The sequence below is a fragment of the Nycticebus coucang genome, chromosome 3, assembly GCF_027406575.1.
Source record: "Nycticebus coucang isolate mNycCou1 chromosome 3, mNycCou1.pri, whole genome shotgun sequence".
Lineage (NCBI taxonomy): Eukaryota > Metazoa > Chordata > Mammalia > Primates > Lorisidae > Nycticebus > Nycticebus coucang.
In genome coordinates this window covers 65,678,526-65,739,473 of record NC_069782.1, presented here as the reverse complement: position 1 = coordinate 65,739,473, position 60,948 = coordinate 65,678,526, and the positions used below count along the sequence as shown (strand labels likewise).

General features: G+C 42.1%; 1 protein-coding gene across 3 annotated transcripts; it reads right to left on the bottom strand.

Annotated features, from left to right (window-relative positions):
* Positions 1 to 4,657: 4,657 nt before the first annotated feature.
* On the bottom strand, positions 4,658 to 34,545 carry LOC128582128 (zinc finger protein 136). Of its 3 annotated transcripts, XM_053585715.1 has the most exons (5): positions 34,344 to 34,545; positions 24,720 to 24,803; positions 9,226 to 9,352; positions 8,958 to 9,018; positions 4,658 to 7,648 (listed from the first exon to the last, which is right to left on the bottom strand). In XM_053585715.1, exons 1-5 carry the CDS (start codon positions 34,344 to 34,346, stop codon positions 6,244 to 6,246), a joined length of 1,680 nt encoding a protein of 559 aa, XP_053441690.1. In that variant the 5' UTR covers positions 34,347 to 34,545; the 3' UTR covers positions 4,658 to 6,243. The 3 variants fall into 3 exon arrangements, with proteins under 3 accessions (XP_053441690.1, XP_053441691.1, XP_053441692.1); XM_053585716.1 differs by lacking the exon at positions 24,720 to 24,803 and having other exon boundaries at positions 34,344 to 34,544; XM_053585717.1 differs by lacking the exons at positions 9,226 to 9,352; positions 24,720 to 24,803 and having other exon boundaries at positions 34,344 to 34,543.
* Between the last annotated feature and the right edge of the window lie 26,403 nt (positions 34,546 to 60,948).

The window sequence follows — 60,948 nt, the reverse complement described above, 5'->3', positions numbered from 1 at the left end:
TTCTAAAAAGAAAAAGAAAAAAAAGAAATTACTACATACTACATTCTTTATAGTCCTGGTATTTCAATGAACTGGGTGTTAATATGGTGATGCAGGAGGGAATTACAAATTTTTCCTTAAAAAGAAATAATGGCTATGGCGTCAGCCATATACACCGAAGGTTGGGGGTTCGAACTTGGCCCAGGCCAGCTAAACAACTGCAACAAAAAAATAGCCAGGCATTGTGGCAGGCGCCTGTAGTCCCAGCTACCTGGGAGGCTGAGGCAAGAGAATCGCTTAAGCCCAAGCGTTTGAGGTTGCTGTGAGCTGTGACAACACAGCACTCTACTGAGGGCAACATAGTGAGAGTCTGTCTCAAAAAAAAAAAAGAGAGAGAGAGAGAAGAAAAATAGTAATTTCGGCTGGGCACATGGCTTGCACCCATAATCCTAGTACTTTGGGAAGTCGAAGTGGGAGGATCACGTGAGGTCAGGAGTTCAAGAGGAGCCTAAGCAAGAGTGGGACTTTGTCTCTACTAAGAATAGAAAAATTAGTTGGGTATAGTGGCAAGAGCATATAGTCTCAACTATGTGGGAAGCTGAGGCAGGAGGATTGCTTGAATCCAAGAGTTTGAAGTTGCAGTGAGCTAGGATCATGCCACTGCACGCTAGCCCAGACAACAAAGCAAGCACCTGGCTCCATAAATAAATAAATGAAAATCATAATTTCAACTTAAGTTCACTTCTCCTAAGTAGGATTTCTCCTTCCTTTTTTGACCCTGCTTTGTGAAAAACTGCAAATACAATGCATGCATATAAAAAATAAAGGCAGTTTTCATACCTCAAAAATAAATTTTTTTTGACAGAGTCTGATTCTGTTGCCCTGGTTAGAGAGCCATGGTGTCATCTCAGCTCACAGCAACCTCAAACTCCTGGGTTCAAGTAATCCTCCTGCCTCAGCCTCCTGGGAAACTGGGACTACAGGCACTCACCTCCCTGCCTGGCTAATTTTTTCTATTTTTAAGTAGAGGCAGGGACTCTTACTCGGGCTGGTCTTGAACTTCTGAGCTCTAAGTAATCTTCCTGCTTCAGCTTCCCAGAGTGTTAGGATTACAGATGTGAGCCACTGCGCCTTCATATATAACCAGAATGTCATATTCACACCTAATAATTCCCTAATATCACTTCATAGATTGGTGGCCTTAGGGGGAGTTCTTTGTGAAACATCAAGGAATCCCCATAGTCAAGAATGATAGCCAGGTTCTCGGCTGTGTCCTGTTCACCTGGCTTACTCTGTATTTTTCCCTTACCCTTTGCTGGCCAGCCCAACACAACACAGGCATCCTTTGGAAAATCACATATAGTGCCATGGTGATGGGGGTGTTTGTGCTCTTTGGGCAATACTATAACCATAGAATTGGCCTTTAAGGGAGGATGAGGGACTGGTTGTATCAGGAACATCTATCGCTGGCATCTCTTCCCTGACCCAATCTGACAGAAGTGACTCCACCCTTCACTCACGTGGATATGTAATCTCCATGAACAATCCTTCATCTATTGCTACTCTGCCCTGCCATACTCTGGGGAGTTTCAACAGGCCTTTCTGGCCAGGTGCTTACGTGACACCATCTATGAAGTAATTGGATTGTTCTGTGTCAGTGTACAGATATAAAAATAACTTCTGCACATGGCCTTTCTCTCCTCACTTTACTGAATTTGTTACTTGCTTCCCCAACATGTTCTAAAGTCTAAGCATTAAAAAAATGATGCCTGTGAATAGCAAGACAAACTCTGGGGCTTGATGGGTTGTTATTAATAAAACACAATGTTTCCAGCTACTCCTCTAGTAAGAAGACAATAAAAATGTCACACTTTGGGTGTATCAAATATGGAGGGTACCCAAAAAATGTATATACATTTTAAGAAAGGAAAAAACTGTATCAAAATTGTAATACTCAAGTTGCGTTTGACTTCCACAATTATAAGAGGTGTGCAAATGTGACTTGTATTCATCTTTTCTGTCAGTATATCTTGTGTATTACAATTTTAGTGCAATTTTTCCTTTCTTAAAATGTGTATAATTTTTGACACCCTCTGTCTGTACATTCCTATTTCCTCTAATAGTGAGGATATTCATAATGATAACCTTGGCAGCTCACCTCAGGTATTCTTCAGACAAGAAGACATAGATGATGCATATAATTTTGTTCTAAACATGTTGTTTCAAGCAGGAAATCACAGTGGACTTGCACAGACAGCACTCACGAAAACCCATGATGGTCTATGCTGTGGGGATAACTATATCCCCTTCCAGAAATGCCACAAGCAACAAAGGACTAAAGTAATGAGTAATGTCAAGTCCCAGAATCCCATGTCCAAACTCAGAATAACATCTTATGAACTGTAAGTATTAACCAGTGCATAGATAAAAATGACCCACTCCTCTGTCTTTATGAGGAATCAGAATGGACAACTGTCTATACTGTTCCCATTGTCCACATCCACACTTAAACAGTCCTGAGAGTGTCAAAGATGTGTTGGATGTGGAAACAGAAAAGATCACAATGCCATCCTCCCTCCCTGACCCCTACCCCTCGCCCCCCGAGAGCAGACAGACACACACACACCATCTCACGTCATTTACGCCGCTTCAAAGCCCTTACATCCATGTTATAGAACAAAGTTGTTCACAACCTCTCTTTTCTCAAAAATATAAACACTAGGATTATAACAATTTATTTCATGTCTATTTCTAGAGTCCTCCACGTGTGGGTTATTTGTGCTGAATTCTGTATGTTCAGAGTCTACAACTCTGGCATTTGAAGGATGTTGACATCCAAGTCAAAAAAAAAAAAAAAGGCTTAAGTGAAACAGTGATACTCTTTGTCCCTTCTTAAATTTGTCTAATGACAATTTATGTAAACGTATTTGCCTAATTTACATATTATATAGTAAAGGCAAAAACGGGTCCAGAAGCCTGGGAGCTGGCCTCCCATTCACGTCAAGGTCAAGTCTTATGCTGTTGAAGAGACATGTGACACTTGTCTCCAACATCAGTGACTCAGTAACCACGGTGGACGGAGACAAAAACAAGGGCATTCTGTAACCCTGTCTGTAAACACCATCAAAGATAAACACACTCTAAATCATAAATATGGCCCAAACCTTTCCTTTCTCCACAGATCCCTTCACTACATCCAATATAGTGAAACATCTTGCCTCCTTAAATAGAAATCAATTAGCCTAAAACAAGGACAAACTTTGTGAGAAATTCTTTTGAATATGGTCTTACTGATATATCTCACAGTAAATAATTTGTGGTTATATTTATTACTATAATTTATTACAATCTGTTTGAAAATAGGTATGTTCCTAGTGGTCTTTGTTAAGAAGTCACTCATGACAACATGATTTAATGATTGTATTATGAATAAATGAGAAATTATTTCCATAAAAATTCTACCAAAATAAGCATGAAAAGTAAAATTTATATGAGAAAAAAGGCCTGAAGTTGTATGAACATGGTAACTTTGACTCACAATATCAAACTAATAACTTAGCAAAATTATAAGTTTATCTTAATGATCTTGAGATATATATAAAAAATTACGTTTATCTGATACATGATTGCAAGGGGATATTTTAATACATTATCTCACTAAATAAAAAAACTCATTTGATAGTATGCAAGTTGTCTTAACACTGCTACTATTTCTTTCTTTTTTTTTTTTTTAGAGACAGAGTCTCACTTTGTTGCCCTGGGTAGAGCGCCACGGCATCACAGCTCACAGCAACCTCCAGCTCTTGGGCTTAGGTGATTCTCTTGCCTCAGCCTCCCAAGTAGCTGGGACTACAGGCGCCCACCACAACACCCAGCTAACACTATTACTGTTCCTAACATGTAGAGAACTTTTGCTTGAGGAAGATACCCATATTGTTATTAATCACATATAATCAAATATAATTCACAATAAACTAAGAGATTATATTAGCTTTGAGTAACAGGAAAACATCGCAATTTTCCTGAGATGAATAAGATGCTTGTTCTTACATGAAAGGACTGGATGAAACCAATCACTGCATAGTGCCTCAGAGGCACAAGCTCCACTTAGCTGTTTTTTTTTTTTTTTTTTTTTTATGGCACCATTATAGCTCTCATCCTGAATCATTATCAGTCATTATTCATATGAACAAATGTGTTTATATACAAACTGGACTTTGTAAGAATATAACTATGAGAAGAGCCATGTCAGATCATCAGAATATTACCAACCATAACAATGTGAATTGATTACTTGGACCCATTCTGGCTTTCAAAAAACTCCGGATTGCAGTTGGATCTTTCATATGGAGCTTGTAAAGACATCTATGGAAACCTATACCTCTTAGAACATGGAAGTGAAGTAGTTGACAGTGGTTTGCCTATTCTTGGGTGGCAGGACAAAGAAACAGGACAATGAGCTAAAAGAAGGCATCTGCACAGCCCATATGAATCTGTCTGCCCACATGATGCCTCCAAAATATGACTAATACTTTCCTCACTTCTGCCTTCCAATGTTCCTGGAGGGTAGGTTATTGATGCAGTTTAATATAGAACCATAAAAAAAAAAAATTCTGAAAAGTCCCGTTCCCAACATCACCCATCACCCATAACACAATCCATGAGTTGCCTCTCCCATTCTAGAATTTATTGTTCTATCACAATTCTCTCTTTATCCCCAACTTAATATTTAATACAAATAACAGCCAGAATAAAATACAAATAGTAAAAGGTAATAGATGAAAATAATTACTTTTCATGAGATATAGTCTATGATAAACGTTACATACTTACAAACAGAAACCAGCTCTTATATATAAGAAGGAAAATGGAATTAACTTCTTCATGCCAAAAAAAAAGTAGTTGTTCTCATAAAAATGATGGAATATATGTATATAATAGGAAAGAAAATCACAAACTTGGTAAAGGAGCCCAGTGGGTATATACAGACATTTATTAACAAAGACTTATTTTTCCATGGCCCTAAATCACAAAACAATTAAATATAGAAAAATTCAGCATACCTGGACATTTAAATTTATACATGATTAAACATACTTTAAAATGGAAAGACAAACATTGTATTAGCTGACTTAAAATAACACTTCCAATTAATTCATGCACAATGCTTTAAGATTACTTACAGAATTACATCAACTCAATAGTTCCTTGTGAGAGTAAGAAATACCTCCATAGTCCATAACTATTTTAAGTATGAGCCACTAATGAACACCATCTATTACTTCTACATTTCTTTGAGGCTGCATATTTTCTGGAGCACTATAAATGAATTGGTATGCACGAGCCTTTTCAAATTATTTATAAGATTTTGCGACCTTAGGCATTTTCAAATAACATTGCAAGTATTTGTTAAAATTGAAACCCTTCGTTTTTCACATTTACAGGATTCTGATCCAGTGTGCATTCTTAAATATTGTTGTAAGCATGTGGGCTCACTATAGACTTTGGGACATTGCTTATATTCAAGAGCTTATTCTCATCTGTGTGTTTTTTCATGGCTTCAAATTGAGCTAAAATGACTAAAGACTTTCCCACACTACATTTACTCTCTCCACTATGCAGTCTTACATGTGATAGAAAGACTGTGTGGTAATGAAATCTTTCCCACATTCTTTGCATAGGACTGTTCTCAAATAGGAGTTCCTTTCGAAAGTATTTGTTTTTTCTCCATATGAGTTCTTTCATGTACCTGAAAAAAACTAGAAGAACTGAAGGTTTTACCACGTTCCTTATATTTGTAGGGTTTCTCTCTAGTGTGAGTTCTTTCACATATTAGATAGTAAGTGAGGCTAGTGAAGACTTTACCTTATGTTTTACCCTCAGGGTTTCTTTCTCAGTGTGAGCTCTTTATGTCTTTGAAGAGACATTATTAATTATTATTAACTGCAATAATACTTTCCCATAGTCCTAATGTTCATAGGTTTTTTTTGTCCAGTTGATTTCTTTCTTGTATTTGAAAAGAAACAAGTAAAAAGATTTCCCACTTATCTCCAGTAAGTCCTCTCACGTAATCAAAAGGAATGATAACTGAAAGCTTTCCCACATTAATTACATTTAAATGGCTTCTTCTGTGTATTAAAAAGGCACTGACAGATTTAATGCTTTCCCACACTGCTTACATTCAAAAGGCTTCTCTTTAGTGTGAATAGTTTCACGTACAGTATTGCAATGAATTTGGAGCTTCACAGGCTTTCCCTCATACATTTATAAAGTCCACCTCCAGTGTGCTATCATGTGTCTTTGAAAGCTTGCATGGCAAAAGTAGCCTTTTCCACATTCCTTACACTCATAGGGTTTCTGTCTAGTGTGAGTCCTTTCATGCATTCGAAAGGAACTAGAAGATCTAAAGGCTTTACCACATTGTTTACATTCAAAGGGTTTCTCACCAGTGTGAATCATTTCATGTGTTCGAAAGGAGTTAAGATAACTGAAGGCTTTTCCACACTGCTTACATTGATAGGGTTTCTCTCCAGTGTGAATTCTTTCATGTATTCGAATAGAGGTGGATGAAACAAAAGCTTTACCACAATGTTTACATTCATAGGGTTTCTCTCCAGTGTGACTTCTTTCATGTATTCGGAATGGACTCAGAGAATGAAACGGTTTCCCACATACCTTACATTTATAAGGTCCATCTCCAGTGTGTTTTATCATGTGTCTTCGAAAACTTGGGATGCAACTGAAGGCTTCCCCACATTCCTTACATTCATAGGGTTTTTCTCCAGTGTGAGTCCTTTCATGGATTCGAAAGGTACTGATAGATCTAAAGGCTTTACCACATTGTTTGCATGCAAAGGGTTTCTCTCCAGTGTGAATCCTTTCATGTAATCGAAGGGAGGGGAGGTAACTGAAGGCTTTCCCACACTGCTTACATTCATAAGGTTTCTCTCCAGTGTGAGTTCTTTCATGTATGCGTAAAGATGGGGAAGAAACAAAAGCTTTACTACACTGCTTACATTTATAGGGTTTCTCTCCAGTGTGGGTTCTTTCATGTACTTGAAATGAACTCAAGGAATGAAAAGGTTTCCCACATACCTTACATTTATAAGGTCCATCTCCAGTGTGCTTTACCATGTGTCTTCGAACACTTGTGATACAAGTGAAGGCTTTCCCACACTCCTTACATTCGTAGGGCTTCTCTCCAGTATGACTTCTTTCATGTGTCCGAAATCTACTAGGATAATCAAAGGCTTTCCCACACACTTTACATTTATATGGTACATATCCACTATGTGTTATCATGTGTCTTCTAATTCTTTTGAGAGAAAAGAAGGTTTTTCCACATTCTTTACAATCATAGAGTTTCTCTCCAGTATGAACAATTTCATGTGTTCGAAAGGAGTGGTGAGGACTGAAGGTTTTCCAACACTGGTTATGTGTACGTGGCTTCTCTCCATATTCCTGATATTCGTTTGGTTCATGTTCATTGTTATCTCTGATGTGCCTATTTAGAGATGAAGGACCCATGCCGACTTCTCCACACATTTTGTTTTCACGTGGTTTTACTCCAGGAGTTTTCTTGCTCAGATTATGATTTGGAATCTGGCTAAAAATTCCTCTACACCGACTACTTTCTTTACTTTGACAGAGTCTCTCAACCATATGACTTCTGTAAAAAATGAGAAGCACATTACTAAAGATTTGTTTATTAATGGTTTTATATTAACAGCTTTGAGACCTATATTTTTAACACTATCATGGAAAGTATAGACTGGGGCTGGGCAAGGTGGCTCATGCCTATAATCCTAGCACTCTGGGAGGCTGAGGCAAGTGGATCACCTGAGCTCAGGAGTTCAAGACCAGCCTGAGCAAGAGGCAGAACCCATCTCTACTAAAAACAGAAAAACTAGCCAGGCATTGTGGCGGGCACCTGTAGTCCCAGCTACCAGGAAGGCTGAGACAAGGGGATCGCTTGAGCCAAAGAGTTTGAGGTTGCTGTGAGCTATGAACCCACGGCACTCAACCCAGGGCTCAGAGTGAGACTCTGTCTCCAAAAAAGAAAAAAAAGAAGAGTAGACTTGAAAGCATGTCTGACTTGTTTGAACATGAATGGATTCAGTGCTTTGTAAGAGGACTCCACAGCTGTTAGACAGTGTTCATATACAGAGTTACTTAGTTTTGTTTCCAAGTAAACGTTTTTTTACAAACACTGAACATCTATTTACATTTAAGCATGTTTGGGGAAAAAATTTTCCTAGCAAAAAAAAATTTGAAGCTACACTTACCTGTTTTGTTTGCCTATTATTAAAATTCATCACATGCTAATTTTATACTCTTAAGTGAATTTTCTAGAAGGGCTCAACCACAACTATTACATAAAGAGTGGTGTTTATATATAGTTTCTTAATTCTAAGTGAACTTTTTTTGCAAATGCTAAATATCTGTTTACATTTAAGCACAAGTTTCAGGTAGAATTCTCTCCCCAAACTCACAGCACCTAGTCTAATCATGAGAGAAATGTCAGACAGTGGCTGTAGGCAGTGGCTCAAACCTGTAATCCTAGCACTCTGGGAGGCTGACGTGGGTGGACTGCTTGAATCCAGGAGTTTGAGATCAGCCTAAACAAGACCCCATCTCTACTAAAAATACTAAACCTAGCCAGGTGTGTGGTGGGTGTCTGTAGTCTCAGCTACTCAAGAGGCCGAGGCAAGCGGATTGCTTAGGCCTAAGAGTTTGAGGTTGCTGTGAGTTATGATGCCATGGCACTCTACTCAGCACGACAGAGTTAGACTCTGTCTCAAAAAATAATAATAATTAATTAAAAAATAAGCATATGTTTTAGAGAAAATTTTCCTAGAAAAAGTATAGTTGAGGCTAGATTTATTTCTTTTGTTTATCTATTTTTAAACTTTCCCAACATGCTTACACCATGTGAATAACACCCAAGTGAATTTTCTTTCTGTGTGAGAGAAAATTACCTTAGATTTCTCCCTTGGTGTTTGTAGTGATCTTCAATATTCTGGTATTTCCGTTTCTTTCCTAAAAACACAGACCCACAAAAATCATTATGACTTAGTACAAAATTACAGAAAAAAACAGTAGATTCTAGGTTATGGCACACTGTGACTATGAATGGTTTATTTCCCAAAGTATTCTCTCACCATGTTTCCAATCATGGACCAGTGTCAATACACAAAAAACATTGGTTCCCTAATTCACTAAGTGAAGAAAGAATATAATCCTTACCTATAGAGGCCAGGTTCCTGATGGTTTCCCGCATGACATCTCTGTAGAGATTTTTCTGGGAAGGATCTAGCAAAGCCCACTCTTCCTGCGTGAAGCTCACAGCTACATCCTCAAAGGCCACTGAGTCCTGAAAATATCCCACATATGTGTCGAGAAGAATGGGTGAGAATGACAGCAATGTGGCTCTATACTCAACTCATAAAAAGTTCACATGATGCTGTGGTCTCCAACATTCCTTCCATGACTTGGTCATCAGAATCTTACTCTGTTCACATGCACCTCCTCCCACACATCAACTATGATACTAGAATTGAACTCTGGAGTGAAGCAATATCATCATCTAAACGTCCCTTTCATTGGTGGTTCCAGGGACTGATATGTGCTACCTGGATCACACCAAATGTCTGTTTGTATGGTGGACTTCTAGCAACTGTCACAACAAAGTTGTACCATTTAATGGGCAAAGGAGAGTTTACATGAGCAGTTCTAAGACTGTATTCTTAAAAAACTCTCCTGGCATTGTTCATCCATTGCCAGTGTCTAGGAATTGGGAAGGAACTCCACTGATCTATACGATAAGAGTGGTATGGTGATCCTAAACAGTTTATGAAAAAAATATAATTTCTGACCTCCTGTTTTCCTTCTCAGAGTTTGGGATTTTGTTACTTGCACAACACAGGATACCTATATGATGACCTCCCCCCAAAAAAGAAAAAGCACCTTAGGTACGGAATTGCTAATGAGCTTCTCTGGTAGAAGATATTTCATGTGTTGTCAGAACTAGTTACTTGAGAAATTAAGCCCATCTTTTGTGATCACACTAACAGAACATTTTCTTTTTTTTTTTTTTTGTAGAGACAGAGTCTCACTGTACTGCCCTCGGATAGAGTGCCGTGGCGTCACACGGCTCACAGCAACCTCCAACTCCTGGGCTTAAGCGATTCTCTTGCCTCAGCCTCCGGAGTAGCTGGGACTACAGGCGCCCGCCACAACGCCTGGCTATTTTTTTGTTGCAGTTTGGCCGGGGCTGAGGTTTGAACCCGCCACCCTCGGCATATGGGGCCCGTGCCCTACTCACTGAGCCACAGGCGCCGCCCTCTAACAGAACATTTTCAAGCTGCACTTTCTGTCTCCCTGAAAAGTGTCAAACTAAACTGTAATTTCACCACATGGGGACCCCTTACTCATGATTTCTTGGGTTTGTGGCTCGGCACCTGTGGCTCAAGCAGCTAAGGTGCCAACCACATACACCAGAGCTGGAAGGTTCAAATCCAGCCTGGGCCTGCCAAACAATGACAACTATAACCAAAAAATAGCCAGGCATTGTGGAGGTGCCTATAGTCCCAGGTACTTAGGAGGCTGAGGCAAGAGAATTGCTAAAGCCCAGGAGTTGGAGGTTGCTGTGAGCTTTGATGCCACGGCACTCTACCCAAGGGACAGCTTGAGGCTCTGTCTCAAAAAACAAAAAAAAAAGGGCGGCGCCTGTGGCTCAGTGGGTAGGGTACCAACCCCATATACCAAGGCTGGCGGGTTCAAACCCGGCCCCAGCCAAACTGCAACAAAAAATAGCCAGGCGTGTGGTGGGCGCCTATAGTACCAGCTACTCGTGAGGCTGAGGCAAGAGAATAGCCTAAGCCCAGGAGCTGGAGGTTGCTGTGAGCTGTGTGATGTCACGGCATTCTACTGAGGGTGATAAAGTAAGACTCCGTCTCTACAAAAAAAAAAAACTCTTGGGTTTCTATCACTCATATTCTGCTTAGAATTAGGTTATTTGCTCTAGACAGTTGTTTTTTTTTTTTTTTCCATTAACAAATCAGCCAGGAGCAGTGGCTCACACCTGTAATCCTAGCACTCTGGGAAGCCAAGAATAGCTAGCTTTAGGATAAAAGTTCCAGACTAGTCTGAGTAACAGCCAGACCCCATCTCTACTAAAAATAGAAAAACTTAGGCAAGTGTGGTAGCACATGTCTGTAATTCCAGCTGCTTGGGAGGCTGAGGCAGGAAGATTACTTGAACGCAGGACTTTGAGGCTGCAGTAAGCTCTAACTTTTAACAGACCTGGAGCCAAGCAGACTCACCCCTCTCCCATGCATGACCCATACACACTGATTGAGGACTCTGCCCCATGAGGTTGAGCATCACAGGACCTGGCCCCTAGGTGTGCCTGATTGCTTGACCTGCCCCAGCTCCCTGTTGAGATGCAGCTCCAGGCTCTGCCTACTGAGGTATGAAGAGAGTTAGGACATGTGGCTGGGGGAACAAGGCTCTTTCTAAAACACAGCACTAGGAAGGGGCAGGCCTTTTTCCACAATTCAATCCTTAAGGTCCCCTCCAAACATCTCCCCTAAGCTTTCCTTCTTCAAGCAAGGAAGGGACAGTGTGCAGGGGATCTGGACAACAGGAATCATCCTTGTTTTCCTTCCTCCTTTACTCCATCGTAAGTTCTGCAAGTGCTACTGCTTCTGGGTGTCAATTTTTGTCTTATTTCAGGATGCTACAACAAAAATATCATAAACTTGGTGGCTTAAACATTTCTTTCTCACAGGTCTAGATGCTAAGAAGTCTGCGATTGAAAGTCTGATGAGTGCCTGTTTCCTGGTTCACAGACATCTGTCTTGAAGTGTTCTCACAAGGCAGGTAGCAAAAGCAAGCCTGGTGACAACTGTAGGAAACCAATTCCATTATTGAGGCTCCATTCTCATAATCTAATCCTAATGAGGTTCCCAGGATGCTATTTCCGATTACATAAAACTGTCACATTAGTGAATTAGGTTAAAACAAATAAATTTGGGGCTGACATAAATATTCAGTGTCTAATGGGTGGTTTGTTTTTTCTTGAGTTTTAAAAATTCTCTAAATGTTGTGCATATTAATCTGTTATCAGATATATGATTTGGAGACAATTTCTCTTAATCTACGCATTGCCCTCTTACTCTGTTGATTCTTTGTTTTGATGTCAAAAGTTTTGAATTTCTCTGTAGTCCAATTTATTTATTTTTGAGAGAGAGTCTCACTTTGTCATCCTCAGTAGAGTTCTGTGATGTCACAGCTCACAGCAGCTCAAGGGATTCTCTTGCCTCAGCCTCCCAAGTAGCTGGGACTATAGGTACCCGTCATAACGCCCAACTATTTTTAAAGACTGGGTCTCCCTCTTGCTCAGGGTAGTCTTGAACCATGAGCTCAAGCAATCCACCTGCCTCGGCCTCCCTGAGCACTAGGATTACAGGGGTGGGCCACTGCGCCTGGCCTCACTTTATTTGTTTTTTATTGCTCATGCCTTTGGTGTAATATCTAGGAAATCGTTGCCAAATCTAGTATCATGAAGCTTTCCCCCTATGCTTTCACCTAAAAGTTTTGTAGATTTAGGACTTATACTTAAGTTTTTGATCCATTTTGAGTTAGTTTTTGCATATGGTGTCAGGTAAAGTACAACTTCATTCTGTTGCATGTGGATGTCTAGTCTTCCCAGCACTATTTTTTTAAAACACTGTCCTTCTTCTTATCCAGTGGTACTGGTACCTTAACAAAAATTATTTAACTCTTACCTTCAAAAGTATATTTCTGTGCCCACTGCCTTGTTCCATTTGTCTGTGTCTGTCTTTATGCCAGTACCAAACTTTATTACTATAGCTTTGCAGTAAGTTTTGAAATTAGGAAGTATGCGTCCACCAAATTTGTTCTTGTTTTTCAAGACTGTTTTGTCTATTCAGAGTCTCTATAGATGCCTTGTGAATTTTAAGATGGATATTTCTATTTTTATTTCTGTAAAAACATTATTGGGTTTTGATTAGCACTGCAGTGAATCTCTACATTCCTTTGGATATTATCTATAATTTAACTACACTAACTCTTCCATTCCAGATACATGGATGCCTTCTTAAATTATTTTTAGCAATATTGTGTAATTTTAAATGTATAAATCTTTCTCCTCCTTGATTAAATGAAATTCTGTTTTTTTGTTTTTTTTTTGAGACAGAGCCTCAAGCTGTCACCCTAGGTAGAGTGCTGTGAAATCACAGCTCACAGCAACCTCCAACTCCTGGGCTCAAGCGATTCTCCTGCTTCCACCTCCCAAGTAGCTGGGACTATAGGCACCTGCCACAATGCCCAGCTATTTTTTTGGTTGCAGCCATCATTGTTGTTTGGAGGGCCCAGGCTGGATTTGAACCCGCCAGCTCAGGTGTATGTGGCTGGCACCTTAGCCGCTTGAGCCACAGGTGTCGATTTGAACCTGCCACCCTCGGAATATGGGGCCAGTGTCCCACCCACTGAGCCATAGGTGCCGCCCTTCATGTTACTTTTGTATCCTGCTACTTTGCTGAAATCATTTATTGTTACTTCCATTTTTTTTTTTTTTTATTAAGAGACAGTGTCTCACTCTCACCCAGGCTGGAGTACAGTGGCATCATCATAGCTCACTGCAAGCTCTGTACTTTATGAGGTTTGTATTCTGAGTATTTTCCTAAAGGTATTCGCCTCACTTGACTCCTAAAGCATAAGATTAAAAAATTATCAAGAAGAAAGGAATTTACACACGTCAACTGAGATATTTATGGGCAACAGTGCCCAATACATCCTAGGAAATATTTCACTATGTAGATAATAAGAAAAGTAAAATCTGGTCTAGAGAACTAGAGCTGCCTTCATGCTTCCCTCAAGGCAGATCTTATGCTATTGAACAGAACTAGGTCATACACTTCCAACACCAGAGAATGTGCCTCAGTGACCATGAAAGATCAAAACAAGAACAAGGGCGTGTCTCTAAAATTAGTAAAATAATACATTCCAGAACGGCATGTTGAGGCAGAAGCAGGAGGATTGTTTTGGTGCCAAGAATTTAAGACCAGCCTGGGGAATAGTGAGACTCTATCTCTACAAGAAAAAGAAAATTAGCTGGGCATAGCAGCCCACACCTGTAGTCCCAGTTAATTGGGAGGCTGAAGCAGGAGGACCACTTGAGCCCAGGAGTTTGAGGCTATAGTGAGCTATAAAATTTTTTCACTTCTCTAGACCAGTAGCTGGGACTACAGGCTCCCGCCGCCCGCCACAATGCCTGGCTATTTTTTGGTTGCCGCCGTCATTGTTGTTTGGTGGGCCTGGGCTGGATTCGAACCCGCCAGCTCAGGTGTATGTGGCTGGTGCCTTAGCTGCTTGAGCCACAAGCGCCAAGCCCATTTTATTTATGTTATTAGTTATTTTTGAGACAGAGTCTCACTCTCACTCTCACTCTGTTGCCCTGGGTAGAGTGCCTTGGCATCAGAGCTCACAGCAACCTCAAACTCTTGGGCTCAAGTGATACTCTTGCCTCAGCCTCCTGAGTAGCTAGGACTACAGGCCTGTGTCACTATGCTCAGCTAGTTATTCTATTTTTAGTACATATGGGGTCTCACTCTTGCTCAGGCTGAACTTGAACTCCTGAGTTCAGGCAATCCACCTGTGACAGCCTCCCAGAGTGCTAGGATTACAGGTGTGAGCCACCTCGCCCAGCCAAGACCCAGTCGCTTAAAAAAAAAAAAAAAATTCCAAATCGTAAAAATGACCAAAATTCTCCTCTTTTCACTAATGTGACTGGTGTGTCTTATGAATTAGGTTTAACACCATTCATTCCATTCTTTTTACCTCCTAGGAAAGAAGTTACAATTACCAAGGATGGAAATAATTTCACCTCCTTGTGGTATCCAACACAGAGAAGCATCTCACTTCCTCAAACAGCAATCAATACACCTAGAACAAGCACAACTCCTACAGGAAACTCTTTTGAGCACCCTCTTACTGATACATCACACAGTCACTTATGTGGTTTGATGTCATATTTATCACTATAATTTTTTTTTTTGAGGCAGAATCTCACTCTGTTGCCGAGCCTAAAGTGCTGTGGTGCCAGTTTAGCTCAGAACAACCTCAAATTCCTGGGTTTACAGGATCCTCCTGTCTAAGTAGCCTGGACTACAGGTGCATGCTACAATGCTCACCTAAGTTTTCTATTTTCAGTAGAGATGGGGTCTTGTTCTCACTCAGGCTGGTCTCAAACTCCTGAGCTGAAGGGATCTTCCTGTCTCGGCTTCCCAGAGTGCTAGGATTGAGACAGAGCCTCAAGCCACTGTGCCTAGCCTATTAATATAATATTTTAAACCCTGCAACAACAGATGTAATCCTGGTGGTCTTTGGCAAAAGGGCCAAAAGCATGACTTAACATCTGATATTATAAGTGAATGAGAAATTATTGTTGTAATAAAAATTCTGACTTCTTGAACATGAAAACTGAAATTTTTAAAATTATTTATATAGTGATTTATTTGAAAAACAATAAACACATCACATCTTCGCATAAAATCTTCCTATAAAAACATTTTCAAAATTAGAAAATAATGAAAAAAGTGGCCTTTGTTTCACATTTTTGCCAATCTCGGATAGACACCTGGATTTTCCCAGCTTCTTGTTTTGCTATCACAAACATGTAGCTTCTGGAAAACTCCACCAATCTCTGTCTGGTAAGAGAATGACAGCAAAAAGGCAAACACGTTCTTAGTATTATCATGAACATGGTTTTGACCTTGTGGACCATGCACTAGGGTTATGAGAGCCCCCCGGAGTTCCCCCAGACCACTACATGAGAACCCTTGGTGCAGCAGTTGAAGCCAAACTGTTGGGAACTCTGGGCACGTCATGAAGCCTCTCTGCACCTCTTGCTTGTCTATACAATGTGGATAGTAAGAATTGTTAAACTGAAATTTTTATGAGGGAAAAAAACACCTGAAGTTGTATGCACATACTAATACCGAGTAAGCAACTCAGCAAAATGCAATTTTGGTTATAAAGTTTACCTGCTCCGTGATTGCACTGGAATATTTTAAGTATATCTTCTCAGTAAATGAAAAGGACATTAAAATATACTAATACACATGTTGTTTAAAATCAATTAGTAAACTATTTCTAAGAAATGTGTCCAGAAATTTTGCCTGAAGAAATAATACATACTATTTTCTTTTTTGTGGTTTTTGGCAGGGGCTAGGTTTGAACCCGTCACCTCGGGCATATGGGACCGGCGCCCTACTCCTTGAGCCACAGGCACTGCCCAATACATACTATTTTCAAACCCATACAATCAAATATAACAAGATAAACTGAGGGATTACATTTAGTTGCGAATAAGAAACACCCACAATCTTTCTGATATGATGTAGGTGCTTATTCTCACACAAAAATACTGGGTGAGACCAGACACTAGAGAAAACAGTTGACAAATGGACTCCTACATAGTTGTTTCTGAGAGCATCATTGTAACTGTCAAGCTAAATAGCTGCATTATCAAAGGAAACAATTAACAGAGTGAAGAGAAAAAAGAGAGTGGGAGAAAACATTTGCAAACCCTATACCTAATAAGGAACCAAACAACTCAACAGCAAGAAAGCAAATAACCCAATTTTAAAAAATAGGCAGGGACCTAAACAAACATTTCTGAAAGAACACATACAAATAGTCAAGAGGTTCGTGAAAAATGTTTATATCACTAATCATTAGAAAAAATGCAAACTAGAATCATAAAGAGCTATCACTTCACACCTGTTACAATAGCTATTATCAAAAAGATGAAAGATGATAAAAGTGTTGGCCAGGATGTGGAGAGGCGGGAATGCTGTACACTATTGGTGAGAATATAAATTAGCCATTAAGAAAAATGGTATGAAAGTTCCTCAAAAAACTAAAAGCAGAACTACAATATGATCTAGGAATCCAATTTCTGGGTATATATCTGAAGGAATAAAATCAGTATGTCAAAGAGGTATCTGCACTCCTATGTTCACTGCAGCATTATTCGTAATAGCCAAAACATGCCATCAACCTAAGGGTACCTTCAGAGATAAATGGATAACAAAAATATGGTATATATACACAATGGATTATTATTTGGCTTTAAAAAAGAAGAAAATTCTATCATTTGTGACAACATGGATGAACCTTGAGGACATTGTTAAGTGTCAGACCCAGAAAGACAAATACTGCATGATCTTAACTTGCATGTTGAGCCTAAAGCATTTAAATTCATAGCAGTAGAGAGAATAGTAATTACCAGAGGTGGCAGGGGTTGGGGGAGGAGCAGGTAAAGGGAAGATGTTCTGTTCCTTATTGTAAGTAATTTAGAGATTATATAAATTATAAAAGAGGTTGTGTACAGGTTACGTACAAACATTATGTCATTTTACATAAGGGACTTGAGCATTCAGATTTCGGTATCCACACCACATTCTGAAACCAATCTCCCATGGGTGCTAAGGGATGACTGTGTAGTGTAGTAACATTTATATATGCTAATTATAGAATATATAGCTTATATATAATGTATACTATTTTACTATTTATACATAAGAATTACACCATGTAATACATACTATATATTAGTACATGCTTATACATATATACAAACACAATGTATGTGGGTCACTAGGAAAGTTTTGAGACAGACTGTATTATGGTCTATTATTTTGCTTCCAAGAAACATAGTCAACAGCATCCTTTATGATTCACCTGTGCAAGTTTCAACTTCTTGGCTTATTGGTATTGTTGGGAGGACTTTGTTCATTTCCATCTGGGCTGATTTTGTTTCTTGATTTTTTGTACATCTCTAAACTTTCGTAATTACCCATGTACTATAAAAGATAATGCTAGACTATACTATAATACACTACATGAATACCAATGCAAAGAGATTCAGCAACATACTAGCAAACTGAATCCAGAGGCATGTAAAAATACCTATACCCCATGATTAAGAGTGATTGCATACAGGAAGCAACACTGTTTCGCACATGAAAATCAAAGTAATATACCACATTAATAGAATTAATGTTCAAAACCACAGTATCATCCCAGGAAATGCAGAAAAAGCATTAGACAAAGTTCATATCCTTTCAATACCCTTTTCACCAGGAAAACACTCAACAAGCTAGGAATGGAAGAGAATTTCCTTAACCTGATGTAAGGCATCTGTGAAAAACCAGTATAACTTCATACTTGATGTTGAGACTGAATCCCCTAAGATTAGCCTCCAAGATAAGAATATCTGGTCAACATGCTAATGGATGTACTATCCCAGCAATCAGGCAAAAAATAATATAGAAACATTCCAGATTTTTAATACCTACTAAAAGGCCTATTGCACATAAGGCGATTAATACTTATTAAATCATAGGATCACACACACGGGTTTTACACAAACTTCATTTGAGGCTAACATCCACTTGATTTTCAGAGTGAATTCTTCTCAACCCATCCCATGTGGCAGAGGGGCGTCTCCTGGCCCCCAAACCAAAGTGGGTTTATCCAAATGAGTAAGTCCAAGCAAAAAACACTTATGTTTAGAGCAGTATTATTCATACTTTTCAAAACATGGAAGCAACTAAGATGCTCTACATTAAATAAGTGGATAAATAAATGGCTATCTCCAGACAAAAGAATATTAATGCGGCACTAATAAGAAATGGGTTATAGGCGGTGCCTGTGGCTCAAGGAGTAGGGCACCGGTCCCATATGCCGGAGGTGGCGGGTTCAAACCTAGCCCCGGCCAAAATAAAAAAAAAAAAAAAAGAAATGGGTTATAAAGACAGTGACAAACCTTAAATGTGTGTTACTGAATAAAAGAAGAGAATGAAAACTCTAATACTGTATGATTCCAACTATATGACACTTTTCTCATGGAAAAGACAAAACCATGAGACAGGAGAAAGATCAGTGATTGTCGGGGTGGGAAGAGTGAGGATGAAGAGGCAAAGGACAGAGGATTTACAGGGCAGTCAAACTAACCTGTATGACATCATGCTAGTGGAAAACTTATACATTTGTCAAGGCCAACAGAATGTACACCTGCAAGAACAAATTCTATGTAAGCTACACTTTTGAAGATAAACTGCTGTCTCAAAGTAGATGCATTGATTGTAACAACTGTACAACTTCAGTGCAAAATGACAGCTGGGAAGGTTATGCATGTGGGGGAACAGGAGGTATATGGGAACTCTGTACTCTGTGTTCCATTTTGTTGTGAACCTAAAACTACTCTAAAATATAAAGTCTAATAAAAACAAAAGCAGAGGGCAGACAGCTTCACTACAGAATTCCATTAAACATTAACGAATTAATACAAATTCTTTCACAAACGTCCAAAAGACAGAGAGGAATCAGTACTTCCCAGCTCATTCTACAAGGCCAGTACTACACTGACTATCAAACAAAAACCACACAAAAACAAAACAAAAACCCACAAATATATTGTAAATAGGGACTGAAAAATCCTCTATGAAGTGCTATAAAATGAAAATCAGAGACATATGAAAGAATTATACATCATGATCACGTAGATTTTATTCCAGGGTTGTAATCACCACATCAATAGAGTAAAAACAAAAATCAGAGGATTGTCTCCATAGACACAGAAAAGGCACATGATTTGATCCAACACTATTTCCTGATGAAAACGTGCAACTAGGCTCGGCACCTGTAGCTCAGCGGCTAAGGCGCTGGCCACATACACTGGGGCTGGCCAGTTCGAGCCCGGGTCTGCCAAACAACAATGACAACTACCACCAAAAAATAGTTGGGTATTGTGGCCAGCACCTGTAGTCCCAGCTACTTAGGAGGCTAAGGCAAGAGAATCGCTTAAGCCCAAGAGTTGGAGGTTACTATGAGCTGTGACGCACTCTCCTGAAGGTGACATAATGAAACTCTGTCTCAAAAAAAAAAAGAAAGAAAGAAAAGAAAACATGCAACTAACTACTAAAAGAAGGGACCTTTCTCAGGCTGACAAAGGTTATCTATGAAAAACTCACAGCTAGGGTGGCCCTGTGGCTCAAAGGAGTAGGGCGCCAGCCCCATATACTGGAAGGGGCTTTAAACTCAGCCCCGGCCAAAAACTGCAAAAAAAAAAAAGAAAAAGAAAAATTCACAGCTAATGTTATACTTAAGGGTGATAGGATGCTTTCCCCATAAGATTAGAACCAAGACAAGGATGTCCACTCCTGCTACTGTTATTCAACATGGTACTGAATGTTCCAGAAAGGTCAATTGGGCTGGGGAAAAAGGCATTCAGATTGTATAGGAAGAAGGAAAATTTTCTCTAGTTACAAATCGTATGACACTGTATGGAGAAAATTCATCAAGATTGGAGGCACAAAGCTAGGCGAGATCCCTCACACCTATAATCCTCGCGTGCTGGGAGGCAGAGGTGGGTGGATTGACTGAGCTCAGGAGTTCCACACCAGCTGAGCAAGAGAAAGACCCCATCTCTACTAAAATAGAAAAAATTAGCTGGGCATTGTGGCAGGTGCCTGTAGTTCCAGCTACTTCTTAGCTCTCAGGAGGCTAAAACAAGAGGATTGCTTGAGCCCAAGAGTTTGAGGTTGCTGTGAGCTATGATGACACCATGGCACTCTACCCCAGGTGACAGAGTGAGACTGTCTCAAAAAAAAAAAGACTGCAGACACAAAATTAAATGATATGAATTAATTGTATATATATATATATATACACTTAAAATATTTCAAAATATAATTAAGAAAACAAAGAGATTTATAATAGCACCCAAAAGAATAAAATACATAGGAACACATTTTTAAAAGGGAGTTCAAAATTTATACTCTTAAATATAAACCTTACTGAGGAGCTGAAAGCTGAAAATCTAAATAGATGGAAAATCAACTCATCTTCATGGATCATAGGCTTAATAAAGATGGCAACACTTCCCCAAATAATCTGCATATTCAATGCAATCCTTACCAGAATTCCAGGTGACCAAATTGTTAAAATTGAAATGTTGATTCTAAAATTCATTTTGGCTGTGGTGGGTGCACCAGTGGCTCACATCTATAATCCCAACACTTTAGGAGGCCAAGATGGGAGGATTGCCTGAGGCCAGGAGTTCATGATTATAATGGACAACACAGTAAGACCTCATTTCTATTAAAAAAAAAAAAAAAAAGAAGATAGGCAGGGAAGGAGGGACAGAAAAAGGGACGAAGAGGAAGGATGGAGGGAGGGAGGGAGGGAGAAATAGATCAGTCAGGCATTGGTAGCATGTGCCTGTATCCTAGCTTACTCAGGAGGTTGAGGTGAAAGGATCACTTGAGGCTCGGTGTCCAAAGCACAGTGGTTACGGCGCCAGCCACATAAATTGAGGCTGGTAAATGACTACTGCAACAAAAAATAGCCAGGCGTTGTGGTGGGCGCCTGTAGTCCCAGCTACTTGGGAGGCTGAGGCAAGAGAATTGCTTAAGCCCAGGAGTTTGAGTTTGCTGTGAGCTGTGATACCATAGCACTCTACGGAGGGTGACATAGTGAGACTCTGTCTCAAAAAAAAAAAAAAAAAGAAAGAAAGAAAAGAAAGGATCACTTGAGCCCAATAGTTCAAGGCTAGCTATCATGATGCCACTGCCTTCCAGCTTGAGCAACAGAGAGAGACCCTGTCTCAAAAGAAACAAAAAATAAAAAAAATAAAATTAATATAGAATTGCAATGGACTCAGAATATCATAGGCACTCAAAATATGAGAGCAATCTTAAAAAGAGCAAAGTAGCAGAACTCAGGCATGACAATTTCAAAACTCGCTACAAAACAATAATAATCAAGACAGTCCAATAGTAGTGGCACAAGTATTTAGATCAATAAAATACAACTGCCTTGGCGCCTGTGGCAGCTCGGCGCCTATGGCTAAAGCAGCTAAGGCACCAGCCACATACACCTGAGCTGGCGGGTTCAAATCCAGCCCGGGCCCACCAAACAACAATGACGGCTGCGCCTGGGCATTGTGGCAGGCGCCTGTAGTCCCAGCTACTTGGAAGATGGAGGCAGGAGAATTGCTTGAGTCCAGGAGTTGGAGGTTGCTGTGAGCTGTGATGCCCCGGTACTCTAACCAAGGTGACAGCTTGAGGCTGTCTCAAATAAAATAAAATACAACTAACAGTCCAGGGGAGTGATCTCAGCAAATGGCACAGCAGGCTATTCCAAGAACCTATCTCTCCACAGAAACATAGTTAAACAATGGTTAGAAATAACTGTCAAACTTTCAACAACCTCTGAGAGGCTGAAGTGGGGAGGATCCCATGAGCTCTGGAGTTCAAGACCAGCCTGAGCAAAAGTGAAACCCCCATCTAAATAGGAAAATTAGCCATGTGTTGTGGAGGGTTCCTATAGTCCCAACTATTTGGGAGGCTGAGGCAGAAGGACTGGCTGAGCCCAGGTGTTTGAGGTTGCTGTGAACTATGATGCCACAGCTCTCTAGCCTAGGCAACCAAGAGAAACATTTTTTCTCTTTATAAAGAAAAAAAAAAAACCCTCAACAACCATCAAATGTGTACAACAACCATGGGAGCACAGGGTCAAGTAAAAACTCATGGGAAAGCCTTATAGACATTTTACCTGTCCTAGCCTGTCACCTCCCCACTTCAGTGCCAGTCTTGAGGACAGCAGCCCAGGTTCTCAGTGTGACTCTGGTCACAGGTTCCAGGGAAAGTAGGGCAGATCTTATTTGCAAAGTATTCCCATTGTATGTCCCAATCTATTTAGGACCTATTTTAAAGCCTGAAAAAATGGTTTGTGAAGAGAAAGGAAGAAAGAATGGGGGAACGAGGAGCTTTGATCCCTGGATGCCTGCCTCATTTCTCATGGTATCAAACTTTAGCTATGCTGCACTTAGTTACTAAAGGAAAAATTTACAAATGAAATTTAGAGATGGTTGTAGACCTAGCTCCCAAGGAGTTGGCTCACTGGATATACAAGGAAATACAAGATAATAAGAAGCATGCTAAGCATATGATCCTTTGGTATTACCACCTGTCATAGCTAAAATGAAAGCAAGGAGAGTACTGGCTCAGGGCTCATGGCTGGAGCACACTCAGATGCTGAGGTGTCTGAACTCAGGACACTGGCCTCAAAGCCATCTATAAGGCGAAAATTGTGTCAGGGCAACAAAAAGTGAACCTCTAAGACCTCTGACACCCAGAAAGGCAGTCAATGTAGGGGAAGGGCAAACCAGAAGCTATTGAAACTAGAGGATACATACAGTCTGAAAAAGGGCAAAACCAAAAAACTATTGAAACTAGAGGATATGTATAATCTCAAAAATTGCCCCGTTTTGTGGGTTTGTATCATCAGCTCCCTGAAGAATTTTTACCAAAATAGATTACAAAGGTAACTAATTTTGGAGTAGGATCTTTGGTTTTAAGAGTGAAAAAAAAAAATGTTTTGGCTGATATAGGATCCATGGCTCCCTACTAAATAATCACAAATGGGCCAGACACAATGGCTCACACCTGTAATCCCAGCACTTTGGGAGGCAGAGGCTGGAGAACTGCTGGAGGATTGTGTGAGGCCAGGAGTGAGAGACCAGCCTGGACAACACAGCAAGACCTATCTCTATGAAAAAATAAAAAATTAGCCTAGTGTCATGATGGCATGAACCTGAGTCCCTGCTACTCAAGAGGCTAAGGCAGGGGCCCTGAAGTTCAAGGTTACAGTGAGCTATGACTGGACTCCAGCCTGGGCAACACAGTAAAACCCAATCTCTTATACAAACAAACAAATACGTAAATAAATAAAATGGGATAAATACAGCAGTTATTGAAAGTGCTGAAACAGGGCGGCGCCTGTGGCTCAATGAGTAGAGCGCCAGCCCCATATGCGGAGGGTGGCGGGTTCAAACCCAGCCCTGGCCAAACTGCAAACAAAAAAAAAATAGCCGGGCGTTGTGGCGCGCGCTTGTGGTCCCAGCTGCTTGGGAGGCTGAGGCAGGAGAATCGCATGAGCCCAAGAGTTAGAGGTTGCTGTGAGCCATGTGACGCCACGGCACTCTACGCGAGGGTGGTACAGTGAGACTCTGTCTCTACAAAAAAAAAAAAAAAAAAGAAAGTGCTGAAACAAACAATGCAACACTACTGAAGGTTGGGTGGGCCAATAGGACCCCCTACTAGCCTCCCAAACTAAAAAGGTCCCAAATAAATCTGTTTCATTTATCCAACTTTGCAAGAATTTGAAAAGCCAAAAGGTAAAGATTACAATTAAAATTCCCACCTTTAATGCATGGGAGAATGGTTAGACTGGTTAATCAATTTAACAGTAGACAGGCAGGCCATGTCCAGGTGGAAGAAACATAACCAGGAGTTTAAGAACAACCTGAGCAAGACAGAGACCCCAATTGCCCTAGAAAAACTGAAAAATTTGCTGTGCTGGTGGCAAGTGCCTGGTGGACCCAGCTACTCACAAGGCTGAGGCAGGAGGATCACTGGAGCCCCGGAGTTTGAGGTTGCAGTGAGCTATGACAACACCACTGCGCTCTAGCATGGATGACAGACTGAGACTCTGTCTCAAAAATAATAATAATAATAATAAAAATTTTATACCAAACATGTTAATTATCATTCTTTAGTAAAAGAATTAAAATGAGTAATTAAAATACCTGTATTTATAATGCAAAATTGGGGGAAACAGATATAAGGGACTGACTCACATACCTTTCTGAGTGTGTGCTCACACTTAACATGAGGTAGTCCAAGAGAGGTCCCCACTGCATAAACTCCTCTGCTTTTCTGGGGGACCTAGTAAAGAGAGGTGGGGGAGAAAATGCTGGTACAGCTATGTAATTCTTCCCTGTATCACCTCTACTTTTTTTCTGCTTGATGCAATAGGACCAGGACCAGGAATACATTTGTGGGTGCTGAAAGCAGGGATGATTCCTAAGCAAGAAACTCTAACTATACCTTTAAACCTCTATGTCAAAATTTGTAAAGGTCTGATAGGGTAGATTATGCCTTCACCTCATCTGACAAAGTCAGAGCTAACAATAAATGTCACTATATGGCAATGGTTCTCAACCTTCCTAATGCCGCAACCCTTTAATACAGTTCCCACGACCCATAGGTTGAGAACCGCCTCTTTAAGGTCTAATGGTCAGGACAGCCCACTGGTTCTTTGTCACTGCCTGCAAGGTGGACCAAAAAAGTAGCTGAACATTATACCAAAGGCAGAAAGGTCTGAGTAAAAACAAATGACAAATGGAGACAAGGAGAAAAAGTGAATAAGCAGGTTATGCAACAAGGAAAATCCAGTATTGTATTAATAGGTGGAGAGAGGCTCAGAGCAAAAGAATACTATTATCACTTTGGCACAATTATGCCAGTTGCCTGAAGAGTGAAGCTATATGCTTGCCAAAACTGCCCTTGTTCTTGTAACCTCCTGACAAGGCTGAATGGCAGCCTGCTAAATTGAGTGACATCTCTCTGGAAGACATTCTGGTCATATATGTTGATAAACTGGACATGTGACTAAATGGAACACCAGTATTGTACCAATTATCTTCTGATTATTAATCTTCAGAATACATATAACTATAAAGGATATTATTCGGGGAAAAAATAACTGAGAACTACAAACCATGTGATGTACAACTCCCAACAGACTGATCATTGTGTAGCTATAAAACCTAATGACCAGGGCTGTGGACTGTAGCTCACGCCTCCCAGCACTTGGGAGGCCAAGATGGGTGAAATGCCTGAGCTCTCAGGTTCAAGATCAGCCTGAGCCAAAGTGAGACCCTGTCTCTAAAAATAGCTGGACGTTGTGGCAGGCACCTGTAGCCCAGCTACTTGGGAGGCTAAAGCAAGAGAATCGCTTAAGCCCAAGAGTTTGAGGTTGCTGTGAGCTAAGACACCAAGGCAATCCCTACCAAGAGTGACAAAGTGAGACTCTGTCTCAAAAAAAAAAAAAAAAAAAAAAAAAAAACCTAATGACCAGTAAGGTCCCTGGTTATAAAGGACAAAATACAGGGTATCCCAAAAGTTGTCCCACACAGGGCAAGTAGGTGGTCAACATGTAGAGAATATTTTGTAAATATTTCCTAAAATTTTATAATGAACATTTTGTAAGTAAAGGTACATTCATCTGTGAATGATACATTATATTCTGTGATAAATACACAGAATATAATGAATTTTTCCCCCTCCATTGTTCTTGGGTCGCAACGCTTGCAAGCCCTTGTTATTTCCTAAGTTACTAAAACAACAAGCCTATCTTATAAAAAGCATGTGGGGGCAGCATCTGTGGCTCGAAGGAGTAGGGTGCCAGCGCCATGTACATATACCAGAGGTGGCGGGTTCAACCCAGCTGGCCAAAAACTGCAAAAAAAAAAAAAAAAAAGCATTTGGTCTTTCATCCTTGGTTCCTGAAGCAGACAGCCTGAGAGAAATAAAAGCAAAAGACAGCCTTTTGTTATAACAGTGGAGTGCCTTAGGCCTTAGAAAACAGTGTCTTCTTTCTCTGACCTTCTTCCCCAGCTCCTTTTTCTCCCCAGGGCAGTGTCTTACAGAAACAGAAAATATACTCTTCTCTTCCCTTGCCTTTCTCTTTGGAACTGGCCATAAGAAATTCTCTAAACCTTTGAGAAATGAATGCTTGTTGTTTCAGGCATCCAGTCTGTGCTTATTTGTTATAGAAAACAAAAATGACTAAGACAGGGAGGCTCTTTCTCTCACACACATCAAGGGTTTGAAATCTATAGTCATCAGGGCAATATAATATTAGCAAAGAGATGCATAAACAGACTAAAACAGCAAAATCTGAAACAAGGACATATATTTAAGGCACAAAACCTATGACAGAGCAGGTATTACCAGGCAGTGATAGAAATGATAGACACTTGAACCCAAGGGGTAAGGACAAATGGTTATCTATAGGAGAATAATCAATATCATGCCCATCATCTAAATGAAAAAAACCACGAACTATTTTTCCCCTGCTCCCACACAATAAGAATTAACACAAAACGCTTCTGTGACCTAATGAGTGGGGGTTTCTTCCCAACAACAAGCAAGTGATCAATTCTGCAGTGACAGCAGCTGGGTGTGCATCAATCAATTCTCTTCTAAAGCTATCAACCTGGAAATAGTGGCAGATCCTATAGGCAGAGGGCTTGGTCCCTTAAGACTGCCTCCCATGTGGGACAACTGGGCAAGTCTGAGCCTTCAGAACTTTGGACCAATCAGCTTCAACAAGTTGAGGTTCCTACAACCCTCCCCCCACCTCTTTAGGCTCTATTAATTGGCTAAAGGGGCTCACAAAAGTCAGGGATACACTTACACTTACTAGTTTATTATAAAGAATATTTTAAAGGATACAAATAAATAGCCAGACAAAGAGCTAACATAGAGCAAAGTCTAGAGGGGTTACAAGTGTAGCAGCTTCCCTTCAGGGGTAGCTGGGGTACACCATTCTCCTGGAACCTGGCTGGATTCTTGATCTCCTTCTAGCAAGCCTCCACAAATCAACATTCCAGAAGCTCTCTGTACTTCATTTTTTTGAGCCTTTTATGGAGTTATCATTGGACAGGCATGATTAAAGCATAGAAAACCATGTGTAAATACGATCGGACAAAAGGGTATATTAATAGACTGAGTGGGAAAACCCTACAAGGCTTATTTGTTCAGGTTATACCTGGCATCCGTGTACAACATTCTTTCCCCCCTGGTATGGGCCAGGACCCCTTCTGAAACAGGGGTTTTGTGACCTGTAATCAGATAAAATACATCATAATTTCTTTTCCTTTTTTTTTTTTTTTTCCTGAGACAGAGTCTCAACTTAGTTGCCCAGGCTAGAGGACAGTGGCATCATCATAGCTCGTTGCAACCTCAAATTCCTAGGCTCAAATGATCCCCCTGCTTCAGCCTCCCCAATAGCTGGGACTACAGGCCTGCGCCACCACACAGGCTAATCTTTCCATTTTTAGTAGAGATGGAGTCTTGCTCGTGCTCAGGCTGGTCTTGTACTCCTGATCTCAAGCAACCTTCCCCACTTAGACCCCAGAGTGCTAGGATTATGTATAGGAATGAGCCACCACACCCAGAGAATTTCTTTGTAGCCAACTCCAAGACAAAAAGGTGGAGGAATTTTTTTTGTTTGTTTGTTTGTTTTCTGAGACAGAATCTCACTCTGACATCCAGGCTAGAGTGGCACCAGCCCAGCTCACAGAAATCTCAAACTTCTGGATTCAAGCAATCCTCTTGCCTCAGCTTCCCAAGTAGCTGGGACTACAGGCACCCGTCACAATGCTCAGCTAATTTTTCTATTTTTAGTAGAGATAGGGTCTCACTCTTGCACAGCTGATCTTGAACTCCTGAGCTCAAGCAGTCCACCGGCCTGGGCCTCCCAGAGTGCTGAGACTATAGGCATGAGCCATCACACCTGACACCTGCCCTAGGGTATATTTTCTATATGCATTATATAATTACCAACTAATTGTAGACTTCCCTACTATCCTGAATTGTTATAATTTTATGTTACTTGAGCACCCATTTTGAATATAGGTTTAACTTTCTCATACTAGAAGCAGGGCTCAGTCGCCCTTGACACAGTTTCCAGGTTCTCTACCTCCTCCCAATTCTTCAGTGTGGTCAAACCAGACACCTCTGTAACATAACAATCTCATCAGCACCTCCCTATGGGACAGCTAAATACAACTTACTTGACTTGTCACACTGACTCCCACAACCCACATGCACTGCACAGATATGTGGTAGTGACTACATCTCAGTCTCCAAGTGACAAACAGACCTCCTGCCTGCTTGCTTTGAACATACCAATTGTAACTGCCTAAGGAAAACCAGCTTAGGTAATGCTCTGGACCTCAAGAAACACTTTGGCCCACAGGTCAATTCACCCTCTCTCCCTCACTCTCCAGACAGTGGTTGAATATGGTTCCCCTTCCTGTTGGTCTACAAGGCATTCTGCTCTTTTCTCTCTGGGATCTCTTACTCAGTTTCTGTAATTCCACATGTTTTGTTGAGTTACGTCCTGTTGAGTGTCACCTGACAGATATAACCAAACTTCTATTGTGGGCAGAACTCTCTTATTTGGAATACTGTGATAATGGCTGTCTCAGCAGGAATAAACTGGACAATAGTCACATAAGAGCCACAGGGCTCCTGCTAGTATAGACAACTGTCCTGTGAGAGTGACACCTAGCCATGGGTCTGACACTAGCTTTAAGTCCTGTGTAAGGATTAAGAAGTATCCCTTAAAAGAAACATTGTAAACATACACAACCAAACCCCTAGAGGCCCACCAGGGCAGCGGCAGAGTTCATAGCCAGTCTCCAGAGAGAAATCTCAGGACCAAATTAGAAAAACAGGGCAGGCGCAGTGGCCCACACCTATAATCCCAGCACTCTGGGAGACTGTGTTGGGAGAATCACTTAAGGTCAGGAGTTTAAGACCAGCCTGAGGAAAAGAGAGACGCCGTATCTACTAAAAACAGAAAAATAAGCAGGGTATGGTGAGCATGCCAGTACTCCCAGCTATTTGGGAGGCTGAGGCTACTGCTTGAGCCCAGCAGTTTGAGATTGCAGTGAGCTACTGTACTGTAGTCTGGGCAACAGAGTGTGACACTATCTTAAAAAAAAAGAAAAGAATAGAAAGGAGAAGTGGAGCAGTGCCTGTGGCTCAAGGAGTACGGCGCTGGCCTCATATACCAGGGGTGGCAGATTTGAGTCCGGCCCTGGCCAAAACTGCAAAAAAAAGAAAAAAAAAAGAAAGAAAGGAGAAACGTCCAACACAGATAAAAACGAGCCCAGTGTGATTACCTGTGCCCAGCTATTTGGGAGGCTAAAGCAGAATAAGCATATAATCCAGGAGTTCAAGGCTGCAATGAGTTATGATGGGACCACTGCACTCCAGCCTATATAACAGACTGAGACTGTTTCTATTAAAAAAGCAAAAATAGGGCGGTGCCTGTGGCTCAGTAGGTAGGGTGCTGGCCCCATATACCGAGGGTGATGGGTTCGAACCCGCGCTGGCCAGCTAAAACAGCAGTGGCAACTGCAACAAAAATAGCCGGGCATTGTGGCGGGTACCTGTAGTCCCAGGTACTCAGGGACCGAGGCAAGAGAATCGCCCTAGTCCAAGAGCTGGAGGTTGCTGTGAGCTATAAAGCCACAGCACTCTACTGAGGGCGACAAAGTGAGACTCTGTCTCAAAAAACAAAAAAAAAAAAAGCAAAAATATTTTGGAAGTTACAGGCAAATGTATTTTTCTGACTTCATAGGAAGGAAGAGTTTTCTTATATATAAGAAAATAAAGGGGGGCGGCGCCTGTGGCTCAGTGAGTAGGGCGCCGGCCCCATATGCCGATGGTGGCGGGTTCAAACCCAGCCCCCGCCAAACTGCAACAAAAAAATAGCCGGGCATTGTGGTGGGCGCCAGTAGTCCCAGCTGCTCAGGAGGCTGAGGCAAGAGAATCGCGTAAGCCCAGGAGTTAGAGGTTGCTGTGAGCCGTGTGACGCCCTGGCACTCTACCAAGGGCAGTACAGTGAGACTCTGTCTCTACAAAAAAAAAAAAAAAGAAAGAAAGAAAATAAAGGGCAGCACCCGTAGTCCAGTGGGTAGGGTGCCGGCCATATTTATCTAGGCTGGCAGGTTTGAACCCAGCCTGGGCCAGCTAAACAACGACAACTGCAATAAAAAAAAACAGCCAGGTGTTGTGGCAAACGCCTATAGTCCCAGCTACTTGGGAGGCTGAGGCAAGAGAATCATTTAAGCCTAAGAGTTTGAGATTGCTGTGAGCTGTGACACCACTGCACTCTACAGAGGGCAACATAATGAGACTCTGTCTCAAAAATATATAAGATGAAAGACCACTATAGGAAAAATAACACCAATGTAAAAAATAATATATGTTTATAAATTAGAGATAAATAAGGATAAATATTTATTTTATTTATTTTTTTTTTTTTTGAGACACAGCCTTAAGCTGTCACAAATGCCTGGCTATTTTTTGGTTGCTGCTGTCATTATTGTTTGGCGGGCCAGGGCTGGATTCAAACCCTCCAGCTCCAGTGTATGTGGCTTGCACCTTAGCCACCCACTGAGCTACAGGTGCTGAGCCAGGGTCCTGTCTTTGTTTCAGGAGAGTAGAAGGAGAAGGAGGAGGGAAAGGGTTAAGTGTGGCTGAGTTAAAGTTCATATGCTACTGAACTTTAGCCCAGGCAACAGAGGGAGACAGACACACACACAGAATTGATATTGTCAGCAAATTAAAAAAAATGAACTTGAAACATCTCAAGTCAAGCAATGGAACGAATGACTACACTAGAAGAGCCATAGTCTTAGCAGCAGGTGTGCGACAGGCAAAGAATCCCCCACCCCCAACCACTTCCATGTAATAATGATAGTATAGCAATGGTAATATTAACTTACTGAAAATTCAAAAGAGGCAAAACTATCTTTTTGGTTGAATACTTTAAGTTTCTCTCCTTCCTCCAGGTTCCTGAACTCTGACCCACCCTCAGCCTGAGCCACCAGGTAACCCCCCTTGATGATCCCTTCAAAGAACAGGCTGGCCTCATGGTAAAACAGTCTTTGATCTAGGGTCTGATTTGGAACTCTCCATCCTGTCCTCTGCTTCCTACCTTCTTTCTAAACTTATTCTTCCCTTTAAAAGAAAAGCACTTTTCTTCCTAAACTTTGAAATGTTTGTAGATCTTATTATAGTTAATGTTTTCCCCCCTTTTGCAGTACTCCTTTAGAATAATCACTTCTTCCAGTCGCTGACCTCAGGCCCCTATTCCCAGTAAAGGGGACTCACTTCCCCATATATACCTTTCATAGGAAAATGCCCCATCTTTGATGAATACAATAAATCACTCAAATTCAGTGTAAGAGGGAGGAAAACTGTAAGGCACTTATATTTTATAGCTCAACAGGAAAAGTACAAGTATCCATCCCTTTCGGATGACAAAGATGTCATTTAATTACTACTTTTACTTTTCCATGATAATAAATCATTTAGTAAACAAATATTCATAGTAGAGTACTTCCAGGTTTTGCCAAGTCCTGACTCATAAAATTTAGTATTAATCTACCAAGTTCCGATAACAGGAAACAGAACTGTTATCAAATTCTCCACCATGCAAGAAAATAGAAATTGATGTTTTGGCAAATCTTTATAATTTACCTCTTATTTACCACAGTTTCTTGTCTAAAATGTATTCTGTTTTCTGTAACCAAAATGGAAAAGCTGTGGGACTTCTTTTTTTTTTTTTTCTTCCTATTTATTTTCCCTGATAATATTCTCAAGACAAAGCCCTGGAGTTCCATGTCAAGTTAACCTAACAGAAAATAGATCTAGCAAACATAGTACACATGTTCTGGGGAAGAAGAAAAGAAGAGGGTATTTTTTTGTTTGATTGTTTTAAAAGAAGAGTTTTTGAAACATGGAATATAAAAGTAGATATTAATTCCCCCCCCAAAGTCCTCTTTGAAAATTCTTTACCAAAAAAAAAAAAGAAAGCAAATTCTTTATCTTCTCTATGAAAGTTCTATTAATAAAATGCATTTGCCAGTAAATGAAAAACTGAAGGCGAAAAAAATTGAACAATTTGAAGGTGACAAACTCAGAGGAGCAGTGCTGACAAGTCTGACTTAAGTGTCAGATGAGTCATCCTATCCCCTGAGACACTGCCCCATGCTATGCTGCTCTCCTAAGACACAGTGTGTTGTGCACCCTAAGTGCATTTTGTTCCACCTCCCTGGGGTCGGTTTTCCTTGTCCTGTGGAATAGTTCTTTTCCCTTCATGAGGATGAGAGAACCAAAGGACAGGAATCATTTGTGTTTTTTTCTCCAGGTGACTTAAAAGACAGAAGCTGAGGCACAAAATATGACCCAACATGCCCTCCAAAGGGGGCACAGGGAGTGGTTAGTCAGGAATTGTCATTAGTTTACAAAAATAATATTGCACTATTAAGCCATAGGGTGTGAATTGTGACAATAGCAAGCAGTTTGAAGAGAGGAATACATAACTCAAGGGGTGTGAGGAAGTAGAACATGACTGCTGTTTCATTATAATGTCTCTCTGGGCCAGAGCATTTAATAGGACTTGCATTTCTCTGATAAAAATTATTTTCTTTTCTCATCCTTCAGTAATGGCAATACAACTGGTCACCAAAGTGTCTCCAAATAATGGAAACTATTTGGAGAGGGGGAGGGAAAGCTATTGGAGTGGGGGAGGAAAAGCTGAGTGCCCCCAGGAATTGGCTTTTTAGAATAAGGGTAAACTAGGAGATTTCCCCAAGCCCCAGCATACCCAGCTGCAAACCCTGGAAGGCTCCTCCGCACCACTTCAGGCTGTTCTCTGGGAGGCGCGACCAAGGTACTGATACTCTCTAGACCTGCCAGGAGACCTGGAAAGCTACCTGCACCCTGGGTAAGCTGCAGGCAGTTCTGAAACCCAGGAAGGAGAAAAAGACAGGAGAGGTCACTGAAGACACACCACCCTGTGAAGTTTCTAAAGGGGAACCTCTCAACTCAAAGGCATTCTGATAAAGTATCTGTGCTTAGGAAGATAAAAGGAGGTGAAAGACACAGGTATTTTTTACAACTGAATGTCTGGCAGCTATTCTCTGCTTTCCTCTCAAGTGAAAAGGCCACAAAGAGAAAACACATCTTTATAAAAGACGTTGCTTTGAGGAAAAATGATAAACAATTAAAATACATGTCTGTTTGGAATGTAGAACGAAGGAGAAATAACCTGATGATGTGAATTGGAGGGGAAAGAATGACGTTTGGAAATGACAGGAGGGAATCAGAAATTTTGGATTTACTGGCAGCCCTAGAGAGAGCCAGGATGGGGGACAGGGTCGTGAATTTCAGATCCTGTTTCCCGTACATCTGGAAAACTCAGGGGGAAATGGGGATCCTCTGGACAAAAAGGAGCAACTAGAGAACCCTACTGACCACGTCATCCACCACAAAGGAATCCCAGAGAGACCCAGTCGGGACTCTCCCCTGATGACCCTCCCGCCGTGACCGCACAATTTGGAAAGCCGCGGGGCTGAAGGCGCGGAGCTGCACTGAGAGGACATTGGAGCCAGGACCGAAAGTCGCCGTGCGTGGGGACGGGAGGACACCCGGGGGCCCGCCTGCCGGCCCAGCCCCACCTTGTAGGCCAGAGGAACCGAGGGCCAAGCCGCGCCGGCGGCGGCCTCAGGTCATAGACTCCGCAGCTGACCCCCGGGAGGCCCGCGTCCCGCGGTTCCGGGCGTTTACAACCAGCCCCTCCTCCCCGTATCGGGACTCCCGGCCCCGCATACTCACCATTTCCCAGCTCCCGGGTGTCTCAGCGTCCCTCCTAACGGATCCCGCGGCCAGTGTAGAGAACAGCGCCACACAGGTAGCAACAGAGACGCTTCAGGCCTCCGCTGGCAGCAAAGCTGAAAGGAGCTCGGCGTACGCGAGAAATTAAAATCCCGCGAGAAGATTGAAAGTCTGCAGCCAAGGGCCGGGTTTCGCGACTGATTGGACCTGAGCAGGGTCCCGCCCCAGCGGCCTGATTAGATACCACTTCAGGTTCCGCCCCCTGCATCCTAGATGACAGCAGACGTGATGACTCTTTGCTCAGTGGAGTAGGAATGAGAGATTCTTGGCCACAGTTCTGGCCCCCAAAGCTTCTGCCCCACCAGCGGATTTGGCCGGCCGGTGGGAGTGAGAGGACGCGGGGATAGAGCTGCATTTCAGCAGAACTTCCTCGTACATTGCCAAAGCCGATACTTCCTATGCTCGGTTGTTCCTTCCTCACTAGTGTGCGCAAGGAATTCCAGGCTCAGGATCCAAAAGCGCGACCTCCCTTCCTTAGAGCAGAAGAGCAGCCCAAGCAAGGCCAGACAAGACTGAAACAGAAGGAAGGGTACGATGTTCTCGGGGATCAGGAATTTGGGACAAAGCGATGGAAGGCATAACCCAGGCTTTCTCCTACCACAGTCTCTCAACCTATTCATTTTCAGTCAGGAAAATTAAAAATCGCCAACACGAAAATAAAAACATAAATGCATGGAAAAACTGGAGCTATGTGCAGCAGTATTCTGTAAAGAAATTGAAAGGGGCCGGGCGCGATGGCTCACGCCTGTAATCCTAGCACTCGGGGAGGCCAAGGCGGGTGGATCGCCTGAGCTCAGAATTTCGAAACCAGCCTGAGCCAGAGTGAGACCCTGTTTGTACTGAAACAATAGAAAAACTAGCTGGGTATTGTAGCGGGCGCCGGTAGGGACTCAGTTACTACAACTGAGACAAGAGGTTTACTTGAGCCAGGAGTTTGAGGTTGCTGTGAACTATGACACTATGGCACTCAACCCCAGGGAGACAAAGTGAAACTCCATCTCAATATAATAATTATTTTTTCTATCATTTCACTATAAAGACTGACCATCCTTAATAATTTTCAACAAGAAACTCTTCCCCTGAAGAGAATTTAAAATTCTGACCTACCTAAATAAGCTCTTAAATTCATAAACACTTTCTCCAGAATGCTACCTAAATGAGTCTCTCTACATCACATATTTTGTTCATATATAGAAATTACAGGCTGATTTCAGCAACTCTGTACATACAAAATCAAAACACTGCCCAGCAAATGGTCCCAGACAAGAAGAGATACAACCATGGAAAGCACAGAAGCACTCTCCCCTACTCCAATGAATTTGCACACAAGTCTCCTGTTTTCCTGTGCTTTGTGTTCTTCTCAGAATCCACATCCCTTCTGTGGCTGTTCTGAGCACCTGGAAGTCACCTGCAGGGGAGAGCAAGCTTCTGGGAAACCCACAGGGGAGCCCCATGTCCCTCCCTTTGCAGCCTCCACACAGGCCTCAAATTTCAGTCAGTACCCTCTGGCTCTGCTGCCCACTGCAGAGCATCTGTGTTCATCTGCTTCTCACCAACATTGATCAGTTAATGAGAGAGAGAGAGACCCTCAATCCCAGTGTTTCAGTAATAAATGAACAGAGCTGGGAATGTGACATGCACCTATAGTACCAGTAGCTTGGAAGACTGAGGTGGGAAGATTGCGCGAACCCAGAAAGGAGTTCCAGACTAGCCTGGGCAACATAGTGAGACTCCATCTCTTAGAAACATGGAGTTTCTGCTTTCCTCCTGTGTTTACCTTAAAGTAGAGGAAGAAAATTGCAAGATTGTCTACATGGATTTAAAAATTAGCAAACAATTCATTTGAGAAAACAAAGCAGCAAGCAAACTATGGTTTTTACATTAACAAATTGTTAATAAAACAAATTCTCCCCCTGTTCTCTTTCAGCAACTCTGTGATCTTCACAATTCATGGTTGTCCCCAGGTGCTCTGTGCCTGGGGGTTTACATGTCCAATTTACTCATTAAAAGCTCTATCAGGGGCTCGGCACCAGTGGCTCAAGCCAACCACATACACCTGAGCTGGCAGGTTCTAATCCAGTCCAGGCCTGCCAAACAACAAGGACAACTACAACCAAACAATAGCCGGGCGTTATGGTGGGCACCTGTAGTCCCAGCTACTTGGGAGGCAGAGGCAGGAGAATCACTTGAGCCCAGGACTTGGAGGTTGTTGTGAGCTGTGATGCGACAGTACTCTACAGGGCAACAGCTTGAGGCTCTGTCTCAAAAAAAAAAACTCTCTCTGGCTTGGCACCTGTAGCTCAGTAGCTAGGGCACCAGCTACATATGCTGGAACTGGCGCATTTGAATCCAGCCTGGACCTGCCAAACAACAGTGACAACTACAATCAAGAAAATAGCCGGGAGTTGTGACAGGCACCTGTAGTCCCAGCTACTTGGGAGGCTGAGGCAAGAGAATCGCTTAAGCCCAAAAAAAAAAGAAAGAAAGAAAAGCTCTCTCCAACTCATTACCACCATCATCGAGTCATCCAAACATTTCTGTAGGTAGGTCCTATGTTTTGGTAACCTTTCCCTTTCAAGTAACCTACCTGGTCCCAGGTTAAATGCACCTACGGCTTTCTCCCCTGCCCCATCCTTTTTTAAGACAGTGTCTTACTTTGTTGCCTGGGCTAAAGTGCAGTGGCATCATCATAGTTCACTGCTACCTCAAACTCCTGGGCTCAAGTCATCCTCCTGCCTCAGCCTCCCAAGTAACTAACTATAGGTGCACATCACCATACTGGCTAATTTTGCATTTTTGGTAGAGACAGGGTCTTGCTCTTGCTCAAGCTGATCTCCAACTCCTGATCTCAGGCGATCCTTCTCCCTCAGCCTCCTACAGTGCTAGAATTACAGGTGTGAGCCACTGCACCTGGCCTCTCACATCCCTTGATTTAAATTATTCACTTGAAACTGCTTTCCAGGATAGACTGTGAAATCTTGCATAGACACCAGGTTCGTGTTATTTCCTTCTTTTCTCCCTGACACTTGTCACTATCTGCTAATTGAGGGCAGACACAGAATATTCTAAACTGACCATCACCTGCTGTAAATACTAGAGGTCTCCGCACGACCTTGAGAAATCCACTCCCTGAGGCCAGGCGCAGTGGCTCACGCCTGTAATCCCAGCACTCTGGGAGGCCAAGGTGAGTGATCACTTGAGCTCACGAGTTTGAGACCAACCTGAGCAAGAGTGAGAACCTCTCTGTAAAAAAATAGCCAGGCGTTGTGGCGGGTACCTGTTGTCCCAGCTACTCGGGAGGCGGAGACAAGAGAATCACTTGAACCCACGAGTTTGAGGTTCTTGTGAGCTATGATACCACGGCACTCTACCGAGGGTGACAAAATGAGACTGTCTCAAAAAAAAAAAAAAGAAAGAAATAAAGAAAGAAAAATCCACTCCTGGGTGACGTATTTGTTAATGCTGCCCTCACCCAAGAGGGAGATTCTCCCATTCTGGAAAATGGCTCAAAGGTTTTCAGGTGGACTTTTTTTTTTTAAGACAGAGCCTCACACTGTTGCCCTGGGTAAAGTGCGTGGCATCACAGCTCACAGCAACCTCCAAGTCCTGGGCTTAAGCGATTCTCTTGCCTCAGCCTCCCAAGTAGCTGGGACTACAGGCGCCCACAACAACGCCCGGCTATTGTTTGGTTGTAATTGTCATTGTTTGGCAGGCCCAGGCTGGAATCGAACCCGCCAGGTCTGGTGTATGTGGCTGGCACCTTAGCCGCTTGAGCTTCAGGCGCAGAGCCAGGTGGATTTTTTTATATATGGGATAACAGTTGGTGGAAGTAAAGGTAGCACTGTTCCATTGGGCTTCATTTATGCGAGTTAACTTTTCATAGTTTGATAAGCAAGCAATAAACCCTGCATACTGTGATTGATTTCCCAGATTCTGATAAATACAGTGAAACCTCAAACTCGTGGGTTCAAGCAATCCTCTTGCCTCAGCCTCCCAAGTAGTTAGGACTGCTAGCTACTCACACAGAGGCAGGAGGATCACTTGAACTGATGAGTTTGAGATTGCTGTGAGCTAGGCTGAAACCACAGCATTCAGCCTGAGCAGCAGAGTCTGAAAAATATATATATAGAGAGAGAAATGGCCAGTAAGCACACAAAACAATGCTGATCTTCACTAGTTATTAGGGAAATGTAAATTAAAACCATAATGAAATATTGAAAACTACAAGTAACCAGTGTTGGTGAGAATGTGAGACATTGTAAGAAATCCTCGAGCATTACTGGTGAGAAACCAAACACTGAGTACTCTGTGTTCCTTGATGGCTATGAATGGAACCAGGGCGATTAAAGGATTTCTCACACTCTTTACAATTATAGTTCTCTTCAGTGTACATTCCCATGTGTGCTAGACAGGCTGTGTGATAACCAGAAAGTTTTTCCACAGGGAAAACTTTTTTAACACACAGGGTCTTGCTCTGTCACCCAGACTAGAGGCTAGAATGCAGTGGCATCATCATAGCTCACTGTAGGTAACCTCAAACTCTTGGGCTCAAGTGGTTCTCTTGCTTCAGCCTTGCAAGCTCCAGCTGGGACTATATACATGCACCACCATGCCTGGGTAATTTTTCTATTTTTTGTAGAAATGGGTGTTTCACTCTTGCTCAGGCTACTTTTGAACATCTTAACTCAAGCAATCCTCCCACTTTGGCTTCCCAGAGTGCTAGAAGTGAGCCACTGTGTATGGTCCCTTCCACATCCCATGTTTGTTTGTTTTTTTTTCTTGAGACAGAGTTTCACTTTGTCACCCTGGGTAGAGCCTCAAGCTGTCACCCTGCATAGAGTGCTGTGGTGTCATAGCTCACAGAAACCTCAAACTTCTTGGCTTAAGTGATTTTCTTGTCTCAGCCTCCCAAGAAGCTGGGACTGACTACAGGCGCCTACCACAATGCCAGGCTTTTGAGAGATGAGGTCTCACTCTGGCTCAGGCTAGTCTCAAACCTGTGAGCTCAGGCAATCCACCTACCTTGGCCTCCCAAGTACTAGAATTACAGGTGTAAGCCACCATACCCATCTTTTGTTGGTTTTATTGACAAAGGGTCTTGTTCTGTCACCCAGGTTAGAGTGCAAGCAGGGTAATCATAGCTCACTGCAACCTCAAATTCCTGGGCTCAAGTGATCCTCCTGCCTTAACTTTCTGAATAGCTGAGAGTATAGGCCCATGCCACCATGCTTGTCTAATTTGTGGTTTTTGTAGAGATGGTTCTTGCTACATTGCTCAGACTGGTCTTGAATTCCTGGCCTGAAGTAATCCTGCCACCTGGGCCTACCAAATTTGTAGGATTATAGGTGTAAGCCACTATGCCTGGATGAGTTTAGAATTTTGTTCCATGCTTAGCAGACCACATACTTGATCAGCCCCCCAAAACCATACTGAGCACCAAGTATCTAATGAGCTTCCCTTGTGTATTACATAGTATTTCACAAGTTTTGTGACAATTTTTTTCTTGGGGAAGTCAGCTCATTCTGTGTGATTAGATTAAGAGAGCATATGGAGGATGGAAGCTGGTTTCCTACAGACCAAGTTTAATTAAATATGACATAAGGCTAATGAAAAATATCTCAACACTTAATGTAAAAATGTTAACTTTTTATTGGGTTGTGTCAAAGCAAAAGGAAATAGGGAGAAAGATGACACATGTTATTATAAGGAACTCTGTGTCACCAAGATGACACCTCTCATAAATATTTATAAAGTTCCTCAAATCCCTCAAACAGACCTTTAACCAGTCAACAAAAACTAATTCACCAAAAATAATAGAAGTATGAAGTGTCTGACAATGGTAAAAATATTCTGAACAAGGAAGTAACAATTTGCATAATATGGATAAAAGACTTTGAAACTATAATATTCAGAACACTATACTAATGGCAGCCACTGTTGTCCTAAATAACTATTACACATGGGGCACTGCTAAAAAGGATCAGATGAGCCATGCACCACCAACTAGAGTTGTTTTTTCATGTACAAGGCCTCTGTCATAAAGTTAAGAGATCGGATGTTCCAAAGACCATGGTGCCAGGGCAGCCTCTTAGGAGGATAGGGGGATGGGAGGCTAGGAAGCTGGGAATAGGGCCTTACAGCAGCAAGTCACAAGCCTCCTGTTTTCTGGGAGTAACACAGTATGCTAAGAGTTAGGTCAGCTGCAGGATGCCCAGCCTATGTGGCCCCTGTGGAGTAATAATACACTCTGCTTCCCTAATAGCTCCAACACTGGTATCTGCAGCCCCTTTTTCCCCCACCCCAACTACAGAACAGGAGTACTAGCTAAAAATTTAGTCTGGAGTAAGAAAGCTGGCTTGGCGCCTGTGGCTTAAGTGGCTAAGGAGCCAGCCACATACACCTGAGCTGGCAGGTTTCAATCCAGCCCCGGCCCACCAAACAACAACAGCTGCAACCAAAAAATAGCCAGGCATTGTGGTGGGTGCCTGTAGTCCCACCTACTTGGGAGGTGGAAGCAGAAGAATCACTTGAGCCCAGGAGTTAGAGGTTGCTGTGAGCTGTGATGCCACAGCACTCTACCCAGGGCGACAGCTTGAAGCTGTCTCAAAAAAAAAAAAAAAATAGAGTAAGAAAGCTTTGATGATATAACCACTTTAAGAGAGGAGGATATTGTGTAACCTATGATGAGGAATCTATTTAATGTATACCATGATCATTAATAACATTGCTGATGTTTGCTTTTACTGTGAAAGTATAAAAATTAACAAAGGGAAATAGGAGAGCAAAAGAGTTCTTTGAGAAGATATCCTTGCTATTCTCCAGAATTATTGGCTTTTCTGTAAATAAAAGTGGAATTGTTGGCTTGGCGCCCATAGCTCAGTGAGTAGGGTTCCTGCCACATACACTGAGACTGGCGGGTTCGAGCCCGGCCCAGGTCTGCTAAACAACAATGACTACTGCAACCAAAAAAAAAGCTGGGCATTGTGGTGGGTGCCTGTAGTCCCAGCTACTTGGGAGGTGGAGGCAGGAGAGTCACTTAAGCCCAAGAGTTTGAGGTTGCTGTGAGCTGTGATGCCACGACACTTTCCCGAGAGTGAAACTCCACCTAAAAAAAAAAGTGGAATTGTTGATCTCTCATCAGCTTCCCGGATGATTGGCTTGGATGACAGGCAGATGGACTCACTGGTCTGGTAACAGTACTATTAACAGACAGATAAACAAATAGACCAACGTAAAGAAAGAGTCTCCAGTAAGCCATGATATGTATGAAAAATTGTTGAAAGCTCAATGTTTGTGGAATACTGGCAGAATTCATAAGCACTTAATACATGAGGCAAGTCCCTTGATTGCATTAATGTACACAGCTATGATTTAACAATAAAAAAAATACATGAGGTAGGAACAAACTGATCTCTAACTGGATGAGTGTGTTGTATTCCCCTCTATTCCATGGACAATAATGAATTTATTGTGTAGGGAAATGTGAGTTAAAAACAATTGACCTCGGGCGGCGCCTGTGGCTCAGTGAGTAGGGCGCCAGCCCCATATGCCAAGGGTGGCGGGTTCAAGCCCAGCCCCGGCCAAACTGCAACCAAAAAATAGCCGGGCGTTGTGACGGGCGCCTGTAGTCCCAGCTGCTCGGGAGGCTGAGGCAAGAGTCGCGTAAGCCCAGGAGTTAAGAGGTTGCTGTGAGCCGTGTGACGCCACGGCACTCTACCCGAGGGTGGTACAGTGAGACTCTGTCTCTACAAAAAAAAAAAAAAAAACAATTGACCTCACAAAGACAGAGAGTAGAATGACAGTTACCAGAGGCTGGGAAGGGTGGGGGGATAAAGTGGGAGTAGTTAATGGGTACACCAAAATATAGTTAGCTAGAATGAGCAATATTTAAAGTTTACCCTAACTTATTGTTGCTTATAGTCACTTTGCGTTAGGTCAAATGTATGCGCCCAAGAGTTCCACAAAGACCACACTGCCAAACACGCCAAATTTACAGCAGAGTTCTTTTATTGAAGAGCTGGCTGATGACTGCCTCAGTGCCCCAACATGAGTTTTCTAAGAGCAGCCCCAAGTGCGTAAGGGGTTAGGTTTTTAAGGCTTGGTCTGCATCCTGGTTGGCACGCAGGTGGTCCAGGTGCATTCAGGTGGGATAGCAAGCTAGCATCGTACAGAAGCAGAATTTTGCGGTTAGTTAGCTATACGTCATACATTTTTGTTTTAATATTTTCCCATACATCTTAGTTCCAGTACTTTTCCTCCATACATCTTTGTCTCAGTATTCTCTCCACTTGGTATTGTTTAAAGGTCAGCGTGGGGATAGTCAGTTCGATTCCCAGGCCCAAGAGTTAGTCAAGCAAGAAGTTAGTGAGTACTTTTCCATCTATCTTGGGAGTGAATTATTCCATTTTGTTGAGGGCTTGCAGCCCAGGAATTTGCAAGGAGTTAACTGGTATTTTTCTAGACCTAACACAAAGTGACTATAAGCAACAATAAGTTAGGGTAAACTTTAAAATAACTAAAAGAGTGGAATTGGAATATTCATAACATAAAATTATAGATGCCCAAGGTGCATACTCTACTTACCCTGCTTTAATTAATTCACAACATATACCTGTATAAAATATTACATGTACCCTATTAAGGTATATAGGCAATCGCTGGGTTATGAATGAAATAGGTTCTATAGATTTGTTCTTAAGTTGAATTTGTATGTAAGTTGAAACACATACATTTACATATTACCTGTAATAGTCTCCATTTGTAAATGCAAATTATGTAAATCAGATGTTTGTACCTCTGTTTATTGTACATCAGTTGAATGTTTGTAACTCAGGGACTTATTGTAATAGCCTCCAGGCCAGGCTTGGTGGCTCACACCTGTAATTCTAGCACTCTGGGAGGCCAAGGTGGGTGGATTACTTGAGTTCAGGCACCAGGCAGGGGTCCTCAAACTTTTTAAACAGGGGGCCAGCAGTTCACTGTCCCTCAGAACGTTGGAGGGCCGGACTATGGTTTTAAAAAAAAACTATGAACAAATTCCTATGCACACTGCACATATCTTATTTTGAAGTAAAAAAACAAAACAGGAACAAATACAATCACACCGCCTCATGTGGCCTGCAGGCTGCAGTTTGAGGACCCCTATAACCATCCTGAGCAAAAGTGAGACTCCATCTCTAAAACTAGCCAGGTGTGGTGGTGAGGGTAGTCCCTCTCAACTTGGGAGGCTGAGGCGAGAGAATCACTTCAGCACAAGAGTTTGAGGTTGCTGTGAGATATGACACCATGGTACTCTACCAAGGGTGACAAAGTGAGACTCTGTCTCAAAAAAAAAAAAAATCCCAGGGTTTAAAATGATACCAGTTGGGCCCCTACTTTCCCCCTATGGTTTATGTATAATGTGGAGAAGGACAAGTCTAAGATACTTTACATGAACTTAAAAACTAGCAAATAATCATTTCTTTCAGAAAACAAAGATGGCAGGAAAATTTAATTTTTCATTTTAATAAATAGTTATGTAAAACAACAAATCAATGGGCGGCACCTGTGGCTCAGTCGGTAGGGCGCCGGCCCCATATACCGAGGGTGGCGGGTTCAAGCCCGGCCCCGGCTGAACTGCAACCAGAAAATGGCTGGGCGTTGTGGCGGGCACCTGTAGTCCCAGCTACTCGGGAGGCTGAGGCAAGAGAATCCCTTGAGCCCAGGAGTTGGAGGTTGCTGTGAGCTGTGTGATGCCACGGCACTCTACCGAGGGCCATAAAGTGAGATCTGTCTCTACAAAAAAAAAAAAAAAAAAGGGAAGGGAAAAAAAACAACAAATCAAATGCGAAGCTTCCCCTTTTTCCTCTGCTTCAGCAGCTTCCAGATTTTCAGCAGGGCATGGTTATTACTAAGTGCTCGGTGCCTGGGATGTCCATGTTCAATTTACCCATTTGAAACATTCTCTCAATCTACCCCTAACCAATCACTGCTGTAGATAAATCCTAAGCATTATATATATAGCATTTCCTGTCAGGGAGTCTAACTGGCCACAGATTGAATTCACCTATGGTTCTTTCCTGCCCCTTAAATTATTCATTTCATTTGAAACTGTCTTCCAGGGTAGACTGTAATACCTGGGTAAGTACCTTGTCCATTTTATTTACCCCTATCACGTACCTGCTCATTGAGAAAAAACACAGAATATTCTAAATTGACCATCATCTGCTGTAAACAATGAAGGTGTCAACATAACCCTGAGAAATCCATACCCCAGACAGGGTTTGTGTATGTTAATGCTGCCCTCCGACATAGGGAAGCTTCACAGAATCTCTTTCTGGAAAATGGCTCAAAGCGGTTTCTTGGGAGACTTTTTTTTTAGAGACAGAGTCTCACTTTGTCGCCCTCACTAGAGTACGGTGGCATCATAGCTCACAGCAACCTCCAACTCTTGGGCTTAGGCGATTCTCTTGCCTCAGCCTCCTGAGTAGCTGGGACCACAGGCACCCACCATAATACCCTTTTTTTTTTGCAGTTTGGCCGGAGCCGGGTTTGAACCCACCACCCAGGGTATAAGGGGCTGGCATCCTACTCGCTGAACCACAGGCACCGCCCTCTTTGGAGACTTTTATATACAAACATCCAGTTGATAGAAGTAAAGTAACACTGTACAATCCAGTTTCGTATATATGATTTAACTTTTCATAGGATGTTAAGAAAGTGATAAATTCAGCTCAGCGCCTATAGCTCAGTGGCTAGGCATAGGCCACATACACCGGGGCTGGCTAGTTCAAACCCAGCCTGGGCATGCCAAATAATGACAACTGCAACAACAAAAAATAGCTGGGCATTGTGGTGGGCGCCTATAGTCCCAGCTACTTGGGAGGCTGAGGCAAGAGAATCACTTAAACCCAGGGGTTTGAGGTTGCTGTGAGCTGTGATGCCATAGTGAGCCTCTGTCTCAAAAAAGAAAAGTGATAAATTCTGTGAAACTTGATTGCATTTCCCTATTTCTGAAAAGTGTGGTAAAAAAGTCTACACATAGGGGATGGGCCCAGTGGCTCATGCCTATCATCCTAGCACTCTGGGAGGTCGAGGTGGGTGGATGACTTGAGCTCATGAGTTCAAGATCAGCCTGAGCAAGAGACTCTGTCTCAACTAAAAATGAAAAACTGAGGCAAGAGGATCACTTGATCCCAAGAGTTTGAGGTTGCTGTGAGCTATGACGTCACAGCATTCTACCAATTGTGACAAAGTGAGACTGTCTCGGAATAAAAAAAAACACATGGAAAGAAGTAGGAATAACAGAGGCGGGAGGAAGACTTGCTTTTGAGGTGACATTTGGGATGAGACCTGAAATATTATTTTTTAGACAGGCTATCTCACTCAGTTGCCCAGGCAAGAGTACAATGGGCTCATCATAACTCACTGCAACCTCAAACTCCTAATCATCCTGCCTCAGCTTCCTAAGTAGTTGGGACTACAGGTGCACACAACCATGCCCTGTGATTTTTTTTTTTGGAGACAGAGCCTCAAGCTATCGCCCTCAGTAGAGTGTCGTGGCATCACAGCTCACAGCAACCTCCAATCGCTTAAGTGATTCTCCTGCATCAGCCTCCCAAGTAGCTGGGACTACAGGCAACTGTCACAATGCCCAGCTATTTTTGTTGTTGTTGTTGTTGTTGTCATTGTTTGACAGGCCCGGGCCAGATTTGAACCCATCAGCTCTGGTGTATGTGGCTGGCACCTTAGCCACTTGAGCTACATGCGCCACGATGCCCTGCTATTTTTTTAATTTTTTGTAGAGATGGGGGTCTCACTATGTTGCTCAGGCTGGTCTTGAACTCCTAGTCTCAAGTGATCCTTCTACCTCAGCCTCCCAAAGTGGTGTAAACCACTGTGCCTGGCTGAATATATCAGTATAAAAATTTAGAGCAGAGGTAGTTGGGATGGTGGCAGAATAAGAAGCATGAGGAATCTGATGTCTGATGTAGCTATTTTGGAAGTCTGGACTCTATTGAAGGTATGCAACGTTCTATGTACTCTGTGAATTATGGTTAATTTCTGTCAATTTTAGCTCTTAGCACAATAGCAGCTACCCATCCCTACCTCCATCTGTAAGGCATGCAGTTGTATGAGTGCTACCATATATATAATTTTAGATTCTTTACCACACTGCAAACGTCAAAAAGTACTTTGAAATATATTACTAGGCTATAGTGAATAAAACAGTATGGTGTTGGGATTAGAATAGAAATACAGGCTTTTCCACCTGCTATCCCCTCTCCAACCCCCACTCCTGCTCCACGGCGCTCACTCAGAGCTCCTGCAAAGCTAGTACTGCCACCAACTCCCTTCAGCCACCATTATGATTATCTACCAGGACCTCATCAGCCAATGAGATGTTCTCTGACATTTACAAGATCTGAGAGATCGCAGATGGCCTATGCCTGGAGGGGGAGGGGAAGATGGTCAGTAGGACAGAGGGTAACATTGATGACTCACTCAATGGTGGAAATGCTTCTGCTGAAGGACCTGAGTGCAAAGGTACTGAAAGCACAGTTACCACTGGTGTTGATATTGTCATGAATCATCACTTGCAGGAAACCAGCTTCACAAAAGAAGCCTAGAAGCAGTAGATCAAAGATTACATGAAGTCAATCAAAGGCAAACTTGAAGAACAGAGACCAGAAAAAGTAAAACCTTTTGTGACAGGGGCTGTAGAACAAATCAAGCACATCCTGGCTAATTTCAAAAACACCAGTTCTTTCTTGGTGAAAACATGAATCCAGATGGCATGGTTGCTCTCCTGGACTGCCATGAGGATGGTGTGACCCCATATATGATTTTCTTTAAGGATGGTTTAGAAATGGAAAAATGTTAACAAATTTGGTGATTACTTTGGATCTATCACCTGTCACCATAACTGGCTGCTGCTTGTCACCCACACAACACCAGGACTTAAGACAAACAGGACTGATGTCATCTTGAGCTCTTCATTTATTTTGACCATGATTTATTTGGAGTGGAGGCATTGTTTTTAAGGAAAAACATGTCATGTAGGTTGTTTTAAAATAAAATGCATTTAAACTCATTGGAGAACATGCCTTTTTATTTAATACACATTTAAACTAAATCCATCCTGTATTGTTGGTGAAGCTAGAGCCTGGTTGTAGGCCACTACTAGAAAGCATAAGACTGTCATCAGACAAATTCTACAGTGGAAACCACTCCTGAGACTGGAATACAAAGGAATCAAAAGTTTTAATTCTGAATTACAGTAAAGGAAGAGACCATGCTCATAGCAGTGCCAACACTTGAAGTGGAGTCTTAACACATTTCATCACCTACAACGGAAGTAGTAACTGTGGCAGAAATTACCAAGAGAATACAAGAGACTAATTCAGTTGGAAGCCAGAAAAAAAGAAAGAAGGAAGGAAATATAGAACAGTGATACAGAATGAAGAACGCAGAAATAAAATCACATATTTACAGCCAATCAATCTTCAATAAAAGTGACAAGAATTTGCAATGGGGAAAGGATACCCTCTTCAATGAATGGTACTGAAAAAATTGGATAGCCACATGCAGAAGAAGGACGCTGAACCTGTCTCTCAACATACATAAAAATCAACTCAACATCTATTAAAGATTTAAGCATAAGAACTAGAACTATAAAAATGTCAGAAGAAAATCTACAGAAAATTCTTCTGGACATTGGCAAACAATTTGTGACTAAGACCAGAGGCAACAGAAATAAAAACCAAAAATAAACAAGTGGGATTTAATCAAATTAAAAAGCTTCTGCACAATAAAAGAATCAACAAAGAGACAATCTGTGGAATGGGATAAAACATTTGCAAATTATTCATCTGACAGGGGGCCAATATCCAGAATCTATAAGGAACTCAAATAATTCAACAGAGAAACACAAATAAGACATTGAAAAGTGGGCAAAGGACATGAATAGATATTTCTCAAAAGAAGACACACCAATGGGCCAAGTAAACAAAAAATGCTCAACATCACTAATAATCAGAAAAATACAAATCAAAACTACAATGAGGTATTTTACCCCAGTCAAAATGGGTATTATTGAAAAGACAAAAAAGTAAGAGCAGTTGGCAAGGAGAAGGAAAATGAACTTTTATTTATTTATTTTTTGAGACGGGGTCTCACTCTCGTGCTTGAGAGTGCAGCAGTGTCATCACAGCTTTAACTCCTGGGCTCAAATGATCTTCCTTTGAGCCTCAGCCTTTAAGGTAGCTGGGACTACTGGCGAATGTCATGGATGCCTGGCTAATTTTTTTCCATTTTTTTGTAGAGACTGAGTCTTACAGTTGCTCAGGATGGTCTAGAACTCCTGAGCTCAAGGGAGCCTCCCATCTCAGCTTGCAGGAGTGTTAGGACTACAGCAGCGTGCCTGGCCAATTGTTTTGATACCACAAAGGTGGTAGGAGGAAGGAGATGACACATGTAATAAGTAATGCCACACTTCTCCAGATATGGTACTTAGGCTCAGTCTTTAAGAAAAACTACAAACTAGCCCAGTGCTAAAGGCATCTATTTGCCAAATAGACACATCCTTGTTCCCCACCCTGCTTCATGCTCAGGATCTGACCTGTAAGTACCACAGCAGTCAGGTTTCCATAACCTCTGGCTTCTGGTCAGTTCAGTTCATGGAAATTCCACCAGCAAAGTAGCAAAAAAGGAGAGAGAAGTCAGGGTCTTCATTCCTCTGGCTGCCACCACACTAAACTCTGGGGAAGGCCCACACAGCTCCTGCTGGGATGCCCTGTGCTAAAGCTCAGGGCTTCATTGGGGTCTTGAAACTGTTTCTACCTATTTGTCTTTTTTTTTTTTTTTTTTCAGTTTTTGGCCGGGGCTGGGTTTGAACCCACCACCTCCAGCATATGGGGCCGGCGCCCTACTCCTTTGAGCCACAGGCGCCACCCTGCTTATTGGTCTTTCATTTTCCACATGCCACGTTCTATTACTATTGGTACTTCTGTAAATACCTGCATCAATGTCACCATAGTTTTGAGCCTGTTACTGGTTTTCTGCCTGGACAGTCAGAAGTCTCCTTTTTTTTTTTTTCTTGGAGACAGAGTCTGATTCTGTTGTCCCTAGTGGAGTGCAGTGGCATCATCATAATTTACTGTAAATTTGAACTCCCCTGTTCAAACCATCCTCCTGCCTCAGCCTCCCAAGTAGCTGGGGACTACAAGAGTGCACCACTAGGGCTAGCTAATTTTTCTATTTTGATAGAGATGCTTACTCAGGCTGGTCTCAAACTCCTGAACTGTCTCCCAGAGCGTAGAATTACATGCGTGAACTACCATGCCAAGCCATAAGTCTTTTTTTTTTTTTTTTTGTAGAGACAGAGTTTCACTTTATTGCCCTCGGTAGAGTGCCGTGGCATCACACAGCTCACAGCAACCTCCAACTCCTGGGCTTAGGCGATTCTCCTGCCTCAGCCTCCCGAGTAGCTGGGACTACAGGCGCCCGCCACAACGCCCGGCTATTTTTTTTTTTTTTTTATTGCAGTTCGGCCGGGGCTGGGTTTGAACCCGCCACCCTCGGTATATGGGGCCGGCGCCCTGCTCACTGAGCCACAGGCGCCGCCCATAATAGTCTTTTAAATAAAATTTCATGATATTGAAAATGAACTGGCTCAGTACCTGTGGCTCAAGTGACTAAGACGCCAGTCACATATACCTGAGCTGGCGAGTTTGAATCCAGCCCTGGCCCGCCAAACAACAGCTGCAACCAAAAAACAGCCAGGCATTGTGGCAGGCGCCTGTAGTCCCAGCTACTCGGGAGGTGGAGGTAGGAGAATTGCTTGAGCCCAGGAGTCGGAGGTTGCTGTGAGCTGCGATGCCATAGCACTCTACCCAGGGCGACAGCTTAAGGCTCTGTCACAAAAAAGAAAAGAAAAAAGAAAAAGAAAATGAACTTGTGTGATAATTTATTAGCTCAGAAATAAATTACAAATTTTTACTGAAAAAAAATTTTCAACCTAAGTTCTTTTATCCTAAAAAAGATCTTTCATTTCTTCCTTAGCTTTGATTCATAAGAAACTGAAAATACAAAACACAAATATCTCAACAATCAAGGTATTTGCTATGTATATCTAGAATATCATATTCTCACCTAATAATTCCCTAATATCAAGATATTAAAATGTCGGGCTAATAGCCGGGCGTTGTGGCGGGCGCCTGTAGTCCCAGCTACTCGGGAGGCTGAGGCAAGAAAATCGCTTAAGCCCAGGAGTTGGAGGTTGCTGTGAGCTGTGTGAGGTCACGGCACTCTACCGAGGGCCATAAAGTGAGACTCTGTCTCTACAAAAAAAAAAAAATGTCGGGCGGCCCCATATATGGAGGGTGGCGGGTTCAAACCCAGTCCCGGCTGAACTGCAACTAAAAAAATATATAGCTGAGCGTAGTGGCGGGCGCCTGTAGTCCCAGCTACTCAGGAGGCTGAGGCAAGAGAATCACTTAAGCTCAGGAGTTGGAGGTTGCTGTGAGCTGTGTGATGCCATGGCACTCTACCAAGGGCTATAAAGTGAGACTCTGTCTCTACAAAAAAAAAAAAAAGATATTAAAATGTCATTAATTATAAAAAACTAGGCATAACAGGTGAGAGACTCCTTTCCAATATGCCAGGTAGAAATACATTTTTTTTTTTTGTTCAATAAATGTAGAAGTGACAGTGTAACCTTGAAAATATTCACGATATACCCTATTTGTAGTTTCATGCCTGAAGGCAGTTCCAGAATGAACATTGAGTCCTACATTGCCAAAATAATGTTTAGTTAGAAATTTCAGAAAATCAGAAATTGGATCGTTCCTTTCAAAATCAGATGTAGAATTGGGGGAGGAGATTGGTGTGCTCCCACCTAATGAGCACAATGTAAGAGCACAGGGTGCATTTCCTGAGTGTGGGACACAACTACAACAGGGGCTTCATACAACAAACACAAACATTGTAACCTGATCATTTGTACCCTCATATTAATCTGAAATAAAATAATAAATATATAAATAAGATTCAGAAAAGCACATGACTTAGTAAAAGCATCAGGACTAAAATATAAAGCCTCATCACTGCCTTCCAAAAGTGGTGGCCTTCCTGGCTTATAAACACCCTGTGGGGCTGGACCACTGTATTTTCTGTGGTAGTCCTTAAGCTCTTTGTGAAGCATCAAAAAAACACTCATGGTCAAGGTCAATACTCATAGTCAGGTCATGGTCAAGGTCAATACTCATAGTCAGGTTCTCAGGTAGGTCTCTTTCATCTCCCTCACCATGTACTTCCACTGTCCCTTACCTTCACTAGGCAACACAACGGTTAGGAAGTCACATTTAGAGTCATGGCAATGGTGGTGTTTCTACTCTCTGGCTAAAACTATCGCTTTGCACTTGGCCTTCAAGGGAGGATGAAGTAGTGGCTAGATTAGTGAGCACCTAACTGTCATCGCCATCCCTTCCTTGAACTGCATGACTCTCTGTACAATCTGACAGGCATTGATTGCACACATCACTCATGGGGATACATCATCTGATGCTGGATATGCCATCTTCATATACAGTGAGAGTTTGGTGACCGATTGCTGCTCTGTCCTGTATGTGGTACCCATGTTTTTGACTCTAGGGAGTTTCAACTAGGCTTTTCTGAACATGAGTGTGGCTGGAACCTTCAGGGAAGTGATTGGCTTACTATATGCCACTGCATGATATATATGTATTTTTTCATTTCTTTTTTTAGCAGAGCTGCTTAGATCTGACACTGCATGATATATAAAACTTTTCCACATTGCCTTTTAAGCTACAATGCTGGCATATGAGGGCTATTGATACATTAACATCAAGAGCATATTATCTGAGCAAGAAAGCCTTTGGTTGGAACAGTGATCTATTTTGTTCCTTCCTAAGGTTCTACTCGGACAATTTACATAAACACATTGGCTTTAATTTGACACAATAAGGAAAACTGTAAAAAAAAAAAATTATATAGCTTCCTAAGGACTAAGAGAATTAACCTATGTTAACTGAGGTCCCATATGGAAAACTGTGCCCAATACAGGGTAGGAAGTATTTTAAGGTTTAGAGAATAAGTAAGGCAAAAACAGGTCCAGAAGTCTGGGAACTGGGGCTTCTTTCAGACCAAGTCTTATGCTCTTGAAGAAAAACAAGTCATATACTTCCAACACGTGATGATGATCCTCAGTGATAAGGGAATGAGGTTGACCTCCATACTATTTTTTTGGCTTCCGGGTAAGCACTATTAGTGATTAGCAAGGGGAGAATTAGGTTCACATCCTGACAACATTCAATATACAGAAATGGGGCTGGGTGCCGTGGCTCATGCCTGTAATCCTAGCACTCTGGGAAACCAAGGCGGGTGGATTGCTTCAGCTCAGGAGTTTGAGACCAGCCTGAGCAAGAGTGAAACTGTTTCTAACTAAAAATAGAAAAAACGAGCCAAGCATGTTGCCAGGCGCCTGTAGTCCCAGCTACTCAGGAGGTTGAGGCAAGAGGATAGCTTGAGCCCAAGAGTTTGAGGTTGCTGTGAGTTATGACACCATCAGACTCTACACAGGGTAATAGAGTGAGACTGTCTCAAAAAAATATATACATATGGGGCAGTACCTGTGGCTCAACGGAGTAGGGCACCGGCCCCACATGCCAGAGGTGGCGGGTTCAAACCCAGCCCCGGCCAAAAAACTGCAAAAAAAAAATATATATATATATATATACACACACACACACAAAACATATAGAGAAATGACTCATATCATTTGAATAGCAAGCAATGGAACACAAACACAAATTCTATTATGGGAGTCAATCAGCAATATTCCCATCCATGACATTCTGAATATTAGCCTGATAAACACATTATAATGCTTGAAGTTAAACCAAACTGTTTAAAAACTTAACATGGAGCTTTCGGGGACATCTTTGGAAACATACACCACTGAGAAAATAAGAGTCAAGTGATTTTGAAGATACTCTTGATTGGTTGAAAAACTGACAAAATGGGCTGGGAGTAGATGTCTCATAGCTTGTATTAATCCGTCTATCTCCCTGCACGGTGTCTCCAAAGCATGACCAATGCTTTCTTCACGTCTGACATGCTTGTGGTGAATTCTATTGTGAATTTATAAATGGATGGATTCTGGAAAATCTTCTTCCAAAACTTACCAACACTGACATAATACAATTCAGAGATCCAACTCCCATTACAGATGTTAATGTCCTGTTGTAGGTTTCCCTTCTTAACTAAAATCAATTAAGTCAGGGTTCTTTCTCTATTGTCTTTTCCTGTGTTTGGAACCAACAGAAAGCTTTCAAATTTCTTACTATAATAACATTTCTCTCAGATGTTTATAGTGTTAGTTCTTTCCGGTCTTTGACAGAAATTGGAACCAATGAAAATTTTCTTACATTCTTTACATTCATATAGTTTCTCTCCACTAGGAGTTCTTTCATCTATTGCAATGTACTTTCAACAATGGAAGGCTTTACTACAATGCTGACACATAATAGGGTTTCTCCACAGTGTAAGATATTTTATGTATTCAAAGAAGAGTTGAGGCAAGGTGCAGTGGCTCACACGTGTAATCATAGCACTCTGGGAAACCAAAGTAGGAGGATCACTTGAGCCCTCAAGTTTGAGACCAGTCTGAGCAAGAGCAAAATACCGTCATTTCTAAAAATAGAAAAATTACCCAGGATTGTGGCAGGCAACTGTAGTCCCAGCTACATGGGAGGCTGAGGCAGGAGGATAGCTTGAGTGGGAGATTGCTGTGAGCTAGGCTGACACCATGGTACTACAGATAGCCTGGGAAAACAAAGTGAGAGACTCTGTCTCCAAAAAAAAAAAGAAAAACAAACAAACAAAAGAGTTGAAACAACTGAAAGCTTTACTACATTACATTCATAGGGTTTCTCTCTTGTTTCCATGTTAGTTCGCTCGTGTATATGAAATACACTGTCAATAAAAGGCTTTCCCACATTTCTTACATATTATCAATTCCATTTCCAGTGTGCATTATTTTTTTTTTTTTGAGACAGAGTCCCACTTTGTCGTCCTCTGTAGAGTACTATAGTGTCACAGCTCACAGCAACCTCAAACTCTTGGGCTTAAGTGATTCTCTTGCCTCAGCCTCCCAAGTAACTGGGACTACAGGCGCCCACCACAACACCCAGCTAGTTTGTGTTGCAGCTGTCATTGTTGTTTGGCAGGCCCAGGCTGGATTCTAACCCGCCAGCTCTGGTGTATGTGGCTGGCACCCTAGGTGCTAAGCCAGTGTGCATTATTCTGAAGTTAGACAATTAAGTTCACAAACTCACCCTAGAAAAAGTGCTTTGAAGGGTAGACTAGACACTGTGTTGGTGAATAGCTTCCCAAGGGGAGTACTTCAAAGGTGACCATACTGATATTCAGCCATTAGGTATATAGCACTTTGTCTAGGTTAGTTCCCAAACTTAATTGTCAGACTCCCTTATGTGTCTTCCAAGGCTTGCAAGACTGGTAAAAGCATGCCAACATTCCTTGAATTTATAGGGTTTCTCTCCATTGTGACTCTTTTCTTGATTTTAAGCACAACTGGAATTTCTAAAGACTTAAGCACATAGTTTACATTCATAGCATTTCTCTGTAGTTTGAAAGTTAGAGCTGAAGCCTTTCCCAGGTTGCTTACATTCATAAGGATTCTCTCCAGTGTGTGCCTTCATGCATTAGAACTGCATAGGAAAATGAAAGTCTTTCCTTTTGTATCATTAAGGTATTTCCCAAGGCTATTTGTAAGCTCCCACTCCAGTGTGCATTATGACGTCTTCAAAGCTTTATGAAGCAAGCGAATGATTTCCCACATTTCTTACGTTCATAAGATTTATGTCCAATGTTGACTCTTTTCATGTTTTTGAAGATAACTGCGATAAACAAAGACTTTACCACACTTTTTGTATTCATAGGGTTTCTCTCCTATGTGAAGTTTTTTATGCACTGGCAAGTTACTGGAGTAAGTGAAGCCTTTACCACATTGTTTGCATTGGTAGGGTTTCTCTCCAGTGTGAGTCCTTTCATGTGCAAATGCACTGGGATAATTAAAGACTTTCCCACAAAACACACATGTGTAAGGTCTCTCTCCCATGTGTGTTTCCCTGAGTCTTTGAAAAGCTAGCAGTGACGTGAAAATTTTTCCACATTCCTTACAATCACAGGGTTGCTCTCCAGCATGAGGCCTTCCATGTGCTGGAAAAGAGTAGTGATCACTGCGGGGTTTCTCACGTTGTTTATGTGCATATAACTTCTCTCCAAATTCATCTGCTTCACGTCCACTGTGAAGACGTCCACACGTCTCTCATGTCCTTATTGTGAAGTGAATGACCCATGGCAACCTCTCCAAACATGCAATTGTCACGTGCTTTTACTCCAGGAACACATTTCCTGTTCACAACATGCTCTGGGATCTGCCTCAAGGTTCCTCTACTTTGAGGCTCTTCTTTACTTTCGCAGAGTCTCTCTGCCATATAACTTCTGCAAAAGGCTCGGCGCCTGTGGCTCAAGCCGCTAAGGCACCAGCCACGTACACCTGAGCTGGTGGGTTCGAATCCAGCCCGGGCTGCCAAACAACAATGACGGCTGCAACCAAAAAATAGCTGGGCGTTGTGGTGGGCGCCTGTAGTCCCAGCTACTTGGGAGGCGGAGGCAGGAGAATTGCTTGAGCCCAGGAGTTGGAGGTTGCTGCAAGCTGTGATGCCATGGCACTCTACCCAGGGAGACAGCTTGAGACTCTGTCTCAAAATAAAATAAAATAAAAATAAAAAAATAACTTCTGCAAAAAATGTGAAGTACATTATTGAGGGTTTATTTGCAAAGGATTCTATATGTACTATATAGTGTTAAAAATTTCAATACTTTATTATAAAATAGGCTTTGTGGGCGGCGCCTGTGGCTCAGTGAGTAGGGCGCCGGCCCCATATGCCGAGGGTGGCGGGTTCAAACCCAGCCCCGGCCAAACTGCAACAAAAAAATAGCCGGGCATTGTGGCGGGCGCCTGTAGTCCCAGCTGCTTGGGAGGCTGAGGCAAGAGAATCGCTTAAGCCCAGGAGTTGGAGGTTGCTGTGAGCTGTGTGATGCCATGGCACTCTACCGAGGGCCATAAAGTGAGACTCTGTCTCTACAAAAAAAAAAAAAAAAAAAAAAAAAAAATTTCAGTTCAAAACCTATCAGGGAAAGAGTAGACTTTGTGTCCTGTCTGAATTGTTTAATGTGAATGGACCAAATGCTCTGCAAATAGCTCAACTGCAGTTATTATCAAAACAGTGGTATTCATATGGGGTTTCTTTCTTTCTTTTTTGGAGACAAGAGTCTCACTATGTTGCCCTGGATAGAGTGCCGTAGCATCACAGCAACCCCCAACTCTTGGGCTTAGGCGATTCTCTTGCCTCAGGCTCCCAAGTAGCTGGGACTACAGGTGCCCACCACAACGCCCGGCTATTTTTTGTTGCAGTTTGGCCAGGGCTGGGTTTGAACCTGCCACCCTAGCTATATGGGGCTCGCGCCCTATTCACTGAGCCACTGGTGCTGCCCTATGTGTATATTTTGAGGAAAATTTTCTAAGAATAAATAAATTTGAAACTAGGCATACCTGTTTTGTTTGCTTGTTTTTAGCACTTTCTAACATTCTAAAATTCTCTCTCAAGGAAATTACCTTTTCTCCTGAGTGCACGTTACCTTAGATATCTCCTGGGATTTTTTGACTGATCTTCAATGTTCTTATCTTCCCATTTTATTCCTAAATATAAATGCAGAAAAATTACCAAACTATAGAGAAATTATTAGACTGTTATTGCACATGTCAGCCATGCTTTATTTATTCCCCACAGTATTCCTCTTTCATATTGCCAATCACTGAACAGTGCTGATGAGCAAGAACCACTTGTTTTCTAAATCACTTGTGAAGGCCTATGAAGGCCAAGTTCTTCAAAGTTTGCCACATCACATCTCTGTAGAGATTCTTCTGGGAAGAATTCAATAAGCCCACTCCTTTCGGGTGAACTTCACAGCCACATCCTCAAAGGTTACTGCGTCCTAAAACATGCCACATGTTCAAAGGAGGACAGATGACAATGAATAGCAGTGGGGACACATACTCAATTCACAAGATGTTAACGTGATGCTGTGGTATCCAAAAATTTATTTTATGACTTGGTCATTAGACTCTTATTCTCTGTCCATTGTCCCTCTTCTCACACAACAATTCAGATGTTAGAATTAAACAATTTAGTTTAGTAAAAACTGATTAGGAACATGCCTCTTGTTGGTAAGTTGACAAAGATAGGGCATCTCTAATTTCTCTCAGTACAATGGGTCTGTAATGCCTGTTATAATAAAGTCCTCCCCCCAGTGTTCAGAAGAAATATAACATTAGTGGTCCTGAGATTGCTTATACTTAGAAATATTTGTTCACAATATTTGACTTTTGATAGTATTGAGAAATAGATTCTGGGCGGTACTCCAGAATCTTCTAACCCAACTGTTAGAAGGGGCTCAGTGTACCAAACTGTTTATGCAAACAATGTAGTATTTGTTTAACTTCTGTTTTCTCTCTGAGGATTTAGAATTTCGTTACATGCTTGGCGGAGGAAGACTACCTCATAAGTCTGTAATGAGTTTCCCTGGTGTATTATATAATTTATCAAGTGTTTTGTTTTGTTTTGTTTTCCTGACAGTCTTGCTCTCTGGCCCTGGCTAAAGTGCACTGGTGTCATTGTAGCTCACTGCAACTTCAACTCCCAGGCTTAAGTGATTCTTCTGCCTCAGCCTCCCAAGTAGGTGGACTACAGGCACTCACCACAATTGCTGGCTAATTTTTTCTATTTTTATAGCATAGATAGAGTCTTGCTCTTACTCAGACTGTTTTTTGTTTTTTTTTTCAGAGACAGAGTCTCACTTTGTTGCCCTCAGTAGAGTGGGCAACAAAGTGAGCATCATAGCAAACTCCAGCTCTTGGGCTTAGGCCAATTCTCTTGCCTCAGCCTCTTGAGTAGCTGGGACTACAGGTGCCTGCTACAACGCCCGGCTATTTTTTGTTGCAGTTTGACCAGGGCCAGGTTTGAAGCTGCCACCCACAGTATATGGGGCCTGCACCCTACTCACTGAGCCACAGGTACCGCCCTCAGGTTGGTCTTGATCTCCTGAACTCAAGTGATCCTCCCAACTTGGTCTCCTAGAATACTATGATTACAGGTATGAACTGCTATGCCCAGACTATTTCATATGTTTTGTCACATATTTTATCCTTGGGGAGGTAACTACATGAAAAGAGAACATTTGGAAGCTGGAGCCTGGCTTCCTATATAGAGCAGTGATTTTTTTGTTGTTGTCGAGACAGAATCTCACTTTGTCGCCCTTGGTAGAGTGCCTTGGCGTCACAACTCACAGAAACCTCCAGCTCTGCTCTTGGGTTTAGGCAATTCTCTTGCCTCAGCCTCCTGAGTAGCTGGGACCACAAGCACCCATCACAATGCCCAGCTATTTTTCTGTTGCAGTTTGGATGGAGCCGGGTTTGAACCCGACACCCTCAGTATATGAGGCCGGTGCCCTACTCACTGAGCCACAGGCGCCACCCTAGACCAGTGATTTTTAATTGGTGTGCCATGAGAAGATCATAGGTGTGCCACAAAAATTTTCAAGGATCATTAATTAAATTATTTTTGAAAACAGTTCAAAGCACAGTAAGTATATTCTTTTCTTTCTTTTTTTTTTTTGAGACAGAGTCTTACTTTGTCACTCTCAGTAGAGTGCCGTTATCATAGCTCACAGCAACCTTAAACTCTTGGGCTCCAGTGATTCTCTTGCCTCAGCCTCCCCAGTAGCTGACTACAGGTGTCTGCCACAAAAACTGGCTATTTTTAGAGACGAAGTCTCACTCTGGCTCAGACTGGTCTCGAACCTGTGAGCTCTGGCAATCCACTTGCCTGGGCTTCCCAGAGTGGTAGGGCTACAGACATGAGCCACCATGCCTGGCCAGTATATATTGTTTTTAACTCTTATTTTTGATCAACATAATTGAAGTGTACGGTGGAAGTTTAATTATAGGTTCAAGTGTGCCGTGAGATTAAAAAAGGCTGAAAAACTGCTATAGACAAAATTTAACTAAGAATGACAAAAAGCTAATGAAAGGTACTCCACCATTGTAATGGAGAGATTTTTAACTTTTTATTGGGTAAAAACATTTCACAGGGGAAAAAAACATAGTCAACAAAAACTACTTCTTCAAAACTAATGTAAGTATCAAATGTCTAACAATGGTAAAAATCTTCTGAACAAGGGAATAACAGCTTGCCTAACCTACATAAAGAATTTTGAGGCAGAGCACAGTGGCTTGTGCCTAGCGCTCTGGGAGGCTGGGTTCAAAACCATCCTGAGCAAGAGTGAGATTCCTTCTCTATTGAAAATAGAAAAACTAAGGGTGGGCTTGGTGGCTCACATCTATAATCCTAGCACTTTGGGAGGTATGTGGACTGCCTGAGCTCAGGAGTTCCAGACCAGCCTGAGCAAAACGGAGACTCCATCTCTAAAAAAAAAAAAAAAAAAAAAATGGTTGGGCATTTTGGTGGATGCCTGTAGTTCCAGCTACTTGGGAGGCTGAGGCAAAAGTACCTCTTGAGCCCAAGACTTTGAAGTTGGTGTGAACTATGATGCCAGGGTACTCTTCTGTGGGCAACAAAGTTAGACTTTGTCTCTAAATAAATAAATAAATACATAAAATAGAAAAATTAGTTGTTGCTAGCTACTCAGGAGGCTAAGGCAGGAGGATTGCTTTAACCCTCGAGTTTGAGGTTGCAGTGAACTATGACAACACCATGATACTCTACCTAAGGGTGACACAACAAGACTGTCTGAAGAAAAAAAAGCTGCCAGCAAACAACAAAAATGGATGCAAACACTTTCCAGGTTTCCATGTGGGCTTGAAAGGACTTAAGGGGACATTCATGTCCAATATGAAAAAAGCAAACAAACTTAAAATCAACAGTCTTCTTAGATCTATTGAGAACTGGGGTCATGGGGCAAGCTGCTGTCTCCAGGTAGTAAGACAGGGAGGCTGAACCAGAGAATCATAGAAACCCATAAGGAGAAACCTCTGTGGAAGGCAGTAGAGGGACAGGAAAACCTAAATTGTACCGGGTGAATTGATGAATGCCGAGTGTAGATTAGATTGAGATATGAAAAACGCAGGAAAATTCATCTGGGGGTCCACACAAATACTTGAGATTTACTTCTAGAAGCCATCACATTGACAGAAAAATCCCTTCATGCTACTGGAAGGAGGAGGGGGAAAGTGGCCATTTTAAAATATGTTCAAAGAATTTTCTTCTTCTTAACAAGTCCTGGGCGGTGCCTGTGGCTCAGTGGGTAGGGCGCCGGCCCCATATACTGAGGGTGGCGGGTTCAAACCTAACCCGGCCAAACTGTAACCAAAAAAATAAAAAATAGCTGGGCATTGTGGAGGGCGCCTGTAGTCCCAGCTAGTCAGGAGGCTGAAGCAAGA

Bases quoted from the DNA above. Each gene is read 5' to 3' on its own strand.
- LOC128582128 (XM_053585715.1), bottom strand. The intron at 9,353-24,719 runs GTATGTGAGTCA...GGATATTTTCAG, and splicing joins GTGAGCACACACTCAGAAAG to GACTCAGTGGCCTTTGAGGA. The intron at 7,649-8,957 runs GTAATTTTCTCT...CATTTTTTACAG, and splicing joins CACCAAGGGAGAAATCTAAG to AAGTCATATGGTTGAGAGAC.